The sequence below is a fragment of the Haliotis rufescens genome, unplaced genomic scaffold (assembly GCF_023055435.1).
Source record: "Haliotis rufescens isolate VD_foot unplaced genomic scaffold, xgHalRufe1.0.p SCAF_12, whole genome shotgun sequence".
Classification (NCBI taxonomy): domain Eukaryota; kingdom Metazoa; phylum Mollusca; class Gastropoda; order Lepetellida; family Haliotidae; genus Haliotis; species Haliotis rufescens.
Window position 1 is genome coordinate 16,369,958 of NW_025963802.1, and position 72,089 is coordinate 16,442,046.

Genomic DNA, 72,089 nt, shown 5'->3' on the forward strand with positions numbered 1-72,089 from the left:
TATATAGTCGTATCTGTTGTGTATATAGTCGTGTCTGTTGTGTATATAGTCGTGTCTGTAGTGTATATGGTCGTGTATGTGTTAGATAGTCGTATTTGTAGTGTATATAGTCGTATCTGTAGTGTATATAGTCGTGTCTGTAGTGTATATAGTCGTGTCTGTGGTAGATAGTCGTATCTGTAGTGTATATTGTCGTATCTGTAGTGTATATAGTCGTGTATGTGGTAGATAGTCGTATTTGTTGTGTATATAGTCGTATCTGTAGTGTATATAGTCGTGTCTGTTGTGTATATAGTCGTATCCGTAGTGTATATGGTCGTGTATGTGGTGTATATAGTCGTATCCGTAGTGTATATGGTCGTATCTGTAGTGTATATTGTCGTATCCGTAGTGTATATGGTCGTGTATGTGGTGTATATAGTCGTATCCGTAGTGTATATAGTCGTATCTGTAGTGTATATTGTCGTATCCGTAGTGTATATGGTCGTGTATGTGGTGTATATAGTCGTATCCGTAGTGTATATGGTCGTATCTGTAGTGTATATAGTCGTGGCTGTGGTAGATATTCATATCTGTAGTGTATATAGTCTTGGCTTTGGTAGATAGTCGTATCTGTAGTGTATATTGTCTTGGCTGTGGTAGATAGTCGTATCATTAGTGTATATAGTCGTTGCTGTGGTAGATAGTCGTATCTGTGGTATATATAGTCGTACATGTAGTGTATTAAGTCGTGTCTGCGGTGTGTATAGTCGTATCTGTAGTGTATATAGTAGTGGCTGTGGTAGATAGTCGTATCTGTAGTGTATATAGTCGTGGCTGTGGTAGATAGTCGTATCTGTAGTGTATATAGTCGTGGCTGTGGTAGATAGTCGTATCTGTAGTGTATATAGTCGTGGCTGTGGTAGATAGTCGTATCTGTAGTGTATATAGTCGTGGCTGCGGTAGATACTCGTATCTGTTGTGTATATGGTCGTGGCTGTGGTAGATAGTCGTATCTGCAGTGTGTGGTCGTATCTTTAGTGTATATAGTCTTGGCTTTGGTAGATAGTCGTATCTGTAGTGTATATAGTCGTGGCTGTGGTAGATCGTCGCATCTGTAGTGTATATAGTCGTGGCTGTGGTAGATAGTCGTATCTGTAGTGTATATAGTCGTGGCTGTGGTAGATAGTCGTATCTGTAGTGTATATATTCGTGGCTGTGGTAGATAGTCGTATCTGTAGTGTATATAGTCGTGGCTGTGTTAGATAGTCGTATCTGTAGTGTATATATTCGTGGCTGTGGTAGATAGTCGTATCTGTTGTGTATATGGGCGTGGCTGTAGTAGATAGTCGTATCTGTAGTGTATATATTCGTGGCCGTGGTAGATATTCATATCTGTAGTGTATATAGTCTTGGCTTTGGTAGATAGTCGTATCTGTAGTTTATATTGTCTTGGCTGTGGTAGATAGTCGTATCATTAGTGTATATAGTCGTTGCTGTGGTAGATAGTCGTATCTGTGGTATATATAGTCGTACATGTAGTGTATTAAGTCGTGTCTGCGGTGTGTATAGTCGTATCTGTAGTGTATATAGTAGTGGCTGTGGTAGATAGTCGTATCTGTAGTGTATATAGTCGTGGCTGTGGTAGATAGTCGTATCTGTAGTGTATATAGTCGTGGCTGTGGTAGATAGTCGTATCTGTAGTGTATATAGTCGTGGCTTTGGTAGATAGTCGTATCTGTAGTGTATATAGTCGTGGCTGCGGTAGATACTCGTATCTGTTGTGTATATGGTCGTGGCTGTGGTAGATAGTCGTATCTGCAGTGTGTGGTCGTATCTTTAGTGTATATAGTCTTGGCTTTGGTAGATAGTCGTATCTGTAGTGTATATAGTCGTGGCTGTGGTAGATAGTCGCATCTGTAGTGTATATAGTCGTGGCTGTGGTAGATAGTCGTATCTGTAGTGTATATAGTCGTGGCTGTGGTAGATAGTCGTATCTGTAGTGTATATATTCGTGGCTGTGGTAGATAGTCGTATCTGTAGTGTATATAGTCGTGGCTGTGTTAGATAGTCGTATCTGTAGTGTATATATTCGTGGCTGTGGTAGATAGTCGTATCTGTTGTGTATATGGGCGTGGCTGTAGTAGATAGTCGTATCTGTAGTGTATATATTCGTGGCCGTGGTAGATAGTCGTATCTGTAGTGTATATGGTCGTATCTGTAGTGTATATAGTCTTGGCTTTGGTAGATAGTCGTATCTGTAGTGTATATAGTCTTGCCTGTGGTAGATAGTCGTATCTTTAGTGTATATAGTCGTGGCCTTGGTAGATAGTCGTATCTGTGGTTTATATAGTCGAGCATGTAGTGTATTAAGTCGTGTCTGCGGTGTGTATAGTCGTATCTGTAGTGTGTGGTCGTAGCTAATAACACAAATGTGCATACTTATAACGCACAAAATCCACAATCTAAATAATCCTCATAGCGCTGCCTTCCAATGGATCAGTATGCACTTGATCGGAGACCAAATCCTCGATTTTCTTTCTCAGCTTCCTGTTATGGAAACAACCCAAGCTGCCTGTGTGGCGCGTCACATCCCATCTCATCCTGCCGGGTACCCATTCGCTGCAGGGTAAACAGAGACATGTTTTGAACAAAGTCACTTGCCTGAGGAGGACCGAAGCCCTAGAAACTCTCAAGGATCATGCCATCGAGCGCGGTCACCCCTCAACTACTCCCCGCGACCGACGTTGCTTGACATTGTGTTGTGGTGTTCAGCACAGTGCAAATGGCATAGGCTTCGCATGGTTCTCGAAGTCGTTTTCTCCAAGGCAATTAGTAACGTTTTCCAAGCTCCAACATTACATATATACCAGTATCAAAGCGGCTTCTAATCATGTGATGCTACACATCTAACAGGACGGTTTGTAATCAGGTAATATTACAGGTATATCAAAGCGGCTTGTTATCCGGTCATTTTACACATACAAAGCGGTTCGTAATCAGCTGATATTACAGGTATATCAAGGCGGTTTGTACTCCGGTCATGGTACATATTCATATATATAGATGGTTTCAGTCGTTACTTCCGGCCAGATATCCACGTGTCTATGCATCCATTCCCAACACCCATTGTGACCACAGCATCCCATGTTCAATGATCTGCCAGATATGGGTTACCCTTTCAGTAACAATTAAGTTGGACATAAACAAAAGCGAAAATGCAAATAGTCATATATTTCACATGCGAAAAAGGATCGATGCCCTGGCGTTAGCCCCGCCAATCTGACACCTCGCATCGCGCACAGTGAATGAAGCGCGCGTAATGCTACACAGCACGGGTTCGTAGTAGGGGAAGCAACTCCAATTTGACTAATTCTTTCATTGTGTAACGTTATTATCTCCCTTCCTTTTCTGGGACTGTGGAACTGATAATTCATTCTTTCATTCAATTTACTCTTTAAACTTGAACAATAAAGAGCACCGCCTCAGGTAGTTGCATGTATATTTCCCTTTTATTCCCTTTAAATAAATAAACTGCAAGTGAATCTGTGGCATTTGTTTGGCAATTTTGTTTCCTTAAACCGAAAATAATTTGGGCCACACTTACTTCCAGGCTACAAAAGCATCATTGCGCTGAAAAATGTCACTGATTTCATATCCTTGTGTTTGTGTTTGTGTGTGTGTGTGTGTGTGTGTGTGTGTGTGTGTGTGTGTGTGTGTGTGTGTGTGTGTGAGACATGTATTGTTGACTTATGTATTGTTGACTTATGTATTTATAAGAATTGACTTCATCGGGGATTTACACAGTCATCTTCCCGAGGCAAGAACGTCTACTAGCCTATTTATCAAAGACGTGTCTCCACGTCGTTGACACAAGGCTTTGATATAGACTGGAGGACACGCTTGCCCCGGGAAGGCGTTAAACAGTGTGTACACCGCAGTCTAGGTATATTAAGTGGTATTGAACAGTTTTCTATTTTTTTGCACACTAAATAGATGACAACAGCGATCATTTACTGCCTGTGTTTCTTGAGCGTTCATTATATGTATGAATATGTTTACTGCACTGTCATTTCTGATGTATTTACAAATACACTTTTTTCTTATAGGGTAGAAAGATACAAATAAACATAATCTTCAAAACTGACTTTTAGATGTTACGTTTCAGTTGCATCACCTTTTAAGAAAACCGTTAAAAGTGAACCATAAAAGAATTTAACACTTCCACTTCCTTTGCGAGGAGTGTACAGTGAAATAATTTGTTGAATGACACAGCAACCAAGGTCAATGTTTAAATTAGCATCTTTAAGTTAAGAACTGTCGGGTCCACAGACAAATAACGGAGGACCCTCACTCTTAGAATGTTGCGAAAACGTGGATTGAAACTCTCGGAGTATCAAAATTGGGTTCTTCCATCTGACTATTCGCTGTAGCCGACTCAGCCCCGGTTAGACAGGGCCCACTTGCACAAAGCAATCTTAGCGCTAAGATGATCGTAACTCCAATGCTTTACCATAGGCTTACAATAGTTGCAAGTGGGCCCTGGACCCTAGAAATGTATGCTTGCTGTCCACTAAATGGATCGGTTGGTCTGCTCTGTGGCTTGGTTTTGTGCATGTCATCGTACTCCCCAAGGGACGTTACTCTTACAATCAGCCACTGCATGGTATGTGTGGTCCTGAATAGTTACAACCGGTGTGATGTAGCTGGCATATTGCAGATAGCAGCGTAAAACCGCACAAACACTTTTTGGAAGTAACTTTTTGAAGATAACTGACTTACTGTTGTGTATGAAATTAATGTTCAATGTCAATAAAATAAGTGGGAGCGGTCAAATGGGATTGACGTCGCGTCCAAGATTATTGCACTTAAATTGCTATGTGACATGCACGTTTGTGTGTATGTGTGTGTGTGTGTGTGATGGTCTCTCAGTTGGCTAGCACAAGAAGACCAGCAGCCACACTCACACACAACATAGTTATGTAAGTGCAATAATCTTGAACGCAACCTTAAATGCCATTCTGATTTAACCTCACCATAGTTGGTGGAGTGAGTGAGTTGAGTGAGTTGGGTCTTACCCCACTTTGACCAGTATTTCAGTAACGCCAGGAAATACCAGTTCAATGTAAGAGCTGGGTTTTTTTAATCAAGCCTCGTCTATGAAAACTTATTATGCTATTTATTATCATCAACATGTTAACTGAACACAATGGGTCACTGGGCCCTGAACAGTATTTAAGTTATAACTGAAGGTTTAATGTGGAAAAAACTGATTCATGCAGTTCTTAGATGAATACCATGTTGGTGAAACACACAGCGCGGATATGGTGCTGACAAATCAAAAATCAAAATCTGGATGAAACTTGGACTTGAACACACAATCTTAGGATTCTGGCATGCATGGCTAAGGGTAGCAAATCTGCACAGAGAATTCCAGCTCCTTGGATAAGTTGGTGACTTGAGCACCACTTTAGTTGGCTGAACTGAAGTCAGGGTAGTATGGTTATCAACATCCTTATTACAGTTGTAGCGAGGTTTCAGAATAACCTTGCACACTTATCACCTGGCACTCAGCATTATCTTTAGAAAACAAATCATTAATGGTAGGAAACATGGACCATGCGGGTCAGAGTCAGGAAACTGGGTCTGATTCTTTTGAATATTTTTTTCATTATAGGTCAAGATGTATTTGTGTTACATAGCTGGCTTTCCATGTCAAATGACATTCTCATCTCGTGACGTGACGTGACGTGACGTGACGTGACATATCTGATAGGTTACCAGCACAGGTAGTCTGTTATACAGTCCCTGATACAAATATATCCAATACAGCCCATGCAAGTCTATAATGTTCTGAAAGTCTTTTTAGATTACTGCAAATGAAGAGAGTTTCCTGGCTCCTTTTTATTATATTCTTATTAAGATAATTTAACAACTGTTTTTCTTCTTCTGTAAGATATGTTCATTTCAGAGACTTGATGTTAGTCTACAGCACAGGCAAAGACCTGAGATCAACATTTTACACAAAAAGCCATGCTCTATTTCTTATTTAGCATTATCTCACTGATCTCACATGTCTATAGTCTGACAATGAGTATCATTCATAGCCTCAGAAATTCATGTTTTCAAAGACTAGTCGAGAGGGCTAGTGTCAAACTTATTTCTCAGAGTTAGTAGCTAGTCATGCTTGCAAAAGATACAAATGTTCACTATGTTCTACGTCTATGTCTACCATTTTCTGTCAATTTTTCATATTGTAGCAAAATTAAAGCATTAAGAACTGGTTCAGTTATAGCCCACAATTGCTACTCGTCAATGAGGACTACCATGATCGGATTTTAACTTGTCACACGCACAATTTAGTAGTCTCAGACTAGCGGGCTAGCATGAATTTTGAAAACTGACCATTGAGGCAGATTAAAAGTAGTTTCGGCATTAAATGTTATTTCACTCAAGTGAGATGTCGATGATATAATTTCAGATACATGCCCAATAAACACAGTAACAACAAAACAACAAAGTACAGAAAGTGATTTTACTCAAATTAATATATATATATTATATACTATAGTTGTCCTCTACAGTATCAAAAGATACAAAGATAAATCTCTAATAAACATTGATAACGAAACACTATCACAATGGGGGTGGTTGTCAACAGGTGTGGCACACGAGCCATGTAGGAATATCAGTCTTATCTTTCTTCTCAAACCAGGAGCTCTCATACCTTAGGATTTAGAACTTGAGATCTCAAGCCTCGTCAATTTAAACTCTTTGTTCTCAAAATTTGTGATCTCAAGCTGATGACCTCATACCACGGGAGACTAGATACTAGTAACAGAAACTAGATACTTGTAACAGTCCCCAAGCAACATAGCTCACCAGGAATGAACAGAGAATAAACCTTCTATTCACTTGAAGGTGACGTCACTGCCTCTGCCACTACACAACATTCCTGGTAGATCAATACTTAATGGTCAGGATTTCCCTGATTTTAATTACCATATTCACTGTAATATGTGCTCTGGGTTCTAAGATAATGGACGTGGGGTAGGAGTGAGGGGTGCTTATTAAAACCAAACACAAGTACAGTTTGTTTTCAGAGATCCTGAGGTAGTCAAGTTCAAATGTTGAAACAAAAATGTTAATAGTTACCAATACCCATTCTGTATTGCTGTTTTCTGTTAAAATTCTGTTATATTCACAAGAAAATAGGGGCTGTATATTTGGTCTTTGTACAGGGTGCTTATGAATATTACTTACAGAATGGTCTCAAGGTTGGTCAGGGGATACATATTGGAGCAGGTCGCTTAATATGATTAATACGGTAATAAATATCATGCACAAATTTCTTTCTTTCATTCTTTCAAACCAACTTCCCAAAGAAAGATATGCAACCAATTTAGGTCCAATGATTGAATCATTTTATAGAAAGCTCTCATGTCTATGGAACAATGGTAACACGGACCAAATCAGCTCTACTGTCATGTTGACAGTCTTACTATAGAAAGACACACCACATGTAGTAATGAAAAGAAGTAGAATAAATTGCAAAACATTTGAGATATTGTAAGGCACAAAGTTCATATCCTATATCCAGGTTGTTTTAAAAAACTTGCCAAGTTAATTGATGCCAGGTTTTGTCCACATTACTGGTAAAGGGAAAATGTGAAATTTCAAAGAAAATACATTAATTTAACAAAACTGTCCACTCGAGGTCCTGAAAAGATCTGTAATGTAGGTCGTCAAAAAACCTGTCTCCTCCTATCAGTGATATTTTTTTATTTCTGCAGTGACCCAAAAGTTTCTGTCTTGTTAAATCCACTCACGGATCTAGTTACAAAGATTTTCAAATTTCAGGGTTGTGTGTGAAATGAATTTATGGCTAAAGAACATGCAGGTGTTCCTACTTGCCTTACAAATGCATAGGAATCATGTACACATTAAGTAGTGTGAGAAGAAAGATTGTGATTCGTTATAACTGGAGTTAGATCAGGTAAAATACCTTATCCAACATAGCCTCTTGCAGGTTCTTCAAACACATTCATTTCATTGGTTGAAGTTGTCTACATGGTATATTCTTTATATACAATAAATGTGATTGTAGAGAATATAACATAACTCTAAAAATAAATATATATATGATACTACATGAGGCTTTCTGTAAACATTACAGAATAATTTGTTTGTTGTTGTTCTAACCTAGGAATATGTGTTGTGCTACTTTAAGATGATTTGGTGACCTTAGTTTAATTCACATTAATTTCAGGAGACAATTACATGAAATAATGACAATTACTCACAAAAAGCAGCTCTCAAAAACTCAGTAATCATGGTGAAGTAACTACAGAGCAATATCACAGACTAAAGTGTCAATTACTTTTTCTAAATGGAAATTTAAGACATACAACCTCTCTCATCATCAGCAAACATGTCATACCATGCTCTGTATATATTAAAGGCACTTAATGCTATTTATTACAGAAAATCATGTAATTAATGCGAGTGCCGACTCCCAGTCTAAAATGCATCATGAGATCAATGCAAGCAGCCCTGCCTTTGAACATTAGGTGAAACTACCTGTCAATCCAATCACGTCATAAAGAGATGCGTTTTGTCTTCCCCCGACTACTGTTTCTGGTAATCCTATGCAGCTACTATGATGGAACAGTCCCAATGTGCATCACATTATTAATCCAAGCAACAGTGACACATATTTTTCACATTAACGACATGCTCACATTAATTTCACGATTTACATCTTCTATACAAGTAACAATAACAATGGTAGTCAAACATTTGTTTGTCCGTCTTGGTTCTTTTGGCCAAGATGGAATTTCAACAGCCCAAAGCTGTGGCATCAAAAGAAATCCAAATGAACCAAACATATTATGCTAATGTTCTCATTTATATCACAAGTGCTTTACTTCAATGTTGATGATATTGCATACTGGAGTTATACTTTGACTGGACGTGTCCTTTCATTAGTGATGGGTGGTCGGGTAGCCTAGTGGTTAAAGTGTTTGCTTGTCATGCCGAAGTCCTGTATTCGATTCCCGACATGGGTACAATGTGTGAAGCCCATTTCTGGTATCTCCAAACCCACCTGATGGCGAGCTGCAAATGTCTGGGGATGATTCTGGTCTTCTTGTTGTCTCTGGCAGTTACACAGCACTCACTCATTAGTGAGCGAGTATGGTTTAATGCCGCAGTGAACAGTATTCCAGTTATATCATGGCGTATCAGCTTGATGCGGGAGGAAATCCCAAAGCTCAGATGTTTATCACTTTGGTGAATCCCATGAGCATGGGTATAATGCACCTAGAAACATAATCAGGGCCAACTGGGATTAGAACCCATGCTCATATATTTCAGGCATGCCCAAGGGACGCAACTCTGCACAGTGAATTGCAGCACCTTGGCCAACCCCACCCCCTGTCCTTTCATTAACCTTTATCCAGAATATCTATCTCTTGTTGTGAAACTTAATCTATTTCTTATCATACAATAACAGCATATTTCTCCAACAGCTCACAATCTTAAATTGAATACAAACTGATGACATTTTGTGAGCTGTCCTTGTGTCCAGGCAAGCCATGGTTCTAGCAAGGACTATCGGTGGAGAACCAATGGGTGACAAGACGGAGCACTTCAGGCAGATGTCTGCTCCTTGCCTCCCATAGATGCAAGACCATCTGCCGTGTTGAATAGGTTGAGGGGATTCTGGGCATCAGTGAACAACACACTCTTCATCCCTAGTGCCTGCAGCAAGCGAGTCTGAAAAAGGCAACATGTGAGTGAGTGAGTGAGTGAGTGAGTGAGTGAGTGAGCGAGAGGTTGAGTGAGTGGTTGAGAGAGAGAGAGAGAGAGAGAGAGAGAGAGAGAGAGAGAGAGAAATCAAAATTGGGTTAATGTCGATCAAAGGCTCTAACTGGGAATCCCCGTAACTGTTACAGGTAAGGAACATGTCTACAGATAAATATTAACAGGTATATTTTTCTGTTCATGAAATTATGAATAAAAAAACCGAAGTGCAAGCTGTATGAATCCGAGTACCAGATGAAAGTACCTATATGCAGACAGCTCATCCAAGATGGGATTCCTCCATAGCTCCCCTGCTCATAAATCTACATTGGGATTGCTTAGAGTAGTTCAATGGGTGTGGCCTATTTTTCTTTTCAAATCATTGAGTCATAATGGGATGGGGGATTGGGAGTTCATAAAAAAATGACACAGCGAAAGAGTGGGGAGTGACCAGAATCTATCTCAGCTAGGCATAAAAAGACCAATTCTGAGGATGCCGATGGGTCCAGCAAACACCTACCACAAATAACACTTGTAGAGACATTTTTGTGCAACATGCAGAAATCCATGGACCACTGACTGGCCGTCACGCATGTGAGTGACCCCTCTCAGGTGGTCACTTGTATGTGAGATGGGAGAGCCGCCTCGCGTACACGTTACGTCCTCTACTGACCTACCACACTGTAGAGAAACTTCTACAGCACTTGTAGAGTCTCACCTGGGTATCTGGGCCTGCTTGGGCCATGGCTGCACAGGTCTCTTGGCCAACACTCTCAATCATCTCCTGGAACTTGTTCACCTGGGAATATACAGTAGTCTGACTGTAGTCATGTCATCATTGTCAAGATTTGTTAGCATCTTATAATGGATAGTATGGTTTCTTCATAGCCAATCAATAGTACAGGTACAGACTTATCAGTAGGCTCTAATATGTTTTATTCCTATACAGAACCATTTTCTTTGAGGCTCCATGTTGACAAAACAAGTCACACAAGAGTTGCCTCCCCTTGGTCATCTGCGACTGACTGGAATACGACACATCAGCATCTCTTTCACACAGTACTGCACTGGCTCTAGCTATTTTCAAGTTCAGGGCCTTTAAGAAATAATTTTGAGGGTTCAAAGGCATAAACAAGTGGGGCCCAGACTGGAGACCTGTACATGGCACACTTCACGGATGTCATGTCATTGAAGAAGCTGAAAGCTTTCTAAAGATGAGAATTTCAATTACAGATTGAAGAAATAAAACACTGACATTCTTAACTTCTGAGTTTTCTTCTCACCAAAATAGAAATATCAGATATATCAGTGAGTGAGTGAGTTGGGTTTAACGCCACTTTTAACAGTATTCCAGTTATATCGCACGTGTCAGCTTAATGTGGGAGGAAAGCCAGAAGTGATGCAGGTCTCAGATGTTTACCACTTCGGTGAAACCCACGAGCGCGGGTATGGCGCTGACAAACCTAGAAACATAATCAAGCGAACCAGGATTCGAACCCACAATCATAGGTTTCTGGCGCCCCCAAGGGACGCAACTCTGCACAGCGAATCGCGGTGCCTTAGACGACTGGGCCACTCGTACCCCCATCCGATATATGAACATGAATCTATAGTTCTGATTCAAACAGCCATACTTCTTGCTTACCCCAGCACTTGCAATGCAACTTATTTCCTTTTATTCTAAAAAACCCTTGCAGTCCACTTTCTAATAATGGCCCTGTTTGCATTTCCCCATTAGTTCTATCTTAAATCTTTGAAGGAGAGAGGTAATTCCATGTGTTTTGTGTTTGTCCCAATGAAACTCCCCATGAAACATCAACACAGTCTGGTGGGTATAGTGACTGTAGGATGTGACACGGAAAACTCACACACAAGTCGTCAAACCAAAGCTGCTCTTGAAACAGGATATGGCATGTTGTGTGTTTTGTTGTTTAATGCAGCACTCAGCAATATGCAAGCTATATCACGGCAGTCTGTAAATAATCGAGTCTGGATCAGACAATCCAGTGATTGACGTCATGAGCATTGATCTACGCAAAAGGTAGACGATGACATGCATCAACCAAGTCAGCGAGCCTGACCTTCCAATTCCGTTAGCCTCCTGTCACGACAAGCATAGCTGCCTCTTATGACAAGCATGGGTTGCTGAAGACCTATTCTACCCTGGATCTGTATGTATCTGGATTCTGCTCACCTCAATCTGTGCCATTCTTCTTTTTTTGTCCAGGTGGAGCTTGTTACGACCTCGCAGGTAGTTGATCTCGCCCCGCCTCACCTGTCACAGAAGTCACAATATTCTGTACAAATTTGGAAACTTTTACTTTCTGCAAGAACTGAAGGTCTATAGATATAAATATTAAGATTGTGTGAATGAATGTTTCTTAATGCTGTAGGCAGACATATTCCAGCCACATCAACACTGGCCTGTAACTAATGAAGTCTGGACACGTAGAAAACTGGGATTGACATTATGAGGATAGTCCCATCCCATTGGGGAATAATGACTTGGTATCAGCTTAGTCACAGAGCCTGACCACTTTGGTTGTCAATGACAACAAGTCACAATAAAGTATCCAGGTCTACACGGGAGTTTATTATTAAGAAATTTAAGCTTGCATAGTCTCAGTGATTTCTGTTCACTAGAGTGTTTTAGGTCCAGAGTGTTCTCATAGTCAAATGCCATAATTCAATTACCATGCTCTGTGATAGTCAAGGATCAATAGTTACCATGCTCTGTGACAGTCAAGCATCAATAGTTACCATGCTCTGTGACAGTCAAGCATCAATAGTTAACATGCTCTGTGAAAGGCAAGAACTATGCAATAGTTGCCATGCTCTGTGACAGTCAAGCATCAATAGTTACCATGCTCTGTGAAAGTCAAGCATCAATAGTTACCATGTTCTGTGACAGTCAAGCATCAATAGTTACTATACTCTGTGACAGTCAAGCATCAGTAGTTGCCAAGCTCTGTGACAGTCAAGCATCAATAGTTACCATGCTCTGTGACAGTCAAGCATCAGTAGTTACCATGCTCTGTGACAGTCAAGCATCAGTAGTTACCATACTCTGTGACAGTCAAGCATCAGTAGTTGCCATGCTCTGTGACAGTCAAGCATCAATAGTTACCATGCTCTGTGACAGTCAAGCATCAGTAGTTACCATGCTCTGTGACAGTCAAGTATCAATAGTTACCATGCTCTGTGACAGTCAAGCATCAATAGTTACCATGCTCTGTGATAGTCAAGCATCAGTAGTTACCATGCTCTGTGACAGTCAGGCATCAGTAGTTACAATGCTCTGTGACAGTCAATCATCAATAGTTACCATGCTCTGTGACAGTCAAGCATAATAGTTACCATGCTCTGTGACAGTCAAGCATCAATAGTTACCATGCACTGTGACAGTCAAGCATCAATAGTTACCATGCTCTGTGACAGTCAAGCATTAGTAGTTACCATGCTCTGTGACAGTCAAACATCAATAGTTACCATGCTCTGTGACAGTCAAGCATCAATAGTTACCATGCTCTGTCACAGTCAAGCATCAGTAGTTACCATGCTCTGTGACAGTCAAGCATCAATAGTTACAATGCTCTGTGATAGTCAAGCAGCAATAGTTACAATGCTCTGTGACAGTCAAGCATCAATAGTTGCCATGCTCTGTGACAGTCAAACATCAATAGTTACCATGCTCTGTGACAGTCAAGCATCAGTAGTTACCATGCTCTGTGACAGTCAAGCATCAATAGTTGCCATGCTCTGTGACAGTCAAGCATCAATAGTTACCATGCTCTGTGATAGTTAAGCATCAATAGTTACAATGCTCTGTGACAGTCAAGCATCAATAGTAACCATGCTCTGTGACAGTCAAGCATCAATAGTTACCATGCTCTGTGACAGTCAAGCATCAACAGTTACAATGCTCTGTGACAGTCAAGCATCAATAGTTACAATGCTCTGTGATAGTCAAGCATCAATAGTTAACATGCTCTGTGAAAGGCAAGAACTATGCAATAGTTGCCATGCTCTGTGACAGTCAAGCATCAATAGTTACCATGCTCTGTGAAAGTCAAGTATCAATAGTTACCATGCTCTGTGACAGTCAAGCATCAATAGTTACCATGCTCTGTGACAGTCAAGCATCAATAGTTGCCATGCTCTTTGACAGTCAAACATCAATAGTTACAATGCTCTGTTACAGTCAAGCATCAATAGTTACCATGCTCTGTGACAGTCAAGCATCAGTAGTTACCATGCTCTGTGACAGTCAAGCATCAGTAGTTACCATACTCTGTGACAGTCAAGCATCAGTAGTTGCCATGCTCTGTGACAGTCAAGCATCAGTAGTTACCATGCTCTGTGACAGTCAAGTATCAATAGTTACCATGCTCTGTGAAAGTCAAGCATCAATAGTTACCATGCTCTGTGATAGTCAAGCATCAGTAGTTACCATGCTCTGTGACAGTCAGGCATCAGTAGTTACAATGCTCTGTGACAGTCAAGCATCAATAGTTACCATGCTCTGTGACAGTCAAGCATAATAGTTACCATGCTCTGTGACAGTCAAGCATCAATAGTTACCATGCACTGTGACAGTCAAGCATCAATAGTTACCATGCTCTGTGACAGTCAAGCATTAGTAGTTACCATGCTCTGTGACAGTCAAACATCAATAGTTACCATGCTCTGTGACAGTCAAGCATCAATAGTTACCATGCTCTGTGACAGTCAAGCATCAGTAGTTACCATGCTCTGTGACAGTCAAGCATCAATAGTTGCCATGCTCTTTGACAGTCAAACATCAATAGTTACCATGCTCTGTGATAGTCAAGCATCAATAGTTACAATGCTCTGTGACAGTCAAGCATCAATAGTTGCCATGCTCTGTGACAGTCAAACATCAATAGTTACCATGCTCTGTGACAGTCAAGCATCAGTAGTTACCATGCTCTGTGATAGTCAAGCATCAATAGTTACCATGCTCTGTGACAGTCAAGCATCAATAGTTAACATGCTCTGTGACAGTCAAGCATCAATAGTTGCCATGCTCTGTGATAGTTAAGCATCAATTGTAACCATGCTCTGTGACAGTCAAGCATCAATAGTTACCATGCTCTGTGACAGTCAAGCATCAACAGTTACCATGCTCTGTGACAGTCAAGCATCAATAGTTACAATGCTCTGTGATAGTCAAGCATCAATAGTTAACATGCTCTGTGAAAGGCAAGAACTATGCAATAGTTGCCATGCTCTGTGACAGTCAAGCATCAATAGTTACCATGCTCTGTGACAGTCAAGCATCAACAGTTACCATGCTCTTCGATAGTCAAGCATCAATAGTTACCATGCTCTGTGACAGTCAAGCATCAATAGTTAACATGCTCTGTGAAAGGCAAGAACTATGCAATAGTTGCCATGCTCTGTGACAGTCAAGCATCAATAGATACCATGCTCTGTGACAGTCAAGCATCAACAGTTACCATGCTCTGTGACAGTCAAGCATCAATAGTTACCATGCTCTGTGTCTCCAGTTTAGCTTGATGTTCTATTCCCTCTGCCTCGGCCTTCAGTTTTGCAGCTGAAATAAAGATCAAGTTCAGGGCCATTCTATACTACCAGCTCCAGCTGGAGTCTTCAGTTCTCTCTTAGATAGTTATTTTAACAGTGGCTTATCATTCACGATTCTTTAGTAATAATTCTTTCTTACCAAACATCAAACCTGAGTCTTCAGGTTCCCAACACAGCAGGAACCTGTGATGATGGACATGTGTCTGTCTGGGCCTGCAGCTGAAGTGCACAGCTCCAACTAGGGATGTCATGATTCACCAAGACATCAATGTATCAATAATATTCTCAAACGATACAATACGTGATACACTTATGTTTTTGATTCATATTTCAGTCCTGTATAGATTCATATTTTAATCCCATATCATTTCAAACATTTTGGGTGCACATCTAATGTATTGTGTGAATGGTGAATGTTCTATTTGATCAAAGTAATAGAAAGTACTTAAGCCTACACTCCAGTTTCCCCTAAAATAAAGTATTGATTGAAATGAGAGGTATTTCAAACATGAGAAGCCTTTATGATAGTGTTTATGCCCTTTGAAATATATAAATTCACTCAAAATTGCTGCGAATTAAGTATTACAAAAAATAAGCAAAGTATTGCAATATATATATCAGAAGTTAGTTGAATCGTGACATCCCTCGTGCCAATTTAAGACATTTAAAAGTGTCTATAAATATATCACCTCACACTCCATCTCAATCTACTTGGAGGTTTTCTGAAGTTCACCTGGACAATCTTTCACTTCCTCAATTTTCTCCCATCGAAACTCATGGTGAAGAGTCTACATCTTTCCCATGGACAATATTGGACTTGCTACACCGACATTTAGATTTGTCTAGTCCTGGTCAGACCAGCAAGGATTCAACAGAAACAGCCATAGAACAACTACATGACAAGAAGTCACATTTAACAATTTGTTTCAATATCATCCTGTATCATCCAATGCACCTTCAATCTTACTCTGATATTATGATACCCATGAAGATCTGGTTTAGAATAGTTCTTCAGCAACCCATGCTTGTCGAATGAGGCGACTAATGGAATTGTGTGGTCATGCAAGCTGACTTGGTTGATGCATGTCATCGTATCCCATTTGCGAAAATCAAGGCTCATCATTGGATTGTCTGGTCCAGACTCAATTATTTACAGAGCGCAGTCATATGGCTCTAAATATTGCTGAGTGCGGAGTTAACATGGATAAACAACAAACAAACTGACACTAGGAGCTTTGGGGTAGCCTTGTGGTGAAAGCATTCGCTTGTCAACCCTAAGGCTAGTGTTTCGATTCCCCAGATGTGCAATGAGTGAAGCCCAGTCCTGGTGTCCCTCCGTGATATTGATTAAATATTGCTATTGGAATTGGAGTAAAACCCAACTAACTAACAATATGAGTAGCCTCTCTTCCTTGGCATGGCCAGAAAATACACCTACAACTATACGCCCAGGACCAGAAAATATAATGACTTAAGGCAACAATCTCCTTCAATAGTCCAGGCAATCTCGACCATCATATCGTGATGAATTTATTTCATCGCAATACATTTCTACAAGGTCCCCAAAACAACATACTAAAAGTCCCAAGGAATCACAGTTTGTGAAATATGTCTTGTTTGCATAATCCAATATGGCCACCAATTATCAATATATCTTTCATATTTCAGATGAGGTTCAATCATTTTATGAAAAAAAGCATGTTTTGTATTGTGAAATAGCTCTATTATGTTTCTAAAAAGACATTCACAACTACTGAACATTTTTGACGATTGACAAATCTAAAAAATTCAAGATGGCTACCAATTTTAATATGGTTGACAAGTTTCTTAAATGTATGTTTAGACTGTGGAACCTTTAAAACAGAGTGCTAGGACTTGTATGCATATAACTTGTCACACTAACTCACTGAAGTATAGTTAACACTTTTAGATCAGAAACTCTGTCACCAGAGCCTCATGGTGACCAAAAATTCCAAGATGGCTGCCAAGAGAATGATGGATAGACATGGAACATCAATACACATTTGGTCTCTGATGACATATATGAGTGATTTAAACTTCTACGTTGGGGTACACAGACCCGAATGTATTTTGTATGACTCTCTGCTCACCTTCGATCTCACTCTGACACTCTATCAGTATCCTCTCTGCCTGTGCCTGCGCCTCAGCCTTGGCCTGACCAGTTGACTCCACAGCTGCAGCTATAGCACACAGATGCAGCAGCTTGGCCCTCTCCTTCTCTGCATCCTTCTCATTGGCCAGCTTCTGTCTCTCCAGTTGTCCCCGTGCTGCCTGTTCGATCTTGTCGGCCTCGTGAGATGCTGCATTCTCTACGGACCTGCATAGCAAGCATTGGGGCGTTACCAATCTTGGGATAAACACCACTACATCTTTCCCAGGTAAGAGAGTTAACTGACTTTAAAAGTCCAGTTTCCACCCTTGCCGAACTAGGCTGGTATTATGGAGTTACACTTTGGCTGGGCTAACGAGTCTATGCATAGTCCAATCGAAACAGAAATCCGGTTCGTAAACTGTTGTGCAGATTTCGTTCGATTGCAGGATTTGCAAAGCATGTGCACCGCCAACTTGTTGTCAGCAGATATTTTCTAAATCTTTTCAGGTTTTTAATCAAGGTGCTCACGTGATTTGATGCATTTCGCGATGTAAGACCCGTTTTATCACAATATAGATCTTCATTATTGATCAGATCGTCCTGACTGGGCGCCACCATTTTGTGTGAAGCAAACACAAGTGATACAAGAGGTGGAATCTGATTGGTCCAAAGGAGAAGCTTAGAAGGGACATAACTGGTAATAGCCAGTGTCGGCGCTACGATCGAGCCCAGTAATTCCAGCCTAGTTCAGTAAGGGTGGAAACTGGACTTTTAAAGTGGGTTTGTTTAAAATTTCAAGATTGACAATTTGTTTATCAAAGCAACTGTTGATGGAGTAATGATCAATCATGACTGAGAACACATAAAATCATATATAAAGAGCTGTACCTCTGCATACCTTCTTAAAATAACAATAAACAAAGTAAAAAAATCAGCAAGATATACCATATTCTACAAAACAAAATCATCAACAGTAAGAGCTTGCAATGGCAACAGGACTTTCAATGACAATACTGTAAGCTATGATCCACGCCACTGGGGTATAATGCCGCACAACGAACCAAGTCACTCAGACTGACCACCAGACTGACCACCAGACTGACCACCAGTCTATTAAGACACCTAAGACAAGCATAGGTTGCATGGGCTCTATTCTAACCTGGAATCCCTACAGGGAAGAGACTAATTTCATTGGAAATTAATGGTTAACACAATTCATCCTTGATTCCTTGGTTTGCAAATGAAACCATTTGATCTTCGTATAATTGAACAAAACTACTTTTATTAAAAAATTCAGGTATATGATGACGTTCAACTTTAAAGGATTGAAAATCTAAAGGTCATAGAATTGAATTTAGTGAAACTATGAACAATGAGGATGCTTACATTACATTGATATTTCTACGGATACACATTTTGATACATTGACTACTTCACTGACAGCAGTCTTTAGACCTGCTGAAACAGGTGAGGTGAAATGATGAGGTTAACTTCGCATTCAAGATTATTGGACTTGCAGGCATGTGCATGTGCATAGCTGCATCTACTAGTCAGTTATAAAGCCTGTTTTATTGTGCTAGCTCACCAAGATACCATGAAACAGTTTAACATGGATACCCCACTCAGACACAGCAACTGACTCCGAGCCGACCTGTCATTGTTTTACCCCCTAAATGCCGATCATCATGCAGGGTAACAACAAATACCATCTATCTGTTTCTAAAATTATTATTTTATCAGGAATAGTATATTCCAATATCGTGTTATTTTAGTTACACCTTAATATGTATATTTAAAATAATAATAGCCATAAGCATAGCACTTTGGTACAGCTGATCGCTGCTGCCGGGTACTTTTTACATTTGGAACAATTTGATCAGTCACCATCGAGGCTCCGGCGCTTGCATTCCCCAAAATTTGATGGTGACATATAATAGTCAAACCACAACAAATATGACTTTTAATGGGTCAAAGAATGGCATTTATGATATATATATATCCATTCTCTGTGAATTAAAGTTCATTTCAAGGTTTCAATAGCGGCAATCTGACCATGGTTGCCGTAAGTGACGGTGAGTTGTTTGATTTCTACACACATGGTTTCGCCTAAATTAATGTAAACAATATTGAATGAAATCTTAAATAAAATAGTTTACAAACATAAGTCCAGATATACAATGAACCCTTTTTATAACCAGACAGTGTAATTACATGATTAATTTGTTGACTTCAGTACAGATTTGATGACATGGTATTTCTAATGTTACGTGTTCTAGGGCAACCCCCCTTGAAACCCCCCTAATTCTAGGTACAATATAAACTGCCCAATACACAATGATATATGGTATGCATCCAGGGATCAAGCCACCACTGACCCTCTGCTCTCCAGGCAGACTTCCTATCCACTAGGCCACGAAGGTGGTTGCTGAAAGAAATCTAGTATAACAAACCTTGTTGCGATCTCAATGGCCATCTGTATGGACTTGCTGAGGCTGTCCCTCATCTTTGTGTCCGATGGCTCAATGCTCTGAACATCGATACTGGTAATTACCTGGTGATATAAAAGAACACAGAATCATTATACATGTTCAACAAAAGCCTACAGAAATAAATGCTCACAGTGCCACAAAAATATACTATTGGTCAGGCAACTTATATCCATATTCCTGAGGCAAGCGTGTCCACTAGGCTATATCAAAGCCTAGTTTCTATGCTTGCTACATAAAGGTGAGGTGAGGTGAAATGGGGTTTAACGTCGCGTCCAAGATTTTGGAACTTATATAGCGACGTGCATGTACGTGTGTGTGTTTGTGTGGCTGCTTGTACTAGTCTGGACTGATGCCGATTTATAGTGCTAGCTCACTGAGATACCATGCCGCAGTTTAACATGGAAACCCCACTCAGACACAGTATACTGACTCCGAGCCGACCAGTCCTTGTTGTAGCCCCTTAATGCTGAGCACCAGACAGGGTAACAACAAGTACAATCTTTTAACGTCTTTTTGTATGGGATCGAACCCCGGACCTTCCGCTCTCCGGGCGGACGTTCTACCACTAGACCACGGAGGCGGTCCGGAAGGTGGTGAGTAAGTAAAAAAGCTTACAACTTTATGGATAACAACTTCTGGTTTATTGCATATGGTGAGGTTTCGATGTAGATTCTAACACCGTTATCAAATTGTTATCCATAAAGTTGTATGTTTTCGTACATGATTAAGTATCACAGTGTCCACAAGGTGCATATACCAAATCTCTGCATTTGGTGGTAAAAAAGTAAACAAACTGATTCATCTTATACCGTTTGAATCCAATGTGAAACTGTTTTGAACATCATAAAATCATATATGTAAACTTATATCCATCTTGTTTATGCCCAAAACTTATTTTTCGATGTATGTTTATATGTGCATTGAAATTTACGCAAATCTGTTACTGCCACATATTACTAAAGACATGCAAGTGTCTTTTGATATCAAATATACCAACACAAGTTGATTTAAGTCTGAAACTCCAAGGTCTGCGAGGGTGAGATTTCATTTATTATCCATTTCTTGCAAATTTTTCAGTTTGAAAACAGTAATAATTAGTGTCGAAAGTGTCAAAAGTACAGCTAACAGCTTTCAGTAGCAGAGGGATCAGGAATGTCATTTGACTGAGACATCAGTAACTGAAGACTTCACAATGGTCTGCAACGCATAGTGATGCAATATGATGGCCACATACCAAGTTGTTTTCACTAAATCGGATGTGAGAGTTGAGCTTGTTATTGGCAGGGTTGACGCCGAACACGGCCGTTCGAATGATCTGCAGGGAGTGTCTGTGGAACTCATCAAAGTGGACCAGGGCGACAGCGGCTCGGATTCGGCTTCCTGGAATCACATGTTGAGAAGAAACGGTAAAACTTGCTGGTTGCTGGTTGCTGGTTGCTACAGAATTGTAAATTTTCTAATAAATTGTATATTTATATACTTATCCTATCTCACACTATGCATTTCTTCTTATTCTTCGATCTTGGTGTGGAAATGTCCTAGAACAAAGTTTCCAGCTTCAAAAAGACCACTCACCCAAATACATCCCTTACATCACCAATCACCACTGTGATCATGGTTCACGCACCAATAAAATCCCGTGCGACACAACCCCAGCGGCCTGATCACCTGACATATCCAGCACCCTCATTGTCAATTCTATCGCTATTGTGTTTTCATACGTTATTCTTGAACACAGAATTTTTTTTTATATATTTTTTTTATATATATAAAATTTAAATACACGACATCACTACTAAAGTTTACCATTACCACTAAAGTGAGTGGTATTAATAACAATGTCTACTGTGTACCACATTGCCATTCTACAATTAAGATTGCTACACAAATAAGTTAGGTTAGGCAACACTTAAGAAATCTTTACCTCTAAAGATTTTGAAAACTTGAAAGTAGGGCAGGATTTTGTTTTCATACAGAGGTTTTCTACACTGGGGTCAAATTGATCACGGTTGACCAAACAAAATTTATGCCTGTTTCTTTTTTGGGATGGAGGAGGTCACACCAGGTGAACTTTGTAATCAGCCTATCAGAGTTAAGGCTTCTACATTCTCTTCATGAGTGTGTGAAGCATTTGGACATGCATTAGGCAGCATATCTGATGTCTGTATCGTGAAAATGGCCAGCACCCTGTCGTTTCTGGGCGCCATGGCATCAACACCAAAAACGGATTCCTATCAACGGAATATTTGTGTTCTGTGTGGATTTTCTTTTGTACAAAAAAATATTCTTGAATCAAGGTGGTACAAAAATGGGTCAAGAACCCTTCACTTTCATCAGGAAGTCCAATTTTGGTCTGGTTTCACCTCACATAACCTCACATGGAAATGGTGTCAGACATATCGGAGTAAAAGATCTGATTGTAATCATTATTTTTCTCACATTGTTTAAAGCTGCACTTACAATATTCCAACGGTCTGTTTTATCATCGAGTCTGGACCAGACAATCTAGTGATTGACATCATGAGCATCGATCTATGCAACTGGGATATGATGCCATACATCAACCAAGTCATGGGTTGCTGAAGACTAATTCCAACCCAGATATATTCATAGGGGTGATTTTAATGAAATTGGCTTGCTCGGGGAGCTTGAATGAGAACCTTTGCAAGTCAATTACAATTAACACAAGTTGGTATCATGGAAATAAATTCTTTTGTCACAGAAAATATTTCAGTCTTTGGAGAGAATTATTTTTTCCCAAGCATCATACTTACCAACTTGGCGACTAGCAAAGCCGATGAAGTCAGGTACAGCAAAGATTTTCTTCAAACTTGCTTCATCATCTCTATCATACTAAAAATAAACCAAACATTCCGGTTCATTGACAAATGATTAACTTCTACAAACTATAAACATGTCAAATGTACACATATTTTATAAAAATAAATAAAGATCTATAAAAATAATTAGAAATATATCATTGTAAAAAGTTGTTAAAATGTTTAAAAAATCACCTCGAAATGATTGTTAAATGCTACTTGGATTCGAAGTCTTGCATGATCTGACGTCTCAACCTGCAGGAAAAAAAATTAAGATGTTGTTCGTTACATGTTACATGTTACAGAAACATCAGAATGGGTAACGTGGTATAGTTTAATGCCAATCAATGCTTTGTCGCCAACATCACAATGTACAAAGTGAGATTTTGTCTAAATCAGGATGACTTAGTTCTCAGGTAGCAAAACATAAATAGGAGAATAATCTTTACAACAAATGTATACACCTTGAGAAGACTTCCATTCAACCATCACTCATGGAAAGACTTCCATTCAACCACCACTCGTGGAAAGACTTCCATTCAACCATCACTCATTGGAAGACTTCCATTCAACCATCACTCGTGGAAAGACTTCCATTCAACCATCACTTGTGGGAAGACTTCCATTCAACCATCACCCGTGGGAAGACTTCCATTCAACCATCACTCGTGGGAAGACTTCCATTCAACCATCACTCTTGGAAAGACTTCCATTCAACCATCACTCATTGGAAGAATTCCATTCAACCATCACTCTGAACGACACACATAAAAAAAAAAAAAATAGTTTCATGGTGCAAAACATTCCATATTTACAGTTACCGGGGTATCAAAGATCCCCTCACCTCCAGAATATCTGTGATGAAGTCTGGTCCCAACATCATGCACAGTGACTTCAGTGCATTGGCTTTCTTTGGTTTGCCGGCTGATTGACAACAAGGATCATACTTTTAACATCAGGGTCATACAAAATCAATAACATCCAAACATTGTTAACATCAACAATACATTAATACATGATTGTTTGGTGCACAAAGCAATCTTAGAGATGTCACTATGATTACTTAATATGTTAAAGTCTATGAATGTGAAGTGAAATTGGGTTTAACGTTGTGTCCGAGACTATTGCACTTATAAAACGACATGCATGCACGTGTGTGTGTGTGTGGCTGCTTGTACTAGTCCAGGCTGATGCCGATTTAAGTATACTGACTCCGAGTTGACCAGTCCTTGTTTTAGCCCTTAATGCTGAGCGCCAGACATGGTAACAAAAAGACAGACAGGGTACCATCTTTTAACGGCTTTTGTTATGACGCGGCTGGGGATCAAACCCCGGACCTTCCTCTCTGTGGGCGAACACGCCACCACTTGACCATGGAGCACTAGTTACATACTCTAGACCTAGCCTAGGCATACGCTCCATGGCTCCAGACAGTGGAGGATCATCCCTTTTTCAGAAGGGGATGAGCGTTCTCACACAAAACATCAAAATTGTCTTAAGACAAATTGTTAGTCTTATGAACCTTTTAGATATTGCATTTATATATAAGACATAAGAGTGAGTGGGTGAGTATGGTTTTACGTCGCTTTTAGCAATATACAAGCAATATCATGGCGGGGGACACCAGAAATGGACTTCACACATTGTACCCATGTGGGGAATCGGACCCAGGCCTTCAGCATGACGAACAAACACTTTAACCACTAGGCTACAGCCCCATAAGACATGAGGACAAAGAGTGACAAAGTGTCATACTGAGTACCGGAAATGACCATATTTAAGCCCAGGGCCTAACAACAGGTTTAGGACCTAATAATTCATCCAAAAGTAAGACCTGAGCTTAAATATGGAAAATATGCAAACTCATTTAAGGACTCATTTAATTACATTTTAATTAATCATCTTTTTTCAAATTCAAAAGTACCATGTGACACTTAAACACCAAAACATTGTGAAATACAATTAAGGAAACCAATGTGTCATACTCGTCACGATATGGCTGAAATATTGCCGATGTGACGTTAAATTTTAACTCACTCACTCAATGTGTCATATAAACATGAAAAGCCTCAAAGCGCTAATAATCTGAAGAAAGTCGTGATTATCCACGTAATATCATCACATTCCATGTGGTTTGAAAATTCCAGTCCGCCTCTGGGGATAATGGTAGGCATCTGCCCAGAAAGCGGAAGGTCTGGGGTTTGATCCCTGGCTGCTTTTTCCCAAAAGTTGTTAAAAGATGGCACTTGTTGCTACCCTGCCTGGTACTCGGCATTAAGGGGCTAAAACGAGGACTGGTCGGCTCAGAGTCAGTTTTCTGTGTCTGAGTGGTGTATTCATGTTAATCTACGGCATGGTATCTCAGTAGGCTAGCACTACAAAATCGGCATTAGTACAGGCTTAAATACATGCACTGGCAGTACATAAACTATCAACTGACCACTGAGGCTGAGAACGTTGAAGTTTTCATGTGGCCCCAGGATGATGAGGTCCGGGCCGAGGACCACCCTCGCTGTCTTCTGCATGTAGTTGTACACCTGCAGGAAGTCACCAGTGTGATCACGCATTGGCAGTCTAAGAAATTCATCCTTATAAGACTAGTCCAGAGGACTAGTGTAAACCTTATTCACTATTCCTCAGACTTTGTAGCTATTTTTTAAAAAGGTATTTTCTGTCAGGTTTGTTGAGTTCCCAAATTGAAGCATTGAGAACTGGTGATAGCTCTCAAATTCTAATAGACAATGAGGACTACCTACATAGTTATTCAGTAGTGTCGGGCTAGCTGACAAGCGTGAATTCTGAAGGCTGCATTGGTTGAGGAAACAGAATGGTAGGTAAAATTGATCATGGAACTAACATATCATCAAGACTTGCAGAGGTAGTTGCAGGAAACACACCATGAAGTTAAAAAAGGATGCAACTTTTAAAGTTTTCTAAGTAAACAGGTCTGCCTATACATACTACTCAAATAAAGTGAAGGACCACCTGCTTCTTTCATATTACTGCAGTTAAATTGTCATGTTATAAACCACCTACCTGGACAGCTGTGTTACCAGGGCAACGGTAGGTAACTATTTTGGTTTTGTTTCGACCCTGAGAAAGAAATAATAGACATTATGATGAGTGACAGTGGAGCAGGATGTTGGACTGTAATGTAAGGCTACAGCAAACCACAATCATAGGGTTCTGGTGTGTCCAAGGGACACAACTCTACACAGCGAATTGCAGCACCTCAGATGCCCTGGTCAGGCTATAACAGACTTCAGGAATTATGTTATGTGGAGCTGTAAATAATCCAGTCAAACCAGTGATTGATATAATGCTGGGCCAAGATGACAATCAATCAACTAAGTGGCCAAGGTTGACTACAAAAGCGGCCTTGCATCCATCTTCCCGAGGCAAGAGAGTTAACAGACTTTAAAAGTCCAGTTTCCACCCTTACTGAACTAGGCTGGAATAACTGGGCTCGATCGTAGCCCCAACAGTGGCTATTACCAGTTATGTCCCTTCTAAGCCTCTCCTATGGACAATCAGATTCCACCTCTCGTATCACTTGCATTTGATTCACACAAAATGGTGGAGCCCAGTCAGGACGATCTGATCTATATTGTGATAAAATGGGTCTTACATCGCGAAATACATCAAATAACATGAGCACCTTGATTAAAAAAAACCTGAAAAGATTTGGAAAATATCTGCTGACAACGAGTTGGCAGTGCACATGCTTTGCAAATCCTGCACTCGACCGAAATCTGCACGAGAGTTAACAAACCGGATTTCGATTTCGGTGCACGATTTTGATTGCACTATGAATAGACTTGTTAGTCCAGCCAAAATGTAACTCCATAATACCAGGCTAGTTCGGCAAGGGTGGAAACTGGACTTTTATAGTCTGTTAACTCCCTTGCCTCGGGAAGATGCCTTGCATCAAGCATAATTTGCTATTCTAACCGACAAAAGCCCTCATGTATAGTTATGTGTAGAAACACATTCAGCTCAATATCTACCATCCTGATTTGTTTATTTTTCATATTCAGTGACACCTCATCAGTCTAACAGAATCTACAATAGTCAAATCTAGATATTAGATATGACTGCATGTCGATGAGTAATAAAACACCAAATCTTATAAATAATCCTCGAACAAAAACAGTTAATATTCTTGTTCCTGCAGATGACTGCCAACATCTGCTGTTAGTTGGGCTGATAGTAAAACATTGCCTGCAATTCAGCAATTGCCTCAACTAGTGTTATAAATTTGGCTGAAGTCTCATCTTACAGACCAATTTACAAATCATAACATTTTTGTCGTGTGTGTTTTTTGTTGATGAAGATGACACCAGAGTTCTATGCCAACGTACCTTGAGAATGCTCGGGTTGATGGATTGCTCATAGTACGCCAGTTTTCGGATGTTACCATCTCCGATTCCACCGCCATTCCTAAAATGATACCAAAGAATATATTTTAGAAAATACACTCATCACCACTTCGTAAAACTCTCCATAGTAGAGGGCTTGTTGTCTACCAGCTGTGGAAGTGTGTACATTAAGGGGAGGGCATTGTACATAATGAAGGCTTGTATTATACAATTTTATTCCAAATATTAGATAACTATGCGATAAATTGCTAAGAACAATGAAGAACAATGCATGGTCTACTTCACGATTAAACACTGTTCTATCATGACGTCATTTCTGGTGATTCAAATATGCACTCGCAACTTGATGTCATCATATATTATGGACAACGTTATTATTGAGAGGGAAGTATCTGCTATGTTGTTACCCATAGATGTAGCTGGCTACACAGAAAAACGCAGTGGCCGAATGATCGCATCCAAAAGTGGGAGCGATCTGACAATCGGTATGAGGAGAAAAGGTACATATATTCGACATGAGGATTAAGAGAATATGTGGGAAATACCAAACTTATGGTAAACTGGACTTGTCTGACATTTCCGAGGGGGTATTCTATTCAGGGAGTCAACATTAAATACGGGTAAATATTTCTTAATCTTGTACATTCATCTACACCCTTAAGGTGAGGTGAGGTGAAATGGGGTTTAACGTCGCGTCCAAGATTATTGCACTTGCATGTACGTGTGTGTGTTTGTGTGGCTGCTAGTTCTAGTCTGGACTTTATACTGCTAGCTCACTGAGATACCATGCCTCAGTTAAACATGAATATCCAACTCAGACACAGTATACTGACTCCGAGCCGACCAGTCCTTGTTTTAGCCCCTTAATGCCGAGCGCCAGACAGGGTAACAACAAGTACCATCTTTTAACGTCTTTTGGTATGACGCGGCCGGGGATCAAACCCCGGACCTTCCGCTCTCCGGGCGGACGCTCTACCACTAGACCACGGAGGTGGTCTACACCCTTAAGGAAACTGTACATACCCAATGTTGATATCTGATAATAAATAAATGACTAGTGGTCAATAAAACATTGCAGGGAGAATAAACCATGAATCTGGTGCCCCTCGTGGTATATTCTCCCTGCAGTGTTTTATTGTATGATAAACAGCTCCCACTCGTTTATTTCTGAAATATATGATATAAACAAAACAAAACCACTCAGCTTTTAATCTCTTATAACAGAACATGGGGGACTGTATTCCTGACAGACATCGTGAGCACAAAGCAGGGATCAATTAATGTGTCATGACTACTTTGTTTGGAATATGTGCTGAATGACAACTCAGAGACTTATCTACACTTGCTCACAGGCCAATATTTGGCCCTAAGTTTGCAGCAATACTGAATTTTCTTGAGTATAGTGCACACTTTTTAAAAAGAAAACCACAGCTGTGTAGAAGGGGGTGCGCATTATACACGAATTCATGAGTTTTGATGTTTTTTCCCCCATGGAAAGACATTACCGCGAGCCCGTAACACCGGAAATACCATGTCAACAAATCCATACTGAAGTACGAAAATTAGTCATGTAATTACACTGTCTGGATATAAAAAAGTGTTCTTTGTATATCTGGACTTATGTTTGTAACCTATTTTATCAATTTTATTCAAAATTCTTTTTAATATTGTTTTAATTAAATCGTGTGTGAAGCAATCGGAAGAATTATTTTTTTTCAAAATATTGAATCCGCTAGAGGGGGGTGCGCACTATACTCAAGAAAATATGGTACTCGGAAAAAATTAACAAATGGGAACATAATTGTACTATTTTGTATAAATGTAGTCAGTAGAAATGACTACTCATAACAAGGCCATAACAGAGGAAGAGGCACAGTCGTACATTATTATATTGAACGTAATGTTAAAATGCCTCTGAAACATAAGAAATCCTAATTCTGAACACATTTTTCCCAAGGGACTTAGTTTGAAATGCTAGACAAATCCCAGCAATGTACTGTTGATGAAATACTTCAATGATAATATTCTGAAAACAAGTGTGTACAGATTGTGATGGAAGAGTCCATTGTTGGGTACCTGAGTATCTCCTCGACCTCTGGAGTTAATGGTTTCTCCCACAGTTCCTCGTGGGCGTTCAGCATGTATGAACACGGTCCCATGACACTTCTTATCTGGGGACACACACAAAATTAAACAGGTAATTCTATCAGGCCTCAACATAAGCTGACTGATTAATGATTACTTCAAAACATCACCACCAGGTTCTCTTTATGGTCTGGGCAGTGGGATGGTCTCGTGGTTACGTTTGATCGTCATCAGTAGGCATGTGTTTCATTCCCCATGTGGGTACAATGTGTGAAGCCCATTTCTGGTGTTCCCTGCTGTGATAGTGCTTGAATATTGCTAAAAGCAGTGTAAAACCATACTCACTCATATTTGAGTGATCCAGGGAAGCATATGTACCCACAGTGTTTTTGTTTGTTTGTTGTTTAACGCCGCACTCAGCAATATTCCAGCTATATGACGGCAGTCTTTAAATAATCGAGTCTGGACCAGACAATCCAGTGATTGACAACATGAGCATCGATCCACACAATTGGGATCGATGACATTCATAAAAAAAATCAGTGAGCCTGACCACCCAATCCCGCTAGTCGCCTCTTACGACAAGCATTGTTGCCTTTTACGGCAAGCATGGGTTGCTAAAGACCTATTCTACCCCGGATCTTCACGGGTCTACCCACAGTGTAAAATGATGACATTTTGAAATCTACATGCCTCATTCACCACCTGATTACTGACAGAGAATGGGGTCAAACTGCATGCAGACAGGTTTCAATATCACTTCTCAGATAGTGTGTCCTGTGCCACATTAGTAAGAATATAATATGCACTCACGCATGCACGGACAAACGGACGAAACCTATTTCTATATTCCTTGCCAACTTCGTTGGGGCGGGGGATAATAATAGGCCATTTATATTGCGCATATTTCCACATCACACAGGGGCATGCTCAAAGTGCTATTATTACTGTGGTCACTGGATCAGTGAGCACTCAACAATCATTCTCAGCTCCCTGTGGAGTATACAACCCAGATTCACGGGAGATCTTGCTGACTGCAATGTAGACCATTAACACCACTATCTATGAATACACAATGACTTTTACAAGAATATTCATTTTATAAAGAAAGAGTTATCCCAAAAATAACATTTACTATATTTGACCACTTTCTAAAAGGCATTGTATATTCATAACTTTCAGCCATGGGAGCTGTGCCAATGTACACTTGTCAGAAGGGTACACAAAGTACGTGATCTAAACTACCCTTTGTCAGAGCTCCATTCTGTTGAAGCCTCGCTGATAATGTGTGCTGGTGATTAGGTGCCTCACTCTGAGAGTGTGGGTTCAAATACCAGATGGGACTCAACCCTTCAAAGTACAAGAATTTGTACTTCACTACAAAAGCGTTGCCCCAGATATACTCGACTATGTAATGCTGTGAGCATACCTTCCCGGTCTGTCTGTTCTGTACATAGATTCCCTCATTCTTGCTGAGGGGTTTGGTTTCTCTGGAACAAATAATTAAATGTCATGAGCAACCTCAAACACTTATGTATGTCCCACAATGCATAAATCAGAGGTGATATTGTGATTCATATTATTCAACTGCAAGAATTAAATTCTCTTCACAATCTCCACTTCAATGGGTGGGATAGACCTACGACCTACCTTCTCTTCAATTAAATAGGTGGGAAAGATCTACCTTCTCTTCACTTCAAGAGGTGGGATAGACCTACCTTCTCTCCACTTAAATAGGTGGGATAGATCTACCTTCTCTTCACTTCAAGAGGTGGGATAGATCTACCTTCTTTCCACTTAAATAGGTGGGATAGATCTACCTTCTCTTCACTTCAAGAGGTGGGATAGATCTACCTTCTCTTCACTTAAATAGGTGGGATAGATCTACCTTCTTTCCACTTAAATAGGTGGGATAGACCTACCTTCTCTTCACTTAAATAGGTGGGATAGATCTACCTTCTCTCCACTTCATTGGGTGGGACAGATCTACCTCCTCTCCACTTCATTGGGTGGGACAGATCTACCTCCTCTCCAGTTCATTGGGTGGGAGAGATCTACCTTCTCTCCACTTCATTGGGTGGGAGAGATCTACCTTCTCTTCACTTAAATAGGTGGGATAGATCTACCTTCTCTTCACTTCAATAGGTGGGATAGATCTACCTTCTCTTCACTTAAATAGGTGGGATAGATCTACCTTCTTTCCACTTAAATAGGTGGGATAGACCTACCTTCTCTTCACTTAAATAGGTGGGATAGATCTACCTTCTCTCCACTTCATTGGGTGGGACAGATCTACCTCCTCTCCACTTCATTGGGTGGGACAGATCTACCTCCTCTCCAGTTCATTGGGTGGGAGAGATCTACCTTCTCTCCACTTCATTGGGTGGGAGAGATCTACCTTCTCTTCACTTAAATAGGTGGGATAGATCTACCTTCTCTTCACTTCAATAGGTGGGATAGATCTACCTTCTCTTCACTTCAATAGGTGGGATAGATCTACCTTCTCTTCACTTAAATAGGTGGGATAGACCTACCTTCTCTTCACTATCTCCACTTCAATGGGTGGGATGTACTCGACTGGTCCTCGGATCAGCCACAAGTCACCTGGCTTTCGTTTAGGCTTTCCTGTTGTAAAAAAATGTGTCAATGAAAACTTGAGTAATAGGTTTACTTTTACAAATGAGCAGGATCTAATTAACAAGCTTATTGTGGTTTCATATGTTCTATTTGGGATCAAGGTTTATAGAAACTTGTCTGCTAGTCCTGGGCAAGTGCAAACCTGGAAGTATTACTGGCAAAGGAGAGGTGCAAGGGAGGTAACTCTCATTCCCAGAAGTCCTTAATCTGTGTTAACATGGGACTCAGATCGATGTGATTGTCAGTTGTAAGTTGATTGGTTGGGCTGGTTTGTTGTTTAACGCCGCACTCTGCAATATTCCAGCTATATCATGGCAGTCTGTAAATAATCAAGTCTGCACCAGACAATCCAGTGATTAATATCATGAGCATCGATTCACGAAATTGGGATCAATGACATGCATCAACCAAGTCAGCGAGCCAGACCACCCAATCACGTTAGTTGCCTCTTACGACAAGCATAGTCGCCCTTTATGGCAAGCATGGGTTGCTGAAGACCTATTCTACCCCGGATCTTCACGGGTCATAGTTGTAAGTATGGTATTGTTATGGGTGGCAGCAATGTGCTGTTCTGGTAATGTGTAAAGTGACTAGAATAATGTGTCAGTCATAGTTATTATACTCGGCAATAACGAATTTTGCTTAATGTAAAGAGTAATTATCACCAATGAACATTTCTTTAAACATATCATGACCGTACATACCTTTAAACATATTGTCTGTGAAGGCTCCCTTGGCCTGGAGGACGAGGCTCTCGTCAGCTGACAAGACATGGGTGTTCTGTATCCCGTCCTCTAGCCTCTCACCTACACATGGATAGACAATGTTGTTTAGGTCATAACTTGGACCAAAACTGGCTTTCAAAAATTTTAGAAAAAATTATTAGATTGGAAAAGCAAACGTTTTTCAATTTTTATTAATTTTCAATACTTTTTAATAGAAGGAGCGAAAGGAAAACATATTGCCTTATTGAAGACAATATATTGATACTTTCACACACTTTCCTTCATCTTCTCTTTACAGCATTTACATCAAATACCTACTGATTAGGAAGTAAGTTTTCCATATCCACACCGACAGCAAGGCACCATGTTAACAAATAACAATCATGGATTTGTATGCTAACTATCTCATATGTGCATGTTCGTCATGATACAGGGATTTATTCAGGATTTGCCTTTGGTTGGCACATTGTGAAAAATATTTTGATAATTGTCCAAAGTTGGTTTCTTAATGTTTTTTCTTTGTTCTAAAGTCTGAGAAATTGGGAAATTTTTCATTCAAACTGGGAACTTTGCTGCATATGACTGCATGACAGATTAACTATAGTCATATGAAAATATTTAACGTTCTTTAACTTCTTTTGAGTAGTATTTGCCAAAGTTGAGTTACTTGTGATCATTGTGATTGTGCTTCTCAGGGGTGTATCTAGACCTGCTCAGAAGCAGATATTCGGCTGCAAGTCTGCAGCAAATGACAGTAAAAATTCCCAGATTGAAATACAATTTTCCCAATTCTTCATGTTGTATGAAAATAAGAACGCTAAAAAATCCACTTCTGAAAAATATAACTATATTTTCCAAATTTGCCTGCCAAGGGCACTTGTTCGGAATTCTAGATATCTCCCTGCTTCTGAAAACACATACAGGGTGTTCATGGTGTACATGGTGTAGGTATATTCTTGTGAAGCTCTTGTTTACCTGGGTGGAGGAAAAATGTACACAACCCTTTCTTCAGCACCCGCTGTCCAAGGCATGGCTTCTTGTCCTCATCTACAGGGTCAAGGACAACACAGTACTGACCCTTGCTGACCACCGTCTTCTGCACCTGTTTCACCACCTCCTGTAGCAGGAATTTCAGAGTTACTGACAACATTAACATCATCTACAGCATCTACACGTACATAATCTATACAACAACATTGACTGCACCTTCATTCACCAACAGCATCTGCACCTACATTGTCTACACCTACATTGTTTACACCTACCAACATAATCACCAACATAAACATCATCTACACATACATCAACACCATCTACACCCACATCATCATCATCATCTATATCAACATCATCTACACCCACATCAACATCATCTACACCCACATCAACATCATCTACACCCACATCATCATCATCTATATCAACATCATCTACATCCGCATCAACATCATCTACACCCACATCATCATCATCATCTATATAAACATCATCTACACCCAAATAAACATCATCTACACCCACACCCACATCAACATCATCTACACCCACATCATCATCATCTATATCAACATCATCTACATCCGCATCATCTACACCCACATCATCATCATCTATATCAACATCATCTACACCCGCATCAACATCATCTACACCCACATCATCATCTATATCAACATCATCTACACCCACATCATCATCTATATCAACATCATCTTCACCCACATCATCATCATCTATATCAACATCATCTACACCCGCATCAACATCATCTACACCCACATTAACATCATCTACATCAACATCATCTACACCCACGTTAACATCATCTACATCAACATCATCTACACCCACATCATCATCATCATCATCGTCATCTATATCAACATCATCTACACCCGCATCAACATCATCTACACCCACATCATCATCTATATCAACATCGTCTACACCCACATTAACATCATCTACATCAACATCATCTACACCCACATCATCATCATCATCTATATCAACATCATCTACACCCACATCATCATCTATATCAACATTATCTACACCTACATTATCTAAAACATCATCTACATCATCTGCACCCACATCAACATCATCTACACCCACATCATCATCTATATCAACATCGTCTACACCCACATTAACATCATCTACATCAACATCATCTACACCCACATCATCATCTATATCAACATTATCTACACCTACATTATCTAAAACATCATCTACATCATCTGCACCCACATCAACATCTTCTATATCAACATCTACACCTACGTCACCCACATCAACATCATCTACAATCTACATCATATACACCTACCATCACTGTTCAGACCTACTTCACTGATCACATCTATTCATCGACCCGTGAGGATCTGGGGTAGAATAGGTCTCACGCAAACGATGCTTGTCGTAAAAGGCGACTTTGGTTGTCGTAAGGGGTGACTAACGGGATCGTGTGGTCAGGCTCGCTGACTTGGTTGATACATGTCATCTTGTTTCAGGGCTTCCAATGACTTTTTGAGTACCGGGTAATTGAGTTTTAACTCTAGGGTTTCTATTTTAATTAGGTTATTATATTTTTCATTTGGTAACCAATATTTTTTCACTCATCTATACATCACTCTATTGGTATTTTTCCCCAAATTAGTGAACATTTTAAGATTTAAAAATATGAAATAATGTTTTAGATGTATATAACTTTTCTAAATATATAGGCTTGACTCGGAAAGTAAATTAGCTCATAATTGTGTTTCGGAAATTAGCTCCAATGTACTCATGCTGAAAAAGCATCATGCGGTATTTACGCGTGCTGATTTTTAATTTGAGTTTTTCATTTAATGCATGTGTTTCTGTGTGCAAGTTAATTGAAAGTAATTGGGTTTTGAATATTTTTGGGGGGTATTTTACGCAAATACGCTGCTTATCTGTAGCTCTGTGTTTTCTTGTTTGTTTGTTGTTTACCGTCGCTCTCAGCAATATTCCAGCTATATGATGGCAGTCTGTAAATAATTGAGTCTGGTCCAGACAATCCAGTGATTGATATCACGAGCATTGATCAACGCAGTTGGGATACAGTGACATGCATCAACCAAGTCAGCGAGCCTGACCACCCGATCCTGTTAGTTGCCTCTTACATATCCCAATTACACCGACATCATTTACACATCAATCATCGACACATCTATGAACCAATACTCAGACTAACTTACCACTCCGACTTCAGGGAAATAACTGTCAGTTTCTTCTCCAGTCAGAAGCCATTCCTCTCCAGCCAGCCTGCAACAGAAGCATCACATCCTCATCACTCCGTGTTTGCATGATGATGTCAGTTTTTAGTACATTTACTGGGAAAATAATGAGTACTGCCGTACTCAGAAATATTCCGTATTTGACGTAATAAGCACCCTGCTCTAAAACGTGCCCATGGCAATATTTGCTAATATATTGGCTAGTGAACAATCTCAATAAGCACCCCTTCCAATTGATTAATGTACACAAGACTTATTTATTTGTTTATAATACTCACTCGTACGTTATATGCACCCTTAATTATGGGCAATCAAATCCTGGAAAAATATATCTGTCGTATATAAACATTTCAGGCTGTCAGCATAAACCACGCAATTTACGATCTTTCAACTCAAAATAATATTCTAATAAGAGCCCCCTATTTCTAATTTTGAGAGCACCCTGGGTGCTTATTACGTCAAATACGATATATGACACAGAGTTTCAGATGGCCGATGGTCACCGATCATAGACTGATAAAATTTTAATTTGTTAGATGGTTTGCCTAAGTAATTTCACCACTGACCAATAGAAATGCTGAGTTAGTCAGATGATCATAATTTCATATATTATAATAATAAATAGTAAGGCATAGTCCTACTTACAGTATTGATTTAACAAAACAGTGCACAGACATCATAAATCAAAATCAAAATTCTGATCAGCATGTCTTTGCATCATCGGACAGTGGGATAGCCTAGAGGTTAAAGCGTTCGCTTGTCACGCCAAAGACCCGGGTTCGATTACCCAAATGGGTACAATGTGTGAAGAGTGTCCCTTGCCATGATATTACTGGAATACTGCTAAAAGTGGCGTAAACCCATACTCACTCATTTACTCTTTGCATCATCCTTTCTGTATCATAGGAAATGCTGCAGGAGCTAAAGTGACTTAGTCAAGCGCTTTTCTTATCATGATGCTCCTTGGCCAGATCATGTATTCATCCAATCATGAATGGTATTGCATTGAGTTGTTGTTATGGTTCGCCTTTTTGAAACCTTAAGACTTATTGACTTTTGCCATTGACTTATTACATTAATTGGGTCCAAGTCATTGACCAACACACAGATCTTTGTGTCAAAATCACTGTGATGGCGGCCTGTCTGGACCAGACATTGCAGTGATTGATTTTATGAGGGAGTGAGTGAGTGATTTGGGTTTAACGCCGCTTTTAACAGTATTCCAGTTATATCGCGGCGTGTCAGCTTAATGTGGGAGGAAAGCCTGAAGTGATGCAGGTCTCAGACGTTTACCACTTCAGTGAAACCCATGAGCACGGGTATGGTGCTGACAAACCTCGAAACATAATCGGGGCGATCCGGGATTCGAACCCACAATCATAGGTTTCTGGGCGTGCCAAAGGGACGCAACTCTGCACAGCGAATCACTGCGCCTTAGACGGCTGGGCCACCTGTGCCCCTGATTGATGTTATGAGCAACGATCCACGCAGTTGGGGTACGATGACACGCTATCAACCAAGTTACCAAGACTGATTACTCAATCCATTTAGATGCCTCTTACAACCAGCATAGGTACCTCGGGACCTATTCTAACCAGATTCCTCATGAGGGGCAATGAGTTCTGTTAGTGAGGGAAAGTTTTTCTTCTGTCGCTATACCCTTGTGGCATCATGGCAGCCTGTCATTAGTCATATCATCTGCATTTATGACAAGCAAGGGGTACTGTGGACCTCTTCGGAGAACCACACAGGGTCTGATGAGAAAGAATTGACAGATTCATAGAAAATGCGACTTCAAGGGTCACGAGTAAGAATCAACTTAACTTACCTGCTGTCCCCATATGCATCATTTAATGTCCGGGTGGCTCGAAGGTGAAGGCCAGAGTCATGGGTCAAGGTTATCTTCGATTTAACGTCAAGTACCTGCAGTGAAGCACAGTATAAATTAAACTGAAACTTTGTCTGATTTATTTCACTGATCAGAAGTAATTGATTAAATAAGATATGTACAGATTATATTTGGACTACGCAAACCAGTGGTAATAATATGAGTAACAAATCTAGTGTTTAACGTCATAATATGAATGTTCGCTTGTCTTAAGAATTTCAATTACCGTATTTGACGTAATAAGCGCCCAGGGCGCTCTCAAAATTAGAAATAGGGGGCTCTTATTAGAATATTATTTTGGTGGAAAAAACAGAGTTGAAAGATAAATTTCGTGGTTTATGCTGACAGACTGAAATGTTTATATGCGACAGATATATTTTTCCAGAATTTAATAGCCCATAATTAAGAATGCATATAACACACGAGTGCGTAGTATACATGAATAAAAAAGTCTTGTGCACATTGATCAATCGGAAGGGGTGCTAAATGGGATTGTTCACAAGCCAATATATTAGCAAATATCGCCGTAGGCGCTTATTAGAGCAGGGCGCTTATTACGTCGAATACGGTAGTATGTGTTTTAATTATTACATCCATGATGGGAACAGGAGACCCCTTCTACACACCCCACATCCCTCTCCTCATCCCCCCCGCACCCCTAAACACACATCTGCTAACCCAAATTATATTAGGTCTATGAAACTAACAGTTAACTAATGGTTACCCTACTGAAAATGAATCCGTATCTTCAAACAAATATCCAACAAGGCACTTCATGTACATTGTACTTGGGCCTGTACTACTGACATGCAACAGACCGTGTCTCACTGTTCCCTAGAAGAATGTCTTACCTCTTCAAACACTCCAGGCACATAAGCCCCTGGTATAGACACGAGCCACTCCTCGCCCGTCACACGCTTGCTGAAAAATAGATTGAAACAATGTACCTATCCTGGTTAACTAGATGTGATGCAAACGTCATGAATATCTATTACTATTCAAATACATGGACACAGACAGAAATCTTTTACAATCAAGGATTGTTCACTAGGATGGGTCGTAGCGAGGATATTTGTTGACAATGATGCAGTTACACACTCTTACTTTACCCAATGGATGCTAAAACGTTGAGTTCACGATTGAAGGTCTAAATGATCAGAAACAACACTTCTGTATTAATTCGTGCTATTTGTGGAAGTATTCCGTCAGTGTTTACGTCATTTCAAGAATACAATCTTGTGAAAAACTTATGAATTTCAAAATTTGTTGTTAATACGCTTATGAATGTCAGTTTCACGGTCATGTGACCAACTTCTCGTCCCACAGAAAAACAGAATAGTCCTGCTTGAACAAAACAGAAATGTTTATTATGTTTACATATTCTGTCAGTTTTATCCAACAATTTGTAATAAAATTGAAGCATTGAGAACTGATTCAGAAATATTGCCCTCAAATACTACAATTCAATGAGGACTATCATGGACTACAGTCCGTTTGACTCCAAATGAGAACGATGAATTGCAAAATAACTCGAAATCCAGAAAAGTGTATGAAACATCAATACGGTACTTGACCATGAATACCCTGTACCCAACAAAATCTGAATTTTGTTTATTTTAAGACCCATGACAGATGAAGTTCTTTAACCTTTAGCCTGCTGAATTATTTTCACACTTCTTACCCCTGCCTGCTGGATTAATTTTAGCATAAGGCGCTCTAAAGAGGGTGGCTGATTTCAAACAGTCGGTGCCTCATTAAACAAGGGCCAATTGAAGAAATATTTTGCACATTTATTCCTGATAGAAAACTACACAATACCATATAAAAATATCCCAATGTTTTCAATCATACCAAGGTTGAGACCAAAGTGAACACAAAATTTGTAAATTTTCTTTAACTTACCTGAATTGATTTATTGAAGGTGGTTTGCATTTCATGCTAGGAACCTTTTAATATCGTAACATTTGTGCAAATTGATTTCAATAATCCTATCTCCGATATCTTAATTTTAATTGAGTAAAAATTCGTTTTTTTTTATCTGCATATAACAGCGCGATGGTAAATTATGAACCATTTCAGTAAATTTATTATCTAAACGTTAAACAGAAAAATAACTTAATTTTCGAGGTCATCATTTCGGTTGCAGAAATACGAATATTCGGAAAAATCTGACGTGTCATGTAATTTAAATGTTACGCAAAGCCTTCTTGGTAAATAGATATGGCGAGTTTTATTTTGGGGTGTCGTTATGCTATTCGCCTGTCGAATGGGTTCGACATCAGATGCACGGGAATGGACACCTCTGTCAATGGGTTCGACGTTAGCGTGCAGAGCTTTAAGAAACTATCATGTAATTTTGTATAGAAATGTGTACATGACACGTAGGGGGACAAACCGTGGAAGGAACAGCGCAAGCACGCATGCACTGCACGTTCTGCAATTCATCGTTCTCATTTGGAGTCAAACGGACTGTAATAATGGAGGATTACTAGGTTCGGGGAAGATTGTTCCAGCAAGATTGATTCAATTAATTCATAATTCAACTGTCTGCTTACCAAGATATGTACGTCAATCGAACAGTTGTGTTCATCTTATTAATACAAATAAATTTTCATTACTCACACAGGGCTCTATTCACAAGTTGAAGCCACATTTGTCAGGGGAGGTAATAAAGTGTCATGGAGGAGTTATTTCCCTTTAATCATGCAAAGTGTTCAAGCATTGTTTCAAAATGCAAACCAAACTCAAAAGCAAACATACTGACTTCAAATTGTCATTTAACTTCAAACTGAGAGACAAGATCCCACAAGATCAGAGTGACATCTGTTTGAGCGTAGACTAAAATACAGAAGTTTTTCAGAAATGAAACACTAACAAGCAAATATCCATGCTCAAAATAGAATCAGCACATATTTAGAGCTTCACTTTCTATGGTTACCGCCTTACCTTCCTTCACTATCATAACAGTCCTGAATAGCCCGCAGATTGAGGGAATCCCCATTCTTGATGATGAAAGGCTGTACAATCTTCACAACTTCCTGTGATAATAATTATCATGACATTTATTGATCACTTTTATTGAACATATTGATACTTACTAACATTTGAAAAAATATTAAATCTAATAATTAATCTATAATTTAGCTGACATTTATGCTTATAATTACTGGGCCTCTATAAACCTTAGAATAAACAAACTAGCTAACAACGTGTTTATGAAAATAAAACTTCTCACAAATGCTACTCACCACATACATTCTAGATACATGGGCTAAATCAGCTGTAGGAATTTTGGCTACTCACCAAATCAGCTCAACGAGTGTTGGATCTAGGAACATAGGCTACTCACCATATGAGCTCAAGGAATGTTGGCTACTTACCACGTCAGCTCTAGGACTGTTGGCTACTTACCACGTCAGCTCTAAGAATGTTGGCTACTTACCACGTCAGCTCTAGGAATGTTGGCTTCTTACCATGTCACCTCTAGGAATGTTGGCTAGTTACCACGTCAGCTCTAGGAATGTTGGCTACTTACCACGTCAGCTCTAGGAATGTTGGCTACTTACCACGTCAGCTCTAGGAATGTAGGTTACTCTCCATGTCAGATCTAGGAATGTAGCCTACTCACCACGTCATCTCTAGGAATGTAGGCTACTCTCCACATCAGCTCTAGGAATGTAGCCTACTCACCACGTCATCTCTAGGAATGTAGGCTACTCTCAATGTCAGATCTAGGAATATAGGCTACTCTCCACGTCAGATCTAGGAATATAGGCTACTCTCCACGTCAGATCTAGGAATAAAGGCTACTCACCATAGCAGCTCAAAGAATGTTGGCTACCTGCCTTCTCAGCTCTAGGAATGTAGGCTACTCACCACGTCAGCTTTAGGAATGTAGCCTACTCACCACGTCAGCTCTAGGAATGTATGTCAGTGGTCCAGGCAGCTGCCACATCTCCTCCTCCTTCCTCTTCACCCCGAATTCCACCAGGTCAATGAGAGCACGGAGGCGGATGGCATGGTTGGCCTTTATAACAGGGAGGGGACGGACTGCTTTCTGGAACTGCCCCCTTTGCATGTACTCTGGGGCCATCGTGAGGGATTCACCTGGGTAGAGGGGGAACGGGTCCTGCAAGGAGGCAAAGGTCTTTATGTTGTCTTGAAGGTGTGAAGCAGGGTTTTACCTTGACTTACAAAAGTGGGGGTCCAGGGGACCCCCAAAACTAATTTCAAGGGTCCTTGCAGGCAAAATGAGGGTCCTCTACAGTAATGAAAGGGTGTAGTGTAGACAAGGATTTCAGAGCCTGGAAGGAATCAATGACCATGTGGACAGTGGTCGTGATTGACGGATGAAATAACAGACACCCATAACTGCTCTTGATGCACCGTAGGTACAATGGTCATAATTGTGCATCCCTCGGGATGCAGTACATTTTTGTTCTGCATCCATTGAACAAGTTTAGAAGGAGAAAAGGACTGTCTCTGAAAACAGGCATGGCGTCATGTACCCGAGTGCACTTTAGGTTTAGGAATATAGCCACAAGCAAGACCACAGATGATATACCTGATATACTGGTATATCCAGAAACATGCAAGACTTATGATGACGTACATCAGGTACCGTGCAAGGTTAGGACGAAGTACACGGTCAACCACAAGGTAAGGCAATATTCAAGTGAAGACAACTCTGCAGGTTGCCAAATGGTAAAACTGCTAGAAATAAATTTTCACTATCTCACACAGGGCTTCATTCACAAGTTGAAGCCACATTTGTCAGGGGAGGTAATAAAGTGTCATGGAGGAGTTGTTTCCCTTTAATCGTGCAAAGTATTCAAGCATTGTACATTTGCAGTCTCATGGAAGTCCTGAATCATGCGATTATGGATGGTAGAATTAAACACCACAGTCACATGCAGGACTCATGATGATGGATTTCTGATCAAATACAAGACGTGTTTGTTGAAGACACCACACTTCAGCCAATAAATGACGGCCTGTAAATAATAAAGTGCGGACCAGACAATCTTAAATGCTGGAATTAAGATGAAGAATATCCAGTCAAATGAAAGGATAAAGATGCTTGTATAATAGCCATGGCAACATGCAAGAATTAAGAAGAAACAAGTCAAGTAAAAGGATGAACCAACAGTAAATAATGAGTCAGTAAATATTGCCTAACGTCACATCAACAATCTTGCAGCTATTTGTGGCATAAAAAAAACAATACACATAAGAAATGATTAGTTTATGTCACACACTACTGCAGCCAATCACACACATTCGGGTCCCATGCTCAGAATATCCCTGTCACATGTTGAGTAGTATATATTTGACTCAGCGCGGAACATCTCCTAAAAGCAATCGTTTCTTGATCACTTTTCGAGGAGGTCCATCATTGAAGTTACATTTGGATGCCAATACATCACTCTGAGCTCTGTCTAGAAGAAAACATTATGGTATCTGAAGACAAATGTCTAATTTGATTTAGGACACTTACCTGATGAACCCTTACTTCCTTTTGGCCAATTTTGAGCTCACATGCCTTGCCTGCCTCATAGCGGCTAGAAAGGAAACAAAAACATCATAAAGACACAGAAACATATTAGAGACAACATATCCAGTGTTTGAAATATTTAAAAACCAAATAAGACAGGGCAGGTGACCTGTAAGTGCTGCCTGCTCATCTTCAAAGGTACCTGCCTGCATTCAGACATGATACACATTGAAAGGTTGCAAAAACACTGATGTAGTGGCCAGGAAGGACTCACCTGATGGGGTCTGTGACACTGATGTAGTGACCAGGAGGGACTCACCTGATGGGGTCTGTGACACTGATATAGTGACCAGGAAGGACTCACCTGATGGGGTCAGTGACACTGATATAGTGACCAGGAGGGACTCACCTGATGGGGTCTGTGACAATGATATAGTGACCAGGAGGGACTCACCTGATGGGGTCTGTGACACTAATGTAGTGACCAGGAGGGACTCACCTGATGGGGTCTGTGACACTGATATAGTGACCAGGAAGGACTCACCTGATGGGGTCAGTGACACTGATATAGTGACCAGGAGGGACTCACGTGTTGGGGTCTGTGACACTGATGTAGTGACCAGGAGGGACTCACCTGATGGGGTCTGTTACACTGATCTCGTGACCAGGAGGGACTCACCTGATGGGGTCTGTGACACTGATTTCATGACCAGGAGGGACTCACCTGATGGGGTCTGTGACACTGATGTCATGACCGGGAGGGACTCACCTGATGGGGTCTGTGACAATGATATAGTGACCAGGAGGGACTCACCTGATGGGGTCTGTGACACTGATGTAGTGACCAGGAGGGACTCACCTGATAGGGTCTGTGACACTGATGTCGTGACCAGGAGGGACTCACTTGATGGGGTCTGTGACACTGATGTAGTGACCAGGAGGGACTCACCTGATGGGGTCTGTGACACTGATGTAGTGACCAGGAAGGACTCACCTAATGGGGTCTGTGACACTGATGTAGTGACCAGGAGGGACTCACCTGATGGGGTCTGTGACACTGATGTCGTGACCAGGAGGGACTCACCTGATGGGGTCTGTGACACTGATGTAGTGACCAGGAAGGACTCACCTAATGGGGTCTGTGACACTGATGTAGTGACCAGGAGGGACTCACCTGATGGGGTCTGTGACACTGATGTCGTGACCAGGAGGGACTCACCTGATGGGGTCTGTGACACTGATGTAGTGACCAGGAAGGACTCACCTAATGGGGTCTGTGACACTGATGTAGTGACCAGGAGGGACTCACCTGATGGGGTCTATGACACTGATGTAGTGACCAGGAAGGACTCACCTGATGGGGTCAGTGACATTGATATAGTGACCAGGAGGGACTCACCTGATTGGGTCTGTGACACTGATGTCATGACCGGAAGGGACTCACCTGATGGGGTCTGTGACACTGATATAGTGACCAGGAAGGACTCACCTGATGGGGTCTGTTACACTGATCTCGTGACCAGGAGGGACTCACCTGATGGGGTCTGTGACACTGATCTCGTGACCAGGAGGGACTCACCTGATTGGGTCTGTGACACTGATGTAGTGACCAGGAAGGACTCACCTGATGGGTTCTGTGACACTGATATAGTGACCAGGAGGGACTCACCTGATGGGGTCTGTGACACTGATGTCGTGGCCAGGAAGGACTCACCTGATCGGGTCTGTGACACTGATATAGTGACCAGGAGGGATGACTATCATAGGTAGAGGTCCAGCATCAACACGCTCATTAGTCTTCAGGACAAGGGTCTGTGGCCCGATCTCCAGCCGTGTGATGTTCGTTGTCTGCAACACAGGTCAAAGGCAACATGTATTTTTCATGTCAAACATGGAATTGGCCTGACCAATGGTTATACCTGACAAACAGTTTTGTCATGTAACCATTAGGAACAGAAAAAAGCACAAGGCTCTGTAGCTCACCTGTATTTTCTGGACTATTACACAAAATCACAAAAATCATAGTTGGGAAGTTAGCAAATATTAAGGTTATATAAGAATAAGCAAAGATACACAACACAACAGGCTATGAAGATGGATGATTGCCACATCACTGTTGGCAGCTACTGTGATACATAGATAAATGAAATATTGAAGCTGTGGAGTATCATATTATACAGCAAAGTGTAAAATGTGTCAGTGAACATAGCACACAAGGCAAATTTAGACACAGTTTTGGCGAAGACAAAAATGTGAAGTAGAGTTTATGAAAGACCAAAATGTAAATGACAGCGATATATGTCAAAAATAGAAACAGTTTATAAAGACAAGGCTGAAATTGGATAGAGTGACAAATCAGTAAAGTTGATAAAAATGCCGAAAACGATAGCGAGAGAAAATAAGCATGTTGCTTGACAAAAGTAAGAGAAAGTGACATAGGCCAAAGGAAGTGGCATGGTTAAAGGTTGTTTATAGAATGCGTGAAGTGAGATGATTACTCGGGAGAGGCTAATTTTTAGACTCTTATATATGAAAGAAGGATATGACAGTGATGTGTCGAATTTACTGTTGTCTCGAAATATAAGGCTAAAGCTTGGTGCTTGCAAATTCCTTTTTTATTCATCATTTTCGGCTGTATCAAACCTCGTATAAGTCAAAGTATTTTCGTAAGTCCCTTCAACTTCAACACAAAGGCTTTTGACTTTAGAAATATTTAGTGTCTCAGTACTTAGCATGCTTAGTGCAGGGAAATATAAATGCTACCCATAAACCCATTTAGAAATTTAATGCTAAATGTTAATATCATGCAGGGGTCCGGAAAATTTAAAATCCCAATCGGACATTTGCATTTAGACCACGCCCCCTTCAAATAGCGTATTTTAGTACGACTTTTCACACACATTACAAGTTTACGTATTCATAATAATTTAAATTGTTTAATTCACCGGACAATTAATAACAAATAATATCATTTTAGATTTACATGGAAAACATACGTTTGTTTCTTTTATAATAACGATCTGTTAACGTAGTGAACGGTCTAATTAATATTCATGAGTTATATTCATGAGTTTGCTCAAGTGTACGCGTTGTAACATTTGGATCGAGACTATTATCCCATATTTGGTTATCACGTGACCTCACGGGAATTTTTTTTTTTAAACTAAAGATTTTTTTAAAAACAAGACAGATAATTTAATCACAAATACAAAAATATCGTTGATAGCAATAGTTATTTGAATACTTTTTTCATCTGTACTTATTTATTGACCATAAAAAAATTGGATATCGATCGTCCGAGAAAGCAAAATGGCGGTCAATCAAGATTCAATATACGACTAGCTACTGAAAACAATAAAATCTGCAAATCCTCATTGTATGTCAACCAAGTGAAAGTCGTTAGCCACGACTTACAAAATGATCGTCCAGACTTTGAGGGTTTGGCAGATCCGCTCAAGACAAGCTTTTGGTTATTTGACTCTTTTACCCAGGATTTTGAATTTGATTTGGTATCCATAATTTAGGGGGGTATTCAAAATCTTTTTTACCCACTTCTTGACATATGGGTATTTTAACCTGTTTCATAACAATCCCTGAAAGTCATTCAAAACTAAATGAATGGTAGTATACCTGTCTGCGTCTGCTAGTGGTTCCCCCTCTTGGAAACAAGTTTTGTTTGCCAAACCAAGCTTTGTTAGAAAGGTGCTAGTTTTTGGTGAATGTTTAAGATACCCTGACTAGGCATGATGTGCTTTTGAATTGGAATCTATCAGTATTCGTGTTTGTTTGTCTCTCAAGCTTTATTGAATGTAACTGTTGGTAAGGGAATTTTGGGATTGGCCGATACACAATCATTTTATCTAACAATTTTAATATACGCAATCATTTTATCTAATAGTTGTAAACTACGCATTACTTTTATTTCAATAGCTTTTAATAGTTTTTGTTGCATATTTCATACGCTAGGATTTGATTTGTCTGCATATATCCGATTATTTAATGTGTATTTTATGCAATTATATAGCTCACCTTGAGCTCAGTCAAGGTATCTGAAAGTAGTAGTGACAGTTTTGTTTGTTGTTGTTTAACGCCGCACTCATCAATATTGGCAATTGGGATACAATGACAGATGCATCAACCAAGTCAGCAAGCCTGACCACCCGATCCCATTAGTCAACTCTTTCGACAAGCATAGTTGCTCTATTGGCAAATAGCGACAGTTGCATGAGCATTTAGTCTCCCTATTTAACTTATAAATATAGTGATTTGTAATTGTGAGAATAATGCTGGTCAATACATGTATGCATTCGTCATAATCACTAACTGTTATATTTATACATCAAGACTGTCTTTAATGTGTTAAATCTGTGTTCAGCAAATACATGAATAAACTAGGTATAAGTAATACCCAGGGGCGGTCGGGTAGCCTAGTGGTTAAAGCGGTGGCTCATCACGCCGAAGACCCGGGTTCGATTCCTGACATGGGTACAATGTGTGAAGCCCATTTTCTTGTGTCCCCCTCCGTGATAATGCTGGAATATTGCTAAAAGCGGCGTAAAACCAAACTCACTATAAGTAATACCCCTTTCACATGCAGCTCTATACATAGAGATGTATATTTGCTCATATATGTAAACATACACACGTGAATATACTTGTCATGTGAACGCATTTACTCAGTTGTGTATACTTACAATGGGAGAAAATTTGCACCATATGTCTGAAGCAGGTGCAAACGTAAATTACACAAGTGCAAATTTGCACTATGTTGTCATGTTCAACAACGCCAGAGGATGATCTAATTATCATATCTGTTAACTTGCCAACACCAAACAAACTGTCAGCAGATCTGTATTCTGAAGTTGATGCTATATTCTGCATACAGCAATACTAACTTTTAAGCGGACATCCAGAGCTGGGCAGACAGTGTTTTCTTTGGGTTTAAAAGAGTCAAAAAGTTGTGTACAGATTAAATCAAATATATTGGTTCATGTGAAGATTTTTGTGAGGTAACACTCTCCTCATTCGACTTTGTTTGGAAAACAACCTTTTCATGTTGAAAGTTGTAAACAGACTGATGAATATGTGTGCCTTATCCCATTAACATATAGACCTACTTTATTTGCACACCTTATAGTAAATTAACAGAGACATGTATGTATAGTTACACATGTTCAAAGTTGCTTACATGAGCAAACGCTGTGCATGCGAACGGGGGAAAAATTGAATGTCTGGTGTTTACTAACCGATCGACTATTGACAGTTGATAATTGATCATGATGACCCCATATCGGTATGTGATCTCTGCCCCTAATAACACTGATTGATCACAATCCGGCGGTAACTAATTGTGCATGGTTAAAAATGGTTACTTTTAAAAAAATATTTTTATTTCAATTTAGTAGACATAAATGTAACATTGGTACATGAGGTATATAATAGTAGCAATTCATGGAATAAAAGATGATCAGATATGGGTATGTACAGATATTGGATTGACTGATAAATTATATTAAGTAGGCTAATAACTCCTTTCATTTTCTGTCCAATTTATTACTACTACTATTTTTCATTGCGATAATTTTTTTCTATTTTACATACATCTTTCAATAAGTAATGGTGCATGGTTGAAAATGGTTACTTGATACAACATCAGAGCAGTTGAAATAAAATCCTTATTCAAAACAGATCATCATGTTTACAAATCATTGTCAAACTTGCAACGCAGAGGTTGTTTGTTTGACCCACTGCGCCACATCGCTCGCCAACGACCCATCCGTCACGACGGGTACCTGTCAATAACTTGACCTATCAAATTCCTCACCAGATCCAAAACGTGGACATATTGGTACGGCATCAGCCCAACAATAGCTCCATCCCTATCGTGATTCATGACAGTCGCTTGTATGTGCACTCGTTGCGGATAACTTTTGCGAATAATTCTCCAGTTTTGCTGTTTATACTAAAAACCCGGAAGCGTTGCGACAGCTTGTGATACTATTATCCACATGGCTTATATTCGTTTATGAGATATTGATATATAACATCTGTTGGAGAACCAAACATTTCATTTCATTCTTGGAAAACCGACAGATGGAGTTACAGACATGACGCTGCTCCTTGCAAACTGAAAAAGTTATATTTGAGAGTCATAAATGAAATGATCACCGACAGAATGTCCCTGTAATTTCTTCTGTTCAGATCGATATCTAGTGTCTGTTTTCTTTATCAGTTATTGGGTATGTTCTTTATCTATATGTTCTTTATCATACTGTTTCTAATTCAGTGTAATCGTGTTTATATTTACACTGTGTGGGTTGTTGTCCCTGATAACGAGACGGACGAATTACCTGCAGTGTTGACATCCCCTTGTGTTGGTCGCAGAAAGATGCGAGTGATGCAAATATTGTAAGAGCGCTTCAGTGTATATACTATTATTTTCATTTCAAACCAAACGCTGATTCTAAATGACATATTTGAATAAATGTATTAATATTAATGTTCGATGTGAACCGTATTGGATTACTACAAGAATCAACCAACGCGTGCCTTGCAGTTAACGTCCCACAAATGAATACACTCAAATTTGTTATATTTATCATACAAAATAAATGAAATACGTGATAGGCTGCTGATAAGAAAGCCATTAAACGTCTTTGTCTTCTCGTGGGTGTTATATTATTTGGTGATAATCAAACTCATTTGTTTAGGTATTGATAATTCTTTCATCATAATTCTTCGGACATTCAACGATTATTTATTATTTGTTTCTATGCATGAGTTATTAGTTGGTGGAAAGTAGTATTCGAGTTACGGTCGACCCGTTTCGCCTCTCGGCACTCTGGCGTGAGAGAAGTGAATTATCTCTCCAACCTACGTCAGTAAATATCTTTCGTGGTTCGACAGTTTCTATTCTTATACATAACGGACATTCTCGCCACAGGTAAACTTACAGTTGAGAAAGAGAGATGGATAAAATATAATATATTTCAACAATATACATATATATATTTATAGGAGAACAATTTGACAATGATGAATGATATTACTTCAGTTAAGTCTGTAATAGGGGGTCGGAATGTCCAAGCAGCCCTATATGTCAAATCATGTCAAAATGTCATGAACAGACGAGTAATACAGGTGAAACGCAAAGGAGAGCCAAGTATTCTGTGGCACATTGTGCATAACGATTTTGCATAACAGAATATTTTTACCTTCAGTCTTGATGATGAATATACAGTGAGAGAGTGAGTGAGTTACAATTTTAAGGCACATCGGCAATATTTCAGCCATATCGTGACTATCAAGGGATAAACATAATAAATACATTGAGACTGATATAAAATCCTGCCAACGAAGGACAGTAAAATAACAAGACGTATCACAGAAAGTTTTAAAACTAGTATTGAATCATAAAATGGATAGCTCTATTCATAACAATACATTATAAAAATGGGCTAAAGATCGCCAGCAATTGAATGAGTGAGTGAGTAAGGCTTTACGCCTCTTTTAGCAATATTCCAACAATATTACGGCGCTTCACACATTGTACCCATGTCGGGAATCGAGCGTGTCGAGCGAACGCTTAAACCGCTAGGCTGCCCGACCGCCCCACCAGCAATTGAAGGTAGATCAGATGAATATTTATAACGAATGATAGTGAAGGAATATGTACTCTTTAAGCCTGTACGAGGGGTGGGACAGATAACATAGCATAGCTATCTGTCAGTGTATAACAAATAATAGTCAACGACTATTTATACTTTCAGCATGGATTCCCTGCTTTCAGCCTGTCAGCCTAGATAACGCGTGTACATAACGGGTAAGATACCCGTGAAGATTCCGGGGTAGAATAGGTCTTCAGCAACCCATGCTTGCCGTAAAAGGTGACTATGCTTGTCGTAAAAGGCGACTAACGGGATCGGGTGGTCAGGCTCGCTGACTTGGTTGATACAATCATGTCATCGATCCCAATTGCGTGGATCGATGCTCATGAAATCAATCACTGGATTGTCTGGTCCAGACTCGATTATTTACAGACCGCCGTCATATAGCTGGAATATTGCCGAGTGCGGCGTTAAACAACAAACCAACCAACCAACCAACATAACGGGTAAGAGCAAAGGAATATGTATTTTGTAAGCCTGCATGAGGAGTGTATAGCAAATAATAGTAAAGGAATATTTATACTTTCAGCCAAGAAGATGAATGTATAACTTACATGTTAATAAATGTAGAACCAAGGATAGTGATTTTATAAATTGTATATGTACTAACTGAACCAACCAGGAGATTGAAGACGAGTTTCATGTTCTTTTTATATGTGAAAAATATAAAACGTTGAGATCCATGTTTCTATCTAATTCAAATATTTAACACAAAGACAATCAATTAATGATCAATTTGTGGAATTCCAACAATGAAGGTGCTATCAAATCTTTAGCAATGTATTTAAAACATGCATTTGGACTAAGGTGAATATAAACTGACGTCCAAAAGAAACTTTACCTGAGTTTGAAATCACTCTTGCTAAAAAACAACAAAACATACATGCATGAAGTAAAGTGTATGGAGAAGATCAATATATCAACATAATCAACACTGAAAATGACAATCATACCGCGACCGAGAATGACGTCAGAGCCCCCCAAAGTTGGGTGTGGTACAAACCTCGAGCTTTCAGAATCATGGACAATAGGCAGAGTACATAAACAATCGCTCACGTTCAATAACAAGTCATTAGTAGCGTGTGTGACCACCAAATGCCTCAATACACGCAAAAACTCTTCGGCGCACAGAAAAAGTCAGTCGTCTGATGAGGTCACGTGGGATTTGACGCCATTCTTCTTGGAGGGCCAAGATCAGTTCTTGCCGGTTGGCTGGAGAGTGTGGTCGTTGTCGAACACGACGATCCATCAAGTCCCAGAGGTGTTCTATGGGGGACATGTCGGGTGAGCGTGCAGGCCACGGCAGGACGTTGACGTTTTTGGCTGCGAGGAAGTTAGTGACAATTCTGGCTGTATGGGCTCTAGCGTTGTCATGCTGATAAATGACACCACGTGGCTGCTGTTGGAGAAATGGTAGGACAACTGGACGAAGAATGTTATCCATGTAACGCTGAGCTGTCAAGTTTCCGTCAACGATGACCAGCGGTGTCCTCTCCTGCCCACAGATCCCTCCCCACACCATGACACTCCCTCCACCATATGGTACGACCTCCTGCACGCAACACGCCGCCGTTCGTTCACCCCTTCGGCGGTAAACACGTTGTCTTCCATCAGCCCTAAACATACAGAATCGACTTTCGTCATTGAAGACAACCCTCTGCCAGTCACGTGGTTGCCAACGTCGTACAGTCCGGGCCAATCTCAATCGCAGACGACGTTGTTGCGCTGTCAATAGCTGTCCTCTGTATGGTCTAAAAGCCCTGATTCCATGAGCCCTGAGTCTCCTGGCCACTGTCTGTCGACTAACCCTTTGACCTAAGGAATTTGTCGCCGATGACGTCACTGTCAGGAAGCGATTTCGGAGGTGCAAGGTACGCAGGTACCGGTCATCATGGGGCGTGGTCACCCTGGGTCTGCCTGTTCTTGGCCTGTCAGCGGTCTGCCCTGTCTGTCTGTAACGTTGCATCAAGTTGGTAACGGCAACACGGGAGCAACCGAAGGTTCGTGCAACATAGGCGTGGGTGGCTCCCATCCCATCTCATTAAAATCAGATCTTAGTTCTCGCTACCGCTAAACAAAGCTTTGTTTAGCGGTAGCGAGAACTAAGATCTGATTTTAATGAGATTGGCTCCCATCTGTACCATACCCAAGGCTCGTTCACGTTGTTCGACTGTGAGTCGTGGCATTTCTTTTGTGTTTATTTATCACTGTGGATCTCTGACTTGCCGTTGCAATCGTTTTATACCCTTACCCGCGCGTGCATTTGCAGTTGTCCGTGGTGCACGAGTTTTTCACTTTTTCGCGTGTTATCTCGTAAACATGTAACAGACGATTAACATTTTCTGCATACACTATTGTTGTATTTAGGTTATGTGTTTTAGATAGACTTCATCGAAAAAAAAAAATTATGCTTTGTCTGAAATTTAATATTTTCAGTTGGCAAAGTTTCTTTTGGACGTCAGTTTATATTATACTTTGTTCAAGATCACGTTGAATTTCATGTATCCGTTAAACTTGAGCTGTACTATGGGCCATATGCCTTTACATACTGAATAAACTGTCTGTCTGTATAACAGGGTAACAACAGGTACCATCTTTTAACGACTTTTGGTATGACGCGGCAGGGGATCGAACCCCGGACCTTCCGCTCTCCTGGCGGACGTTCTACCACTAGATCACGGAGGCGGCTTTCTTGATATAAACCCGGAGAGCAGATGGTCCGTGGTGCGATCAATCCAAAAGACGTTAAAATATGGTGCTTGTTGTTTCCCTGCCTGGCGCTCGGCATTAAGGAGATAAAACAAGGACAGGTCGGTTCGGAGTCAGAATACTGTGTGTTAGTGGGGTATTCATGTTAAACTGCGGCAAAGTATCTGAATGGGTTAGCACTATAATACCCATTAGTCCGGAGGAGTACAAGTAGCCATACAAATATACAGGTGCATGCACGTCGCTATAGAAGTGCAATACTCTTGGAACTCGACGTTAAACCACATTTTTGTTTGGTTCTGTTTAACGAATATACTTGTCAGTCCTCTATCACTGTTGGAATCCACGGCATCCATGAGTTAAAGTAAAACAAACAAACAAACAAACAAACAAACCCCATGCCATGAGGAACAGTGTGATTGTTTTAAATAGGCCAAGTTCTAAATCTGTTAAGGGAAGCGCGATGGCTCAGTAGTCATTGGCGCTAGAACGCGCTTTGCAGAGTTACCTCCCTTAGCCTCTCAGGATCCTCTGATCGTGGATTCGAATCCCACCCGAATATTATCATTAGTTGTCAGCACCACTCGCCTCTGCAACATCTCTCTTGACCAAAACAGTGAAAGGTTTTCATGTGGAAACACCAAAGCTTACTACACAGGATCATCGTCAGAAAACCTTCTCCTAATCTAATCACGATTTAGGCTTTCCATGCGTGTTAAGAATGGTAAATCCATTACACAATTATTAGATTATATAGGAATTCTGGTTCAAATGTATGTAGGGTTTTTACTGTTTGATATTGCTTTGTAATAAAGCCTGTTGTGTTCTGTCGTTTATCAGATTAAATAGAAATCATGGCTTGCTGTAGAAGAAATATGTTAATCGGAACCTCAAAAAGGACGTGGAAACACGACAACTGACGATATCCACACACGATATTTGGCGAAAACAGGAAATCTTAAAAGTGCGGAAAGGGTGACTATATAGATTAAAATTTCTAACATTTTGCCAACAAATTTTCTTACCATGCCTTTTTGTGCGATAATGACACACGTAGTTAATTATCGCAGTGCATCGACAAAGGCTGAGACACCCCAGATGTAGGGGCCAAAGACAAGCAATGCTGTTTTTCACGCATATTTTCAACGTAAAACTATTTACAAAGTACATGTAATTACATTTATATTTATAAACATTTTTTTTATTCCATTAATTTTTAATGTTTTTATTCTTTGAAACACACGACTTTATTACAGCGACGAGTACATGTACGTGTGTGGGGTTCAATGCACTCATTGTGCCAATAGTTGTGCACTATTATAAATTGCAGTTGCACAGTACCAAATCTATTTATCATAACTTAATTCATTCCATACTTTACCAGTAATATAGTGGAAATAATGCAAGCATGATTGTGTGTATCAATTCTGTGCATTACTTTGAAAACTCTGGGTGCACATAATTTTCATGTTTCCTGGCCCAGTTCAAAAGGCTCTGCTTAAGCTACGCTATGGAAGTTACGAGAGTCGTGATAAGAACCCCTCGACCTGGCCTTGCCACTAGACTAAAGCGGGATAATATCATGAGATATGATCAGTTTTATAAAACTGTAACCGTTTTTTTATATTTTGACTGCTTACATGAACAGTTTAGGATGGAATTAATACCTTCTAGGAGCATATGTTTTTTCTCTTTTACAAGCCCTCCGAGTTTGAATCAGGTATGCATAATGATATATAAACAATACGTTTTTCGATGGCCTATTTCTAGTACCCGTTATTGTTAATAATGCCCTGTTCGCAAGCACCTGTTTGCAAACCCATGCAAATATATATACGTATGTAAAATATACACACATGTGTAATTATGCATGCGAACTTTTGCAAATTTGCACAAGGAGTCAATTTACATGAAGTCGGGAGGATGTGCAAATGTATATTTGCACATGTGCAGGTTTGCAGTGTGTGTAAATGTGTGATGCGAACGGATAACAGAATAACACACGTGCACACAAAAGGAGACGTAGCCGTCTATGCGATGTTCACTACAAACGTCATTTACTTTATGTATACTATCGAGCACTGCAGATTTCCAACACCTAACATATTTCTCACAGTATTCCACATCTGTATTCCGCTGTAGACGTCACCCAGTATATTGGTTCTCTTACCCAGTTGTCACAAGGTTTAGATGCTCACCGACCTTCTCGCACACCCCAGCTAACACATTTGTGTGCATACGACAGTTAGCATACCATTCATCGTCAATACCAGTATGTTTTCCCACCAGGCCGTATCTCTGTGAATCCTCCGCACAGATTTGTCTTTATATAAACCAACCATTAATGCAAAAAAAGCTGTCTCCTTCATCTTCTGTGATGTGAAGTATGTCTTTCCATGTTGAATTCTTGTGAACAATGATGCTAAAGATGGAGCTATGCATTTAGTGTCCTCAATATACAACACCTGAATCCAACCTTGCGAACGCCTACATTACTAGGGTCATTTCGCACACGTAAGTAAAACTTGAGCATGCGAATTGGGTTTTAAGGAGAGATTGTTGCCTGTGCCACAGTCAGCAATTATTATTGTCAAACTATATCACGACGACAGGTCATTGGTAAACAGCAAGAACCAAAATAACAGTCACTGATTTGTCTGGTCCAGACTCGATTATTTACAGACTGCTGACCTGAAGTAAGTGTGGTGTTATAAAAAACAGAGGCAATATCAATGCAAAAACAATGCGCCACGTAAATAAATGACAACCCCTCAACCAGCTCTGCCGGTCATCAAGAATATATGCAAGGGGTTCTGGGTGTCTTTTCTGTCAGTATAACCTTGGGGCCTACATATATAGAGTATTCAACATAAAGAAACTACACTGAGAATAATAAACGTCAAGGCCATGACAAATCAATATCTTAACGATTACCGCAAAATACCGCTTGGCACCTTCTGCGCAGGGACGAACCGAATCGTCTCTTCCGACAAGCTAAATTGCTGAGACATGCATATCATGGTTCCGGAGGAATGTTGCCGTTACATGTATTGACTTCAGCATGGTTAATAGTTCAGCGGGAGCAACGTTTGGCTGAATGATACACCATAGCCGTTAATTTGCCCTGCACCAGATTTGTTCTCCCTTTGTGGGAGATAACCACCCACATCATTATACTGCCACCGTCAGATCTGCCGCTCTCCCATATGCAGCTGTCGGCAAAGTGTTCATGGCGACTTCGGTACACACTGGCTCTCCCATCAGCTCGAATGCAGCATGAATCGTCGCTGAACCAAACAAAAATTAAATGCTGGTTTGGCCCATATTTTGTGTGTTTGACGTCTCACATGTTGCAGCTGACTCTGAAACCTGCCTCACGATGGCGTTTTAGCATTGGCTGGTCAAATAGCGTTCGGAATCGGGAATTGATGCTGATGTAGAGGGTGTTGTTGTAACCTGTTTCCCTATGAAGTGGTCCTGGTTTGCCGGGTCGGGTTGGTCATGTGACGTACTATGCTCTTGGTACTGATACCAAGTCTAGAGATGTGCCCTGGGATACACTAGATACCCTGGCTACAGCCGACTGCGGTTCTGCTGTGCGCACGCACATACGCACGCACGCGCGCACACACGGACGCAGATACTGTTATAGGCCTATCAGTATTGTTTCACGTGCAAATTACACACGTGCATCGAACGCGTAGTACTCATGTAGTGTTACATTTCTGTTTTGTTAGGTTTGGGATATGCATTTGATCATTGTTGAGTTTTGACGATTCCATCAATGACATTATTTATTTGGCACCACAATCATCTATGCGATAATATATTTTCAAATATGTGTTTGAATATATCACCTATGCGTTTCTTTTTTGCGGAGTATATATATTCATATGATACTTAACTGATGATTTATTCTTTCAAATCCCCATTCAACATATCGGTCCATGAATAAGATCCGGGTAGAGAATAGGTCTTTAGCAACCAAGGCTTGCCGTAAGAGGCGACTAACGGGATCGTGTGATCAGGCACGCTGACTTGGTTGATGCATGTCAGCGTATCCCAATTGCGTAGATCGATGCTCATGATGTCAATCACTGGATTGTCTGGTCCAGACTCGATTATTTACAGACCGGTGTCATATCGCTGGAATATTGCTGAGCGCGTCGTAAAACAACAAACAAACAAACACTATTCAACATATCAGCTATGTCTACTTGAGTTTTTGTATGTAACAATTGCCTCACTATATATTCAGCACAATACAAATGTCAATTCGCGTTTTGTGCTTTCTCAACACACGTAGCCAACACAGTGCATCGAGCGAGGACCTGTCTGTGACTAGCATGGTTGGATACGAGTAGACCACAAATCGCATGTCACTTGGTATATGTCTGAATTCTTAACGTTTTTATGATTGGTATATCTGCCTGTACGTGCAGAGTATCACAAATGATCTATGCATCGAACAAATGATATCTGGAAAAGGAACGTAAAATCTGAATAGACAAAGCATACTGATTGCGTGGATTGCTGTATAGGATATACAAATGATCTAATTTCCAAGATAATGTCTAAATGAGTATAAGATAATATGTAAATGAGTATAAGATAATACGTAAATGAGTATAAGATAATATCTAAATGAGCATCTTCACCTAGTCGACCCACCATAGCTGGACATCAAAGAAACAACTGAGGACATAGCCTGTGTGCATAGAAATTCAAAATGATGCTAGCCTCTGCACCAAGCCGTGCGACAAGAGGGATGATTTCGCTACCATGTCGAGCACAATGGCATCAGCTCAAGCCTATTGCTTTAGAGCATGTACATTGTATGTACATTTCACGGAAAAGGATATTTGCTTACAACTAACCCATTCGTATACTAGTCAGCACAGCACTATCTTGCCTGTTGAGCCCTGTGGAATTTATTTCGTCAGATATTAGAGACTGTTTATACTCTGGAATTTGACAGTAACACTCTAGTGAATAAACTACTTCTCTCATCACCAATCATCCTATTATAAGATTAATATTATGAACCATTTCACTAAATGAAGAGCTAATATGTATTGATAGCGATTGCAGTATCATTTTGTATCCCATGCCGTAACCCCCAAGCCCTTGTGGAAATAATTGACTGTATGATCATTCGCACACGTTTGTGACCACACTCCGTTTACATAATTATCATATAGATACTTTTATATTTCTGAAGACGACATTTGATTGTTATTATACCCCATTGCTCTATTCTGTAAAAGGTGTTTTCTGAATTACTCAGGGACAGATTGTTTCTAGATGTTCAAACGCCCGTAAAATCTAACATTGCGAGACAGTTATGGAATGCATGTCACAGTGTGGCACTTTCAGAATGAAGGGCTCCAAGATGTACCTCGAATACAAAAAAGGGTCTTGAGATTCGTGTTGAAACAATACAATAAAAACAACGTCATATACTCTGGTAGGAATAAGTGATGTTGAAGGTATTGAAGAAATATATCACCGTGTGGATTATTAAAGAAATATGACTGTATGGATTATTGACGATATATCGCTGTGTGGAGTATTGAAGATATATGACTGTGTGAGTATTGACGATATATGACTGTGTGGAGTATTGACCTTATATGACTGTGTGGAGTATTGAAGATATATCACTGTGTGGAGTATTGACGATATATCACCGTGCGGAGTATTAAGGATATATCAATGTGTGGAGTATTGAAGATATATCAATGGGTGGAGTATTGACGATATATCACTGTATGGAGTTTTGGAGATATTTCACTGTGCGGAGTATTGACGATATATCACCGTGTGTGGAGTATTGGAGACATATCACCGTGTGTAGTATTGAAGATATATAACCATGTGTAGTATTGAAGATATATCACTGTGTGTAGTATTGAGGGTATATCACTGTGTGTAGTATTGAGGGTATATCACCGTGTGTAGTATTGAAGATATATAACCATGTGTAGTATTGAAGATATATCACTGTGTGTAGTATTGAAGGTATATCACTGTGTGTAGTATTGAAGATATATCACTGTGCGGAGTATTGAAGATATATCACTGTGTGTAGTATTGAAGATATATCACTGTGCGGAGTATTGAAGATACATCACTGTGCGGAGTATTGACGATATTTCACTGTGTGGAGTATTGGAGATATATCACTGTGTGGAGTATTGAAGATATATCACTGTGTGGGGTACATGAGATATATCACTGTGTGGAGTATTGAAAATATATCACTGTGCGGAGTTTAAAAAACATATCGCTGTGTGGAGTATTAAAGACATATCACTGTGTGGAGTATTGAATAATTAGTTGGAGAAATATTACGTATCCATTCATTCGGTGTTTACAAGTGAAATGTCTCCTACTCCTCCAAATAAAGTGAATGGTGTGCTTTACGCGTGAATAAGCTGTGTTTGACGCAGCATTAAGCAAGTTTAGATCCATCTCACGACAGGTAAACCACACACCAAGGATACCACAAACCAGTGTACTTTTAACCAAATCTCATATGGGCGTCACCATGCCTTGAAATTCGCTTATCTTATACTTAATTGCTGGTACCGAAGCTGACAAATCATCACCCAATCCTTATGGACAACGTCTCTCAAAAGGGCAATATGCCATAAAAAGATCGCATCTTAGATGAAAAGCATTGTCCCTCGTGCCTCGCTGTAGTCTTGATAGTTAATCCTCGAATGACCACAAGCCGCTCACTGCCCTTTCGCACATTAGCCGAGACCCAGACAAGACCAAGAACGTCTCACTGATTAATCTTCTGATGCGACCACAGTAACAGTGTACACCATTGACCTCCTTCACGATACTAACACTTACTTAGCATCCTAGTGTAAATCAGTTTTGATTGAGCAGGTGATTACAAAGCCATCTTTCTGCTGGAACATTCTTCCAATACAGACAGGGTTTGGCACTCTGAGGGAAACGCTCATTGTTTTTGTATTAATAGTCCGTCCCATAATTTAATTCTCTTTCCTTCCGACTAGCATGGACGGCCATATCTCACGATCTACTGCAATAGCGGGGAGTGTAGCAGGTAAAACATATTCCCGAGGCAAGAGAGTTAACTGACTTAAAAAGTGGAAACTGGACTATTATAGTCAGTTAACTCTCTTGCCTCGGGAAGATGCAGGTCAAATTGAATTTCACATTCACAAAGAATTTATGGATTTCGTTTTGATCAAATTAGCTACCCAGTGGACCCTGGTAATTGTAACAGGCGTCCCCAAATGGTCATTAAACGTTTTGTTCATGTGAATATTGGCATGATATGTGTTTTAAAACAATGATCTACTCTTTTCTTCGTCTCATTTGTCAACGGTGCTCAAGTGTTGAATGCTTAAAGAAGCGATTGAGTGAGTGAGTGAGTTGGGTTTAACGCCGCTTTTAACATTATTCCAGTTAAATCACGGTGTGTCAGCTTAATGTGGGAGGAAAGCCCGAGGTGATGCAGGTCTCAGGCGTTTACCACTTCGGTGAAACCCACGAGCACGGGTATGGTGCTGACAAACCTAGAAACATAATCGGGACAAACCAGGATTCGAACCCACAATCTGGCGTGCCCTAGGGACACAACTCTGCACAGCGAATCGCGGCGGAGGGAACCGTCTTAATACTGTACTAACAATTAATATATACATCGTTGCTGTTGAGGTTACCTGCATATAATAAAAGATAAACGTATTAAAAAAAGCATTTGCTTTTTTCAACTTTCAAGAGTGCAGTTCAGTTGCATCTGGAATGAATCATTTTGTGCCCATGTTGTTGACTGTTGCTTTTCATGTATTGCACGTGCAAGGGTTAAACAAGTGGTTGCGTTCAGGTGTGTGTTTTGGGTTACTTTTTCCGTCATCTTCAATCTTGCACTTTGCATAGTTTGTAGTAGTCCATTTCTCCAGTTTCATGAAAGCATTCAGTCAGTGTGACATGGATATAATCAGCATGCTCTTCAACTGTTTATCACATTGTCAACATACTCAGACCTATTGACGCTTGTTGGCATATGTTCATGTTTGACACTCTATATACCGAGGTGACCCTTCAATTATAAAGCAGAGTATATATCAGTCTGTGTGATGGCGTTAAAAGCTGCTTTATGCTACAGTCATCACTATTTAAGCTATCACTACTTGAGTCTTGGCCAGGCAGTTCACCTATCAACAACGTTACTTTGATTTGATGTTCCATCGTTCAGAATGATATTTAGCCACGAGAAAAAAATCGCTTTGATATATTTGTTTTTATAAAAATATATATGTTGAAAAAATAGCACACGTTACTTCACTATTAAATATTAGGTCAAAATTTTGTTTCAAGAACACAGTAGTGTGTCTCTGTGTGTGTTTTAACGCCGCACTCAGCAATAGTCTATATGACGTCAGACCGTAAATAATCGAAGCTGGACCAGACAATCCCGTGATTGATATTGTGAGCAAGGATGCACGCTGTCGGGGTTCGAGGACACGCTATCAACCAACTCCCCGACCCTGACCATCCGTTCCATGACATCGCCACAGAATTCCACGGGCGCATCGTGATGGACAGTCAAGGGTCTCCATGGAAAGAATCTAATTTAAGTGTTAAATAGGAGCGTGAGTGGGTATTTTTGAGACCGCTTCAGCAATATACCAGTAATATCAAGGCAGAGGACACCAGAAATGGCCTTCACACATGTGGGCAATCGAAGCCAGGTCTTTGGCGTGACGAGCGAACGTTTTCACCACTAGGCTACCCCACCGCCCCACAAGACAAAAGGGGACAAAGAGTGACAAAGTGTCACACGTAAAGAAGCTCAGCTCAAATGCTGATATAGTTCCGTTCAAATATTGACAGGACAAACAATTATCAGCGTTTGAGATCAAAGTCTTCATTAATTTAAAGCTTGAGATTTCTTTCTATCCTGTCACGGGCGGTCGGGTAGCCCAGTGGCTAAAGCATTGGCTCGGCAAGGCGAGGGTCCGGTTTCGATTCCCCACGTGGGTACATTCTGGTGTTCCCCTCATATTGCTGGAATATTAGTAAACGTGGCGTCACAAATACTCACTCACTTATTGACACTTAAATCAGATTCCTTTTATCGAGACCATTGACTGTCCATCACGACGCGCCCGTGAGATTCTACGCTGGTCGTAAGAGGCGACTTAATGGAGCGGGTGGTCAGGCCCGGCACTCACTCATTCCTCTACTGAAAGTATTGCGAAAGTAGTACAAATCATCTGTCACATACCTAATTCATATGAATCCACGATGTCAATGTTAAAAATAATGACACCATTGCATGAGCGTTGTGCGTGGAGAATCATAATTGTGAGCGTGCAGTGTCCACCATAATGTAGGGTATTCCCAATAGAAGTGATCATAGTTACTCGTTAACAATACACACAATCTCAGCCACCGCTTATTCATCTGATATCATGTCTACCTACTAATACTTGCTATCTGTGCCGCAAGACACAATTTGCTCCAGACAAGCACTACATTTACATTCTAGGATTTACATATGTAGGTGGTATTTACTGTAGAAATGAACCCCGTTGTCAATACGATACACAATAAGTGTATGACTTTCCAGACGTATAATTATACATCATAGAGATGGTCATTGAGATATATCAAGCCAAGGCCATTACGTGACGTCTGAACTAGATGTACAGACATATACAATGTGATGATGATATAGTGGACCTTAGGAGACTCAAATATGCAGTCTCTTGTTTAAGGAGAAGACTGACAATTTAGAAGGAAATAATTAAGAGGTACTTTCCTCCTCAACTGGTATTATATCAATAAAATCGATCCCCACATGTATAATTCATTGGGATGTATGATAATAATTGCTTTGACTGTTGTAAAAGTGTAGTTTATGAAGCAGCTATGGGATATATGAGGGCGTCTATCTGAAATGAATAATTGACAGGAATATGACCACGTTAATCCTTCTGTACCACCTAGATGAGAATAATCCGAGAAGCTTTGGTACAAAATGAGTGAGTGAGTGAGTATAGTTTTACCCCACGCAATATTCCAGCAACAACACTGTACGTGGCAATAAAAACCGGGCCTTCGTCGTGACGAGCTTTAACTACTACCATCTCCCATCGATGAATCTTGGCATCACAAAGGGTCGCATATCGGCACAGGAAATGGCGACGCCTTAGATCACTGTCTCACCCTTGTCTCACAATCTGCATAGCATGTCAATACTGAGAACTCCTCCGAACTCTCACATACATTTAGGAATTCTTTGTAACAAGATACTACAATTATAACAATATGCAAATCCATGTATACCCAGGTAGAGAAGTCTCAATATGTAACGATTTGCCACACAGTTAAATGATTAATTCTCCGAGAACCGTAGGAGTGCTCTAATCTCTATTCACGTACATTACAAAGAACTTCTAGGATTCGAAACATATCTCCTCTTTCCGATATAAATCCTGCATGGTAATTAAAAAGGTTTAGGACTACATAACTTTTGGTCGTTGGAACGATGGACCAAGAGAACTAAGACTATCATACCATGTAATTATCATTTCTGTATAATTTGCATAACAAGTAATTGTTTGTTTGTTGCCTAACGGTACACAGCAGTACTCCTGCCATACGACCTCTGCCCGTAAACTATTTAGTTCTTGACTAGACAATCTGGCGAATGTAGACCAGACAACCCAGTAACACGTGTAAACTTACCGATTTTTTAAAACTGAAACGGACATTTTCATTTTGAATTACGCCGCTTTTAGCAATATTCTAGCAATATCATGGCAGGGGACACCAGAAATGGGCTTCACACATTGTACCCATGTCGGGAATCGCACCCGGGTCTTCGGCGTGACGATCGAACGCTTTAACCACAAAGCTACCCGACCGCCCGATCATCCGCCGAAACAGATTCCATTGGGCGTAAAAGTCAAAAGAGCGTTGAAAGTTATTTGAATGGAAATCATAAATATTTTCGTTTTGCAACACAGTTGTGGGAATGAAACGAAATGTTTAAAAAGTCATATCCTCATGAATGAACACTCACACTTACCCCTCAAAGATATATACATCATGACTCCTTATCTTGCCCCTTCTAAAGGAATTTGTTTTTTTAGATAATTCAAATTATCAGGATCGTATGTAGCATGAGAGGCTTTAACGTGTCTACAGACCGCTAATAATTCACGACATTTAGGCCTGACGTTACATCATTCCAGACAGTTGCGAATACTAGCGAGTTATGCCAATCAGCTAATGGATATGTGCTAAGTAAATAGTGTTCTCTCATCTCACACCTAATTCCTCTCAGACATGCCCAACAGCACCATTCTTACCCTGACACAGTTCCAAATGCATGAAGTCTTTTATGTAGCACTGATCAAAGGAGAGCATTTACGTAAACCAATGTGCCAGTCTAACTGTAGAAGATTTCCGATACTTTGGAGATTTGTGATCCTAAATATGCGTTCTATTTTGTCATGGGTGTAAATCTGTCATATTAAAAAGAATCGCTCGTCCCTAGAATACTGACTTCATATAAATAAAGTTATTTGTGGAGATGGGTTCGTATTTTTGTAGCGTCATATAAATCCGGATCAGTTCATGATTAGAATCCAAGCAATAAATCTGGCATCAGGGTGTCTTACTATACTACGTCTATAATCGCAAAGTAAATAACATCTCAAGCTCACAGAACTGTAAATAATAACATATTAGCCGTCCAACATGTTTGATATATTACCTTTGAAGGTTCTTCTCGAAAGGGTCTGTGATCCTTGTTCCTTTACCAACTGAAGGGAATAAAGTTTTGATGTATAAAGAAGAGGAATTCGAATAAAGTTGGTAACTTTAAATAGTTCACTTGTGGCTGTATTTTGTAATTTCTTCCAAAGACTTTAAAATTATACTTGGATCGTGAGAAATCCCGTCACTTACACATAATGGTCGAATACTTAATTGTTGGAATATTGCCATTGATTCACAAACATGAGAGGCAGCTGATGGCAATTAGGTGTTTCAGGGCTGACCATTTGATATTCTGGGGCGCGGGCGGGTGGGAGGAGGGTGGGGCATTTTAAAAAAATGAAAATATGTTGCCGCATATATTCGTATGTTTGTACAGGTGAACACTTGACTTGTCTTTGTATGTGTTTGTGACGGGTGCCACATGTGTATGTTTCCTCAGTATCTAATAATCATTCATATACATATGTTTTGGTATACTCGGAATGTGTTCATTTCTTATGAATATGAAAACGGTTTTGATACTTCTATTTTTCTGAAGGGGCAGTGAGGTAGTCAAGTAGTTAAAACGTTCCCTCATCACGCCGTGTGAAGCCCATTTCTGGTGTCCCCCGCCGTGATATTGCTGGAATATTGCTAAAAGCCGCATAAGACCATACTCACTCGCTAGCTCCATTTTTCGGAATCACTATCAAATAGCATTGATACCATGTTTTTTTGCAGTGGACATCTGAAGATCATTGTCACCACATGTACCTGTCATTCAATCGTGTGCATACTAAGTTAAGCTAAATGAAAATACGTCGAAAGTCTTCAGTTACAAACTGAAATCCAGTATTGTGATCGAATGTGGAACCCTTTCCAGCAAGTGCTACATTTTACCATTACCGTGTAGAGAGCGAGGAATGTATGGACACTTGTGTAAACCGATGACGACACTGGTGATTACTTTGTACATTAAGGAGACCATATAGACGGGACCACCTGATAAAGTCTGGCTACATTTTCTAATATTCACGCCAGGGTTTCTTTGATGAGTGTTGCTTTGAAAGGTTAATGTGACTCAGTTGACGCTCATTGGGATTTGTAATGTAGTGTATGCTGTAGACAGAGGATCCAACGTGTGATTGACGAGACAACAAGGACATCCAAAACAACAGCCCAGAAAGACCTATTTTGAAGCTGTGTAGAATATCTCTTTCTCTGTGTCTCTCTCTGTGTGTCTCTGTCTGTGTGCGTGCATGTCCAGAAAGACCTATTTTGAAGCTGTGTAGAATATCTCTCTCCGTCTCTCTCTGTGTGTGTCTGTCTGCGTGCGTGCGTGTGTGCGTGCATGCCCAGAAAGACCTATTTTGAAGCCGTGTAGAATATCTATCTCCGTGTCTCTCTGTGTGTGTCTGTCTGTCTGTCTGTCTGTATGTATGTATGTATGTATGTGTATGTGTGTGTGTGTGTGTGTGTGTGTGTGTGTGTGTGTGTGTGTGTGTGTGTGTGTGTGTGTGTGTGTGTGTGTGTTATAGTTCAAATAGAGGTATTCTATAGACATCAAAAGTATCCATCTGTGCCTAAACGAAAATACACACCCATATACAATGAACAAAAATAAATAGTTATTCGATGGTAATGTATTTGATAATATTGTTTTGAACCTGATGTCTTCAGTGTTTCGGCGACTGGTATCAGCCCTGTAACGTTTAATGTTTGATAACGTCCCTAAGTCTTGACAAATATCACATTAACAAAGGTCACCTGAGTCATAAAAGCGGGTCAACAAAATGTTTGGAATAAATGGATTATGGATTGCAAGAGTGACCAGAGCATATGAGAGCATATAAAACTGCAAGGCTATCATTTTGTGATAATCCCAAAGACGTTGTCCTCTATTTCCTTTCCAAGGAATGCGTGAACCGTCTTGGCATACACATATTACACCCGGGAACACTCCATAAAAGATGAGAACCTAACAGCATGAATCTTTCAGCTATTATCCTGATAATATTATTCATCCCTGAAATGACGATTGGTTATTCATTTTATTGAACCTGAACCAAGAAAATGTTACTTTTGTGACCGTTTTGGCTTACAAAAATCATTCAGATTGACATGAGACGCAATTAGCAGGCTGGGGAGATTCAGAAGTGATGTTCAACTTTTAGAAGCCCAAAACACCTCAGAAACGACCCCAAATACGCAATGTAAGTTTATATTGAAAACTGTTTCGATCAGTCATCGTTGTCCAGAGCGAGGTATGGTTGTGAAGCAATTTTTATTGAACCGATATTTGACATCTTTTGCAATCTAACTATCAATTATGAAATAGAACAATTATTTTCAATTCTTGCCGGGAATAGCTGCAAGAGTCCATTATTTAGTCACTCACAGTACTACATTTGTACATTGTGTGCGATTAACACACACACACACACACACACACACACACACACACACACACACACACACACACACACACACACACACACACACACACACACACACACACACACACACGACCCGTGAAGATCCATGCTTGCCGTAAATGGCGACTATGCTTGTCGTAAAAGGCGACTAACGGGATCGGGTGGTCAGGCTCGCTGACTTGGTTGATGCATGTCATCGATCCCAATTGCGTGGATCGATGATCATGATATTAATCACTGGATTGTCTGGCCCAGACTCGATTATTTACAGACCGCCGTCATATAGCTGGAATATTGCTGAATGCGGCGTAAAACAACCAACCAACCAACCAACCAACCAACCAACCAACCAACACACACACACACACACGCACGCACGCACGCACGCACGCACACACACACACACACACACACACACACACAAACACACACACACACACACACACACACGTCCAAGTTTCTTTAAACTTTCAAAAATACGCAGGGAAGTTCCTGCCTGATGTAAAAATTAACAGGGCAACCTCTCTTCCGATGTGTGTAGTATATTGGCATGGTGCCGATTATTGTACCAAATGGTTACTTAAATTAATGCATCAAGATGATCATAATGAACGATTGATGTCGGATGAGAGAAAATCTGACACATAACGACTAGTTCTACATCTTCCCGAGGCAAGGGAGTTAACTGTCTATAGAAGTCGTTTTTCAACCCGTGCTGAACTAGGCGGGAATGATTGAGTTATATTTAGCTGAACTAACGAGACTGTGCATCGTCCAATCAAAATCGCGTAACGAAATCGACATCCGGTTCGTAAACTGCCATGCAGATTTTGGTCGATTGCAGGATTTGTATAACATGTGTACCGTCAACAGAAATTTTCCAAACCTTTTCATGTTTTTAATCAAGGTGTTCACGTGATTTGATGCACTTTGCAAAGTAAGACCTGTTTTATTACAATATAGATCTTGATTATCGATTGGGCGTCGTGACAGGGCGCCGCTATTTTGTGTGAAGCAAATGCAAGCGATATTAAGGTGGTATCTGATTGATCAATAGGAGGGACATTGAAGGGAAATAACTCGTAATAGCCACGATCGAGGCCGGAAATTCCAGTCTAGTTTGGCAAGGGTGAAAAATTGCCTTTTGCAGTCAGTTAACTCCATTGCCTCGGGAAGATTACTAGTTCTAAATCAAGCAGTCAGTGTGGGAGAGACACTTAAATGGAAGCATCTCTTGTGTTCTTAAACTACAAACTTAAAACTTTTCGCAATGACTTACCACAGGCGTAACAAGTATATGTCAGCTATAAATGAGTTTACAGTCACCAGTCAGAGATAATGAAATTGCCAGTAGCCATTACAATAGTAAATGACCGTATAATGTAACGAATAGCTTTTAAGTAAGAGTAGATTGATGAAATTAGCTAGTTACTCTTACATTTTTGTCATACGAACGTCCAGACAAAACAGAAGAAATATATTGAGTTTCACTGAATTGGTAAATATAATGTACTTATTTCCCTCTGGGGTTCTAAGAAATACTCTATTCACAGTTATTGCGTAGGGTGTATGGACACATGTACGAACACATGGCGATACTGGCGAACGCCCCGGGCATAACGATTGTCATATAGACAGGAACACTTGTCTGGTAACAAACTAATATTGGTTACTAACACAATGAGTTTCGTTGACGAATGTTTCTTTGAAAGGTTAATGTTGACTCCGTTGGTTCTGTAATGCAGTGTATGTTGAACACAGACGATCCTAAGTGTCAGTAATGAGACAACCAGGGCATCATACGACAAGCGGTTAGAATATTTTCGGTACTGGCTGTCTTGTAGAACGTCTGAATCGAGTAAGGTGGAGGAATTCTGTAGGAAGCGTTTTTGCCATCTGTGGTTTTGTTCCTCATCTTCGCAGTGTGTATATAACTAGGTAAGCAAGGACCTTTCGGCCCGACCCCTTTAACGGTGGTAGGATCCTCGGGTCCTTGTTTTCACATACTGACCTCGTCAATAGTAATTATTTGTAAATTATTTATTACTGCTGTCACATATTTGACTCATGGTATTTCCCATTTTGATTGTAAACCGAACCATGTGTGTTTCAATAGAATTTGTTAACTTTACATTGATATTGTGGAGTTATTTACTGATTTCACAATATCCTTCTGTACTTTACGATGTCTGTATTAAGCTTCCCGTTTCAACTTGGGAAATAACTCGTAACAACTTGCATTTATACGTAACTGGATTTGACGTAATTGTATTACTACAATGTTCACTTGAGTAGACCCAAGAACGTTATTAAACTCCGAAAGCTTCTTGTTCACTCCCGGATGGCTTTCCCCATGATACCCCACTGGTGTATCGATAAAGGAGTTTACAAGTTTCCAACAATTTGAGTTCCTATCTCATGGAGTAATGTAGTATATTGGCATGGTGCCGATTATTGTACCAAATGGTTACTTAAATTAATGCACCAAGAAGATCATAATGAACGATTGATGTCGGATGAGAGAAAATCTGACACATTACGACTAGTTCTATCTCTTCCCGAGGCAAGGGAGTTAACTGTCTTTAGAAGTCGTTTTTCCACCCGTGCTGAACTAGGCGGGAATGATTGAGTTATATTTTGGCTGAACTAACGAGTCTGGGCATCGTCCAATCAAAATCGCGTAACGAAATCGACATCCGGTTCGTAAACTGCCATGCAGATTTTGGTCGATTGCAGGATTTGTATAACATGTGTACCGTCAACAGAAAATTTCCAAACCTTTTCATGTTTTTAATCAAGGTGTTCACGTGATTTGATGCACTTTGCAAAGTAAGACCTGTTTTATTACAATATAGATCTTGATTATCGATCAGATCGTCGTGACAGGGCGCCGCTATTTTGTGTGAAGCAAATGCAGGCGATATTAAGGTGGTATCTGATTGATCAATAGGAGGGACATTGAAGGGACATAACTCGTAATAGCCACGATCGAGGCCGGAAATTCCAGTCTAGTTTGGCAAGGGTGAAAAATTGCCTTTTGCAGTCAGTTAACTCCATTGCCTCGGGAAGATTACTAGTTCTAAATCAAGCAGTCAGTGTGGGAGAGACAAGTAAATGGAAGCATCTCTAGTGTTCTTAAACTACAAACTTAAAACATTTCGCAATGACTTACCACAGGCGCAACAAGTATATGTCAGCTATAAATGAGTTAACAGTCACCAATCATAGATAATGAAATTGCCAGTAGCCATTACAATAGTAAATGACCGTATAATGTAACGAATAGCTTTTAAGTAAGAGTAGATTGATGAAATTAGCTAGTTACTCTTACATTTTTGTCATATGAACGTCCAGACAAAACAAAAATATAATTTATTTAATAATTGAGTTTCACTGAATTGGTAAATGTAATGTACTTATTTCCCTCTGGGGTTCTAAGAAATACTCTATTCACAGTTATTGCGTAGGGTGTATGGACACATGTAGGAACACATGACGATACTGGCGAACGCCCCGGGCATAACGATTGTCATATAGACAGGAACACTTGTCTGGTAACAAACTAATATTGGTTACTAACACAATGAGTTTCGTTGACGAATGTTTTTTTGAAAGGTTAATGTTGACTCCGTTGGTTCTGTAATGCAGTGTATGTTGAACACAGACGATCCTAAGTGTCAGTAATGAGACAACCAGGGCATCATACGACAAGCGGTTAGAATATTTTCGGTACTGGCTGTCTTGTAGAACGTCTGAATCTAGTAAGGTGGAGGAATTCTGTAGGAAGCGTTTTTGCCATCTGTGGTTTTGTTCCTCATCTTCGCAGTTTGTATATAACTAGGTAGTTAACTTTGACGAATCAGTTACAAAAATAAATTGAGGTAAAGAATGGTATTTAAAAAACCCCAGAGATATATAACCGCATTATTTTTATTCATGTATTTTCGGTTGGATATGCTTCAATGAATGTACTATAGAAACATTCGTGACCCAATTATCTACCACGTCACAAGAAATCCCATAAGTATCACCACTGCCAATACAAATTATGCTTGCTGATACAGTTTGCTTATTACAACATTTATCCCTTAAGATGAAATACAAATAATGCTTACTGTATGGTACAGGGTAATACAAACAGCTTAAATTATGTTTCTGGAATTTCGTTTGCCTTGAACACATGCACCTGGAATAGAAGCTACAAAACCCATTTCTATAATCATAAGAAATATCTGCTAAAGGGAGAGTCTATCAATACTGTATCGTATAAAAAAACAC

The 72,089-nt window shown here is 40.1% G+C and overlaps 1 protein-coding gene across 2 annotated transcripts; it reads right to left on the minus strand.

Annotated features, from left to right (window-relative positions):
• Positions 1 to 6,500: 6,500 nt before the first annotated feature.
• On the minus strand, positions 6,501 to 49,234 carry LOC124146061 (major vault protein-like). 2 transcript variants are annotated; one of them, XM_048393397.1, is made up of 26 exons: positions 49,071 to 49,234; positions 44,961 to 45,094; positions 43,250 to 43,313; positions 41,660 to 41,881; positions 40,699 to 40,790; positions 38,604 to 38,673; positions 37,693 to 37,787; positions 35,826 to 35,892; positions 33,574 to 33,715; positions 32,578 to 32,679; positions 31,771 to 31,861; positions 30,666 to 30,726; positions 29,228 to 29,322; positions 27,134 to 27,212; positions 25,809 to 25,865; positions 25,213 to 25,309; positions 23,617 to 23,696; positions 22,968 to 23,027; positions 22,728 to 22,806; positions 21,188 to 21,333; positions 19,915 to 20,015; positions 17,463 to 17,689; positions 15,297 to 15,361; positions 11,978 to 12,058; positions 10,502 to 10,582; positions 6,501 to 9,756 (listed from the first exon to the last, which is right to left on the minus strand). In XM_048393397.1, exons 1-26 carry the CDS (start codon positions 49,137 to 49,139, stop codon positions 9,631 to 9,633), a joined length of 2,583 nt encoding a protein of 860 aa, XP_048249354.1. In that variant the 5' UTR covers positions 49,140 to 49,234; the 3' UTR covers positions 6,501 to 9,630. The 2 variants fall into 2 exon arrangements, with proteins under 2 accessions (XP_048249354.1, XP_048249355.1); XM_048393398.1 differs by lacking the exons at positions 44,961 to 45,094; positions 49,071 to 49,234 and adding an exon at positions 43,521 to 43,577.
• Positions 49,235 to 72,089: the final 22,855 nt, after the last annotated feature.

Coding starts and splice junctions, on each gene's coding strand:
- LOC124146061 (XM_048393397.1), bottom strand. CDS start 49,139: ATGAATCACGATAGGGATGGAGCTATTGTTGGGCTGATGCCGTACCAA. Junction 32,680..33,573: donor TACATTTTTCCTCCACCCAG/GTAAACAAGAGC, acceptor ATCCATGTGTAG/GTGAGAGGCTAGAGGACGGG. Junction 30,727..31,770: donor GTGGAGATAGTGAAGAGAAG/GTAGGTCTATCC, acceptor TATTTGTTCCAG/AGAAACCAAACCCCTCAGCA.